The 63,431-nt window shown below is 35.7% G+C and overlaps 6 protein-coding genes across 10 annotated transcripts in view; 4 read left to right on the forward strand and 2 right to left on the reverse strand.

The window, feature by feature from the left end:
- Window positions 1-3,752, reverse strand: part of LOC105252932 (DNA-directed RNA polymerases I, II, and III subunit RPABC3) — a 79,800-nt gene extending 76,048 nt beyond the window's left edge. Inside the window, exon 1 of the mRNA XM_011260604.3 lies at window positions 3,621-3,752. Coding sequence (XP_011258906.1) covers window positions 3,621-3,693 — 73 coding nt within the window. The 5' untranslated portion in view covers window positions 3,694-3,752. The remainder of the gene's footprint in view (window positions 1-3,620) is intronic.
- A 2,711-nt stretch (window positions 3,753-6,463) lies between these two features.
- Window positions 6,464-7,655, forward strand: LOC105252931 (ribosomal RNA processing protein 36 homolog). Its single transcript, XM_011260603.2, has 4 exons — window positions 6,464-6,569; window positions 6,639-6,690; window positions 6,831-7,341; window positions 7,417-7,655. Exons 2-4 carry the CDS (start codon window positions 6,646-6,648, stop codon window positions 7,554-7,556), a joined length of 696 nt encoding a protein of 231 aa, XP_011258905.1. The 5' UTR covers window positions 6,464-6,569; window positions 6,639-6,645; the 3' UTR covers window positions 7,557-7,655.
- Window positions 7,656-8,065: 410 nt separating this feature from the next.
- Window positions 8,066-13,216, forward strand: LOC105252930 (helicase SKI2W). Its single transcript, XM_011260602.3, has 11 exons — window positions 8,066-8,338; window positions 8,413-8,722; window positions 8,846-9,488; window positions 9,615-9,846; window positions 9,930-10,183; window positions 10,278-10,410; window positions 10,523-10,801; window positions 11,019-11,911; window positions 11,984-12,342; window positions 12,431-12,609; window positions 12,718-13,216. Exons 1-11 carry the CDS (start codon window positions 8,321-8,323, stop codon window positions 13,045-13,047), a joined length of 3,630 nt encoding a protein of 1,209 aa, XP_011258904.1. The 5' UTR covers window positions 8,066-8,320; the 3' UTR covers window positions 13,048-13,216.
- A 49-nt stretch (window positions 13,217-13,265) lies between these two features.
- Window positions 13,266-14,757, reverse strand: LOC105252929 (protein SEC13 homolog). Its single transcript, XM_011260601.3, has 4 exons — window positions 14,678-14,757; window positions 14,351-14,605; window positions 13,786-14,176; window positions 13,266-13,715 (listed from the first exon to the last, which is right to left on the reverse strand). The coding sequence occupies exons 2-4, from the start codon at window positions 14,590-14,592 to the stop codon at window positions 13,407-13,409; spliced, it is 942 nt and encodes a 313-aa protein (XP_011258903.1). The 5' UTR covers window positions 14,593-14,605; window positions 14,678-14,757; the 3' UTR covers window positions 13,266-13,406.
- Window positions 14,758-18,313: 3,556 nt separating this feature from the next.
- Window positions 18,314-46,444, forward strand: LOC105252928 (balbiani ring protein 3). 3 transcript variants are annotated; one of them, XM_020028063.2, is made up of 10 exons: window positions 18,314-18,728; window positions 19,148-19,424; window positions 32,438-32,579; window positions 38,558-38,991; window positions 40,392-40,944; window positions 41,280-41,523; window positions 41,884-42,152; window positions 42,385-44,169; window positions 44,514-44,971; window positions 45,127-46,444. In XM_020028063.2, exons 3-10 carry the CDS (start codon window positions 32,477-32,479, stop codon window positions 45,298-45,300), a joined length of 4,020 nt encoding a protein of 1,339 aa, XP_019883622.2. In that variant the 5' UTR covers window positions 18,314-18,728; window positions 19,148-19,424; window positions 32,438-32,476; the 3' UTR covers window positions 45,301-46,444. The 3 variants fall into 3 exon arrangements, with proteins under 3 accessions (XP_019883622.2, XP_011258901.2, XP_025262087.1); XM_011260599.3 differs by lacking the exons at window positions 18,314-18,728; window positions 19,148-19,424 and adding an exon at window positions 20,928-21,213; XM_025406302.1 differs by lacking the exons at window positions 18,314-18,728; window positions 19,148-19,424; window positions 45,127-46,444 and adding an exon at window positions 20,928-21,213 and having other exon boundaries at window positions 44,514-44,986.
- Window positions 46,445-47,646: 1,202 nt separating this feature from the next.
- Window positions 47,647-54,273, forward strand: LOC105252927 (calcium-independent protein kinase C). 3 transcript variants are annotated; one of them, XM_011260596.3, is made up of 10 exons: window positions 48,583-48,912; window positions 49,424-49,484; window positions 49,556-49,784; window positions 50,596-50,627; window positions 51,343-51,413; window positions 51,701-51,863; window positions 51,993-52,538; window positions 52,676-53,271; window positions 53,361-53,509; window positions 53,598-54,273. In XM_011260596.3, exons 1-10 carry the CDS (start codon window positions 48,583-48,585, stop codon window positions 53,611-53,613), a joined length of 2,193 nt encoding a protein of 730 aa, XP_011258898.1. In that variant the 3' UTR covers window positions 53,614-54,273. The 3 variants fall into 3 exon arrangements, with proteins under 3 accessions (XP_011258899.1, XP_011258898.1, XP_025262088.1); XM_011260597.3 differs by having other exon boundaries at window positions 47,647-48,912; window positions 51,722-51,863; window positions 53,361-54,273; XM_025406303.1 differs by lacking the exons at window positions 48,583-48,912; window positions 49,424-49,484; window positions 50,596-50,627 and having other exon boundaries at window positions 49,698-49,784; window positions 53,361-54,273.
- Window positions 54,274-63,431: the final 9,158 nt, after the last annotated feature.

Genomic DNA, 63,431 nt, shown 5'->3' on the forward strand with positions numbered 1-63,431 from the left:
AGAGAAAGTTCGCAAAGAGGCGTTTCCACCTTATTTATCTTTCAATTAATATTTAATTAAGATTTAATTGATAAAGACAGTTCTGCTCCTCGCCTTTACAATCGCAAAGTGGAATTTCGCGCGTGTCCTTGCGTCGACAAAATCAACGAGGAAAGCTCGCGAGAGATGAAGAAATAAAGATGCTTCTTTTCTCTCGACGTCAGCCGGCGGATGGACGAGTCCAAGCGAACGCACATACGCGAAAAAAATAAAAGAGAAAGGGAACAGGAGCGAGGGGGGGGGGAGAAGAGGAGAGGAAGGGAAAGAGACGGAAAGAGAAAAACGGAGAGCGCTCGTCCTCGCTTTACGACTCGCTCCGAAAGCGAGGCCGAGAACAAAACGAGGTAGACAGGCATAGATAGACCGGGGAGAGAGAGAGAGAGAGAGAGGAAGACAAAGACGAAGAGAGAGAGAGAGAGAGAGAGGAGGGGAAGCGGGAGCGAGCAAGGGAAAAAGAGATGGAGTGTATCAGAAGGCGCTCCCTTCTGAGATGACATCCCCCCGCGACCTTAGAACTGAGGCTGACCTTGACCGTGTCAATCCCCACCAGGTCCCCTCGCGCGTCCCGGCTGCTCCACGCTTCTCCGCGCGCGCACCTCCGTCTTCCTCTCTCTCTCTCTCTCTCCCTCGCACCCCCCCCCCTCCCCGGTCCTCCCTGCTTTCATACACACCCTACACACAGACGCGTCATATTACGCGAATGCCGTGTTGCTCGGCGCTGCTGCTGCTGCTGCGGCTGCGGGCATCCTTGCTGCATCGACCGGTGCTCGCAAGCGAGCACCCGGTTCCATCCCTCTCTTTCGAAAGGGAAAGATAGAGAGACGCGAGGAGAGACCCCCTTCTCGCTCCTCCCTCCCCCCGTTCTCGTTTTTGCGACGCTCGCTCGTCAGCCAACGATGGGCACTACCCAATTTATCGAGTCCGGAATTCACAATCGCACGCAGAGAAGAGCGCCCGCTGATCGATATACACGCCATGTATACGCGGTGATAACGTACTTTATCGAGCGCGAGATGAAGGATGAGGCGAGGGGAGAGAGGAAGGGAAGGACGACGCGAAGGGAACACCCTGGATCATACATGCAGACTTGTTGTGCCGATAATCTTGGTTATCTTAATTGGAAGTAACAATCCCCGATATTTATTGCGTGTTTCGAATTCTGTCTTCGGTATGTATAGGAATGAGAGAGAGAGATATTTGGGGCTGTGCGCGGGAATTATGTACGTCGTATTTTTCAATCAAGAAATAATTGCTAAGTTAGGTATAAAATTAAGGATTTCACCATTTCTGTCTCTCTCTTTCTCTCTTTCTAGATTATTTATATTGAGGTCTCTTTTTTCTCTCTCTCTCTCTTTCTCTTTCTGGATTATTTACATTGAAATGGCCATCCTCTTATTTGTTCAGATTAAAAATTCAATCATTTATGATATTCATACTTTTTATCATAATAATAATTTATGCAATATCAATGTAAATGGTCAAAAGAATCTAAATCTATAAAAGAGATACCAAAAATGCAATAGACATTATTAAAAATTAACACATGTTAATATTCATATTTTTTTATTATAATAATAATTTATGCAATATCAATGTAGATAATCAAGAAGATCTAAGTCTGTAGAGAGATAACAAAAATTCAAATTTTGTTTGTTCAGATTAAACACTTCATTTAGAATATTCATACTATTTTGTCATAATAATTTATGCAATATTAATGTAGATGATCAAGAAGATCTAAGTCTGTAGAAAGAAATAACAAAAATTCAAATTTTGTTTGTTCAGATTAAACACTTCATTTATAATATTCATATTTTTTATAATAATCATTTATGCAATATCAATGTAAATGATCAAGAAGGCCTAAATCTGTAGAAAGAGATAACAAAAATTCAAATTTTGTTTGTTCAAATTAAAAAATTTCATTTATAATATTCATATTTTTTTATCATGATAATAATTTATGCAATATCAATGTATAATAAATGATCAAGAAGGTCTAAAGCTACAAAAAGAGATAATAAAAATGCAATAGATGCATCGTTAAAAATTAACACAGGTTAATATTTATATTACACTTCTTTATCATAATAATAATTTATGCAATATCAAATGTAAATGATCAAGAAGACCTAAATCCTAAATAAAGTAGAAAGAGATAACAAAAATTCAACAGACATTGTTGAAAATTAATTATGTATAAAATGACATATGTCAATTTCTTTTGCGCGAGATATGTATCATTTTTCTAAACTAGTAGTCGAGATATCGAAATACAAACATTAAACGAATATTTATATTTTATACAATCTCCTATCGCGAATCAGATAATTTTCCTCGGATCAATGCATCCTCTACTAGGTCACTTTAAATACATATCCACTGGAGAAAAAGCGCCCGGTAGTACGTACGTCGATAATCTTTGTGCGGCAAGGTTGAAAGGGGCGCGGTACACACAGAGAAGATCCAATATATTCCGGCGGAGAGAATTCGGTCACGGTCGACTCCTTCGATCTACGTCGCTCTGCAAATTCCGCTCTCTTGTGGTCCACGAGCGAGCAAGAACGCAGAATGGAAAAGGTCGCGGGTATCAAGACCGCGAGATCGTACGAGCCGGGTACGAGATATCGACACCTGTCGCGTAAGCAGATTAAAATTTTTTTCCGGAGTGAGGAAAAGATAAAAAGAGAGAGAGAGAGAGAATTTCAGAAGCAACTGTACTTACAGGGTGTCCACGAAATTTGCGATCGAATACTTTTTATACTATATAATATTTTATACTAAATATTGTTATAATTGTTAATTATAAAATGTAACAATAAATAATAAATATATACAAAATAAATAATATATAAATAAAAATAAATAAAAATGTAATAATAAATAGTTTTATAATTGTTATTAAAATTCTATTATTTAAAAATCAGAGTGTAATTTAAAAAAATATGCATGCCTCTCTTCACGTGTCTGTAGAATCGAGATTAAAATTCAAAATTACAAGTTTCAATCTCTGTTTACAATCAGGAGCCTCAACAAGTTCCAGGAAAATAAATTCAGAGCCTCTAATTCACATTCATATCCTACAATCAGCATTGTTATGTACGACCATTTGAGATTAGGTTAGGTCGTATTAGGTTAGCTTAATGATAGTATGGTACATACACATTTTAATGTTTACATATCAAAGAAATAACACCGCGAATAGCGATCTCTCCTCAGGAATCGATTTAATTTCCATTGTCCGTTTATTTCGACGTTATTATCTTTGGGTTCGAGCTAATCTAGCTAATGACACCGGTTCGCCAAGTCGGTCGACAAACCGATCGACGTGGCTCGCGAATGTCTCGGTTCGATCGACCTACTGTCGCGTACGATCGGCCGTGATAGAAAAGCAGAGGTTGCCTCGTCGACCCGAGATCGAGAACGCTCAGCTGTCATGCCATGTGCTCGTCTAAGCCGGCGTTATCGGCAAGGTCAACCGACTCGCGAGACGCTGTCATTTTAGGGGAAAATGGCGCGCGTGCAGCCACCAGGAGGCGATCCTCGAGCGCATCGCGACTTGAACTTTAACGTGGACTCACCCCTGTCGAATTTCTTGCCCTCCGGATCGATGTCTTTCACGTTAAAAATATCCTCGAACAGCACACCCGCCATGTTGCTAACACTAGTCCAAACTTCCCTCTTGAAAGGTTGGTGGGGGGAAGGCTTGATTGGCTCAGCGACATCTGCCTCGAAGTCTGAGTGTCAGAGAACTAAAATCGAATCACGTGACTGAGATGACGGAGTCGCGCCAAATTCAAAATCTATGCAGAGAGAAAAAATATAAATATAATGATAAATATAATAGTAATATAAAAATATAAATAAAATGTAATAAATAAAATATAATAATATAAAAATGTAAATAATATAAAAAATATAATAATAAATATAATGTTATTATTTGTTACTGATATTTATATTTTCATACATATAAGTATTTCGTATATTATATAATAAAATTTATAATACATATATCATGATAAAATTCCTTTCCAATTGATTTATTACTGACAATTTGTATTGTAATTTTGTGAATTACTTCAGGATCTTCAATCTTTGTGCACCAAAATTTTAAAAAATTTAACATTTATCAGACATAATGTCAATTGCAACAATTATTTTCTCAGTCTTTAGAGAAAGAGAATGAGTTCTATTTATAAAATTCAATTTTATTCTGATCTTGTAGCAAAAGTAATCAATAAATTATGGAAAAAAACTGAGGTTTATTTTGTATTTTTAGAATAATGTTTATATATAAATTGCTCGTTTCATAATTTTTTTCTTTTAAAAACCTTATTCTTCAAGTTTATAGAATTTACAATTGTACTTCACATTTGCTTCATTATTATGATACATTTCCAGGAATCGCGTCTGTTTAATCCTGCATTACTCATCATCCTCGTCAAAAGCCGCGAGTAAATAGCGCTAATGACACATTGTAAAAATAGAAACGTCAATTAAAAGAAACTGATAGCAATTCTTTTATCAAGCATGCAATAATAACGATAAAAATGATAGAAAGACTTAATCTCTAATTTTCAAGATTTATTATAAATATAATTCCACACACACATTAGCAGATATTGATTTCTTTTTCAATTATACTTTGAGGAGAATTATTGAAAAAAACGCACACGTAATTCTAGTTCCAGAATTATTGCACAGATTAATTCATGAAATAAATGAGCATCAGTTGCTTTGAATCTTGTATCATGATAAATTGAAAAATGTCAAAAGAATAATCATCTATTTCGAAAATTAGATGCATTCAAATCCACAGAATAGCTTCTATTTCGTAGCATTTCTCTTCGTGGCATTCATCATTCTTTTGTGCATGATATAACTTCCGATATAGCTTCGATATAACGCCATTATGTAATTGCGACGTGCGATTTGTCATGTCGTCATATATCGACGTGCATGCGACGACGTAATTTGAAAAACGAGAAGGAGCTCGTCGAGAGGATACGGAGCAAAAATAATTCGGTCGCGCGAGAAAAAAATAATTCCAAAGCCGAAGATCGATGCAATAAGGAATTAACGAATGCTTATTGGATTACTCGCACGGCCTTGATGGTCGCCAATAGAGCGAGCTACCGAGCGGTCATCGCTTTTTTACGCAGTATCGCATAATCCGCATTCGCGGATGATTACACCTTGACGAGTGTTCGGTCGTAAAAGGGCGTATTGTATCCCGATATAACGACATTCGCGCTTTGTACATCGGGTAAAATTAGATATTTCATAATCTTGCGCAATGCGGAATAAATACGCGAGCTACGAAAATGTCCGCATTGAAACGCTCGCATATGTTTATGCCCCTCATCGTCGATATATTTCCGGCATTCGATATATATTCTCTCTCACACAAGTGATCGCCTTTTATTGTTACCGACAAATTTCTTAGCAAGTTATATTTTAATATTTTGCGTTGAGATTTAAAAATATACTTACATGCACTATTAATGTTATTTATGAGTTAGACTACATGAATCATCATGTGCTATATAAAACTATAAATCTAAAAACCAATATCTCGTCCGTGCCGATTTATATTTAATTTATCGTACGACGAGTTTGTCGATGAGAGGAAGAGAGAGAGAGAAAGAGATGGCTACTATATTGAAAAAATTCTTGAGATTCTAAAAATTCTCCATTCGACAATCAGTTGAGATATCGCTATAGCTCGATATATAAAATATTGAATTAGCATTCCTATGACAAATTTTTATCTCCTAAATATCAATCGTAGGATTTAAATAATTTTTACATAAGGTTTTTACTGATTCTCTTATGAGGCTGGAAAACAGAAAATATATATTTTTAAAAAAATGTTTATCTAGTACTCTTATCAGAGGTTCTCTTTCTTTCTCTTTCTCTTTCTCTCTTTCTCTTTCACAGACGAAAAGCTAAACAAAACTGTCAAACGTGCAACGCGCGCCAAACAAAACCTACTTGAAAAGAACTAAACAAAGTCGTATTTCGATATATCTCACTTATTTCGATAGATCCCTCCCTTCCTTTGTCCATCAATGAATGTTCCATCTATGCATTTTACATATCTATGGCTTAACGCTACAAAGGTTTCGAAGCTTTTGATTGGCCAATCGGAATAAAGATAATTAAATTTTCCAATATTTATGCGTTTATTTTTTATGCGTCTAGATGAACATTATAGAACTGACACGATGTTAGGTCCATCTGTATTTGCATTTTTAATCCTCAGGGCGCATTCACACCTTGGCAGAAAAACAGACAAGCAGAAGCCAATCACAATTCGCGCTAGTAGTCACAATTTTTACTGTTTGCCTATCTAATGTATTGCTTACACGCGGCTTATTACCAGCGCGAGTTCTGATTGGCTTTCTGCTTTTTTACTTTCTGGTTTATTGCTTTACAAGGTGTGAATGCGCCTTCAGGATCTTCATATTTTTCTCTTCAACGCTCAAGTACTCGTTTCATTTCCAGTGAAGAAATTTCTGGGAATTGTAAGTTAAAGTTCTATCGCATATAAATAAATTGTATATATATAATCCTCACTAAAAATTTTGCATAAGGTTCAACATGAGCAATGATGAGGAATCTCTACTTCCCGAGGACAACGAGCGTGTAAGATATTTTTCTAGATTTTTATTTTTTTCTTTATGACATATACATTTGATTTTATCACAGTTATTTTTATTAAACTTTCTTATTAAGAATGTTTATATGTTATCTGTATAGTAGTAAATTTTCTATTTATATTTTAGGAACAAATACGAGAGGAGTTGAAACATATGAGTTTTGAGGATTTGCAGAAATTAAAGGAGAAATTGGGAACAAAAATGTATAATCAGGCAATATTTGGAAATAAGAGCAAGAGGAAGACAGAATTTAAAAGGGAAAATAAAAACAGGCCACGGGAAATGTCTGCTAAGAAACCAGTTTCTAGATTTAAAGAGTCAGTTTCAGTCAAAAAAGTTGTAGCCCGAGACCCCAGATTTGATAGTTTATGTGGTACATTTAACGAAAAAGCCTTTAAAACTGCTTATGCATTTATTAATAACTTGCGAGAGAATGATCTTAAAACCTTGAAACATGAATTAAACGAAACTACCGATCCAAAAACTAAAGCAAAGATAAAATATCTCATACAAAGGCTTGAAAATCAGCTAAGAGAGGAAAAGAAGCGAAAGGAAAAGGAAAAGAAGGAGCGGGAAGAAAAGAAGGAAGTGCTAGATACCATTAAACAAGGAGAGAAACCTGCTTTTAAGAAAAAATGTGAGTTAACTAAATAATTGACATAAATTCTTATTTTTCTTACGATTGTTATTTTATTTTGTTTGTTTCTTACAGCTGAGAAGAAAGTCTTGAATTTAGTCTCTCAATATGAAGAATTGAAAAATAAGGGTAATCTGAAGAAGCATATTCAGAGATTGCGGAAGAAGAATAAACATAAAGACAGAGCAAAATTGAAAACTTATCAAATGGAATAAAACATGTATACATATATACATGTGTGATATGTATCTATACATATACACATGTACCAAAGTTATGTAAAATGATAGGAAAAATGTCTTGCTTAATATGATATTGCTATTTTATTGTTATATATAAATTTTCTAATAAAAATAAATTTATGGAATTTATACATGGCCGATGGTCGATAACATCACATAGCGTGAATGTAAGGCATAAAAGTCAGTTCTTTTTATGTTACATAATTTATATTATATTCATTGTTAAGCTTTATCCTTGTATAATTTAATAAGCTCGTAATAACTGGATGAGTATCCTTCAAATTTGCTTGTATTTTTCTCGATAAAAAGAAGCTAGTAATAATTTGCTAGTAAATTTAATGACGTTTTACGACTGTTTACAATTCATAATTCACAACTGCTTCGATAGAGGTCTCTATATGTATATAGATAGAATGTTTATATCTATTTATATATATATGTATGATATATGATATATTTGTGTACGTATATATGTACAATGATAGAATCTCTTCGGTTGACGTTGACCTTTAATTCACTGTTGATCGACTGAAATTGATTATATAAAGAAACGATTATTTTCGATTCGAGTATTTACGAAGTGTAAATAATTCGAAAAATAAATGCATGATTGAACTTATTAAATTATTTCTTTATCAGTTATGTTGTGACAAAGCTTACATGTTAATAACTTTAGAAAATATTACTTATTATAATTTATTAAATGTAAACAAGGAAGCTGCAAATTTGGCGTAACAATGAATGAATCAACGAAGGTAATGTCATTAAATATTAAACATATGACTTTGTAATAAAGTTTTGTGCATTTAAGTATATTAATTCTGTACAGTTATTCGTTGGGCCTCCACCAATTTGGCCTGACATTAAATTGGAGTTACGGGAATATATTGAATGCCCTGAACGATTACCTATACATCAGCTGGATGATGCGCAGTGTTATTGGCCACGTATACCAGATGTTTGTTCATTATTGGAGTATGATTTGGCTCCGATCAATACTACGCTAAAGTTTGATCGCGATCCAATAACAGGCAAGATTGGTGAAATGCAAGAAATCATCTTGCAAGGTGCAGGGGAAACAGCAAGAAATTCTATGTCTATGACTCGTGCACCTGGACCGCTTATGGATGGAGTTAGAGGTGCATTGTTATCTTGTTGTTATATGTATCTCTCTTGATTAGAATTTTAACAGACATCAATTAAAACACAATCAGATACTATATATAATACTAAATATATTATTATGAATATATTTTTTATAGGTAATCCTAGTAATATTCCGTTTTGGCCTGGTGGTTTTGAAGAACCTAAAGTGCCTGAGAATGAATTCCTAAATGATATTGATTTTGAAAAAGATTTGAGGACATTAGCCAAAGGCTTTTGCTCGGGTGTAGAATTTAAAAGCGACAATTGCACGCCGATTAAATACACAGAGAATAAAACAGAAGTTGAAGAAATTAAAAACTTTGAAGAATTAAAAATCAATGATAATATCAATTTAATGGCTGTTGTACATGAGGAGGGAAATTCACTTGGTTTATGGTCTTCAATTGAGGAGCCAAAGAAAGAGAATATTCAAGTTTCGGATAATAACATTCCATTTACAGACATTTCTATTTTACCTGAAGAGACAAATATTCCTGTCTTGAAAATATCAGAGAAACAACCAGAATTTGTAAAGACAGAATGGGCAGAGCAATTGGATGTGTCTGCACCAATAACTGATTTTGACAAGAGAATACCTGATCCAGCAATTAAATTTGAATATGAATTAGACACTTTTCAGAAACAAGCTATTCTTAAGCTGGAGCAGAATAGTAATGTCTTTGTTGCTGCACATACATCAGCAGGAAAGACCACTGTCGCTGAATATGCCATTGCATTGAGTCAAAAGCACATGACAAGGTAGAACTTCAAAATCCATACAAATTTAATATTATAATATTAATATATATAATATTAATTACTTATAATATTAATTATTAATAGTTATTAATAGCTATTACATTGCTATTTTTTTTTTCATTTCAGAGTAATTTATACATCCCCTATAAAAGCGCTGTCAAATCAGAAATATCGTGAATTTAAAAGAAAGTTTGAAAGTGTTGGATTATTAACAGGTGATTTACAAATAAATCAAACTGCTTCATGCCTAATCATGACAACAGAAATTCTACAATCAATGTTATATTGTGCATCTGATGTTTTACGGGATTTAGAATTTGTCATATTTGATGAAGTGCATTATATAAACAATGAAGATGTGAGAAATATTGATTATACTAATTATCCTAAAAATGATCTCTTCTGAGTCAATAATTTATATGGTCCTATATGTACTTTTAGAGAGGTCACGTATGGGAGGAAATTGTTATTCTTTTACCACAAACGATCAATATAGTAATGTTATCTGCGACTGTACCAAATCCTATAATATTCGCGGATTGGGTCGGTCGTATTAAGAAGCGAAAGATGTATGTGATTAGCACATTGAAAAGGCCAATACCTCTTTTACATTACTTATACACTGGTACTGATGGTAAGACTAAAGATGATAAGTTTTTGGTTCTTGATGGCAACAATCAATTCTTATTGGATGGGTAAACCATTTCCCTTTTTACCTTTACATATATATTTGTGAACAAATAGTATAATAGTATAGTGTTAATAATATTTTATTTATGTACTTTATAGGTGGTACAAAGCGACGAATGCATCTGACAAGAAAAAGAATAAAAATGCAAAGGATCCTAGGAGAAGAATTCAAATGACTTTTAAACAAGAAGAAGTATTATGGAGAGCATTTATAAGTCATCTCCAGAAAAATGTACGTTTCAATAGTTACACTCATTTTACAGAGAAACTTTGCAGTTACATTCATATTTACATATATATTTATATATTTATTATTCTTATATAGTATAGCATCCATTTTATAGGATATGTTACCTGTTGTTGTATTTACTTTATCGAGAAAACGCTGTGATATGAATGCTGCTACACTGAGAAATCTCGATTTAACAACCGCGAGAGAGAAGCATCAAGTGCATGCATTTTTTCAATCTAATATAAAACACCTGAAAGGTAGCGATAGAGAATTACCACAAGTACTTATGATGCAAGAACTCTTGGAGAAAGGCGTGGGTATACATCATAGCGGGATATTGCCAATTTTGAGAGAAATCGTAGAAATGTTATTCCAAAGTGGACTCGTAAAGGTAATTTCGCAAAAACATATCAAAAAATGAGGCAATAATTAAGGAATATTAGAAGAAGTCTTGATAAAATTCTCTATCTCTTCTTAAAATTATCTTTCTCTTTCTCTTCTTAAAATTATCTCTGATTGAAAATACGTTATTATAATGATAAAAGTGTGTTTTTAGAAAAATTAAAAAATATAAATATAATAGAATTATTTTTAACTGCATTTTTTAGTTACTGTTCGCGACAGAAACTTTCGCCATGGGAGTTAACATGCCAGCTCGCACGGTGGTGTTTGATTCCATACGAAAGTTCGACGGAAACACCTTTCGTATCCTATACCCGACTGAATACATACAAATGGCCGGTAGAGCCGGACGGCGAGGTCACGACACAACGGGAACAGTTATAGTAATGTGCAGATACGATATACCACACTTTAATGACTTGAAACCTATGATGTGCGGCGAGCCGCAGACATTGGAGTCGAAATTCAAAGTTACGTACTCCATGCTGTTAAACTTGAGAAGGGTGAATGAATCCGTCACCGTTGAAGCGATGATGCGCAAGTCTTTCAAAGAATCACCGCTAGCATCACAGGAAGCGACATATAACAGCGAGTTACGAAAAGTCGAGCGAGAATTATCAAATCTACCTACTTTGACTGAGATACAAAAGAAGCTCTCTATGTTTTATCAAGTTGCAGTTGATTATTTGGAAGACGTTAAATTTTTAAATCCCTATTTGTTCGAGTCTAAAAAATCAGCGAAAGCTATGACCGAAGGCAGAGTCTTGTTAATATCATACGCGAATCATTACAACAAATTAGGTTTATTACTGCAAGTCGTGCATCATAAAAGTTCTACTCAATACAGAGTGTTGATACTCAAGGATGCGGATGCATCCAATTCCGAGGCTGCTGAATTCAAGAGTCCTCAGATATACGAAAAATGGTGCGAAATTATTGGTCTAACGAAGAAAAGGCTATTCGTTCCGAGCACTAATGCATCGCACGGAGTCGTGACCTTGTACTCATGGCATATATTGAAGATAACCAAGTGCCAGATAAAAGTCGATTGCTCCTTAGTGCTGAATGATTGGGAAAAGCGGCAAATCTCACGATTTAAGTAAGAAGTAATGTAAGCAAAGCAGCAAAAGTTCTTAGAATATCTTATTCATTCGCTATTTCCTTTCTCTAGGAACGATCCACCGGGACAGACTTGTCAAATGGCGGTTCAAGAATTAACTTCTCTATCATTTAACGCTGCTGCCAATGTTCAAATTTTATACCCTTATATCGAACCTGTATCGAAAAGTGATTTTCAATTAAGAATAAAGCATAAAGACAAATTAAAAGCCAAGCTCAACGACATGAAATGTATAGAAATACCAAATTTCGAAGAACAGTTTAGACCTGTATTCGAGCGAAATCAGCTCGAAGATAAAAAACGGCAGCTCCAGCTTAAACTTAGCGATGAAGGAATGGCACTGTATCCAGATTATCTGAATATGGTGGCACTGCTGAAACAATTGAAATATATAGATAGCGATGAAAGAGGTTTATTATGATAAAAGTATTTCTATGTATGTAATAGCATTGCATGTGAATAATATTTCTTTCCAACACAATTAATATTGATTTGCAGTTGCTTTAAAAGGAAGAGTCGCGCTGCAAATGGGTAGTAACGAATTGCTGATAACGGAGCTGGTTCTCAAGAATGTGTTAACAGTTTTACAACCGGCAGAAATAGTAGCGCTGCTATCAGCACTGATCTTCCAACAACGCACAGATTCAGAACCTACACTCACACCGAGTCTTGCTAATGTACATGTCATGGATTGTCTTTTTTTTTAAATAATAAAATTTAGAGCAAATTACATATCGAATAATTAAGATTATCGGAAAGCTAAAACAATATTCTTTACTTTCCAGGGTTGTGAAATAATGAACAAGGTGCATGCGGAATTGGAACGTTTAGAGCAGCAATATCAATTGTCGACTATACCGCCATTGAATTTCGGTTTGGTGGAAGTCGTCTACGAATGGGCGCAAGCTAAATCGTTCGCGGAGATCATGAAAATGACGGACGTTCAAGAGGGAATTATCGTTCGATGTATACAGCAGCTCGGCGAAACCTTGAGAGATGTTAAAAATGCGGCTGTGACTATAGGCGATCCGATTTTGAAAGAAAAAATGGAAGAAGCCTCCACTGCAATCAAACGTGACATAGTTTTCGCCGCATCTCTATATACTCAAGATTAATATGATTGTGAAATATAAAATAATTTAACTTTTGGAAATAGAAAAATGTATTTCTTTTATAAAAATAATGAACTGAATACACGCACATTGTTGAAAACGTAATCTATTTGTAAAAAATATCTTGTCCACAAGCATATACAATACTTCAAAATAATAACTTTTTGATAATAATTGTATAATAAAATGTAACTTTATAATCATAACTAAACGACATTATATTATATTTTGTATATGTTTGTAAATGTTTAAATGCTAAGCAGTAAATAACTTGCATTTTAGTTTTTTAAGATATACTTAATTTTTTCAAAGAAATTTATGTTAATGTTTATACAAATATTATTTTATTTCTATCAACGTCATTACAATGCACGTTGATCTGGATTATTAGGATTCCCTTGATCTTTATTCAATTCGGAGATACAAGCCCATTGTCCTTCGGAATTTTCGCGCCAGAGAGAAACCTTGTTATCTCCGCCACTAACTGCTAAGATACCGCCTGTCAACGACCAACTAACATTCCAGATTACATCATCGAAAACATTAAGAACGTTTGGTGTCCAGCTAGTGTAATCATTAGAAGTCCACACGACTACGCGACGATCTTGCGAGCAAGAAGCCAAGGCAGCTCTGGATGGTCCAACCGCTGGTGCCCAGGCTACATCTCGAACCTTTAAATTTGGTAAAATGTACATAGATTCTTCTTCCAATACGTTTCCATCATAATATATTAAATCATACCCAATCACTGTGCGCTTCTAGTTTATTTTCTTCTATCCATCTGTCGCCTTCTTCTTTCCAGATTTTCACTAAGTTGTCACAACCACCAGTAGCTAATCTCTTAACAGGACCGCTTCTTTGCTGAGTCGTGTTGGCCGAATCAACAGCTGAATCGATTGCCGGACACCAACTAACTGCATTGCACCCAATTGTATGAGCATTTGTTATTTTCTGGGTCTGCCAAGTATCCCCGGTGTTTGTGAGGATAGAGATTGATCCATCCGAGCTTCCGCAAGCCAAAATCAAACCAAACTCGTGCGGTGCCCAGGCAACCGAATTGACGGACGAATCGTGACCCGTGTGCTCGTATATCTTTGTCCATTCTCCCAGTTCCTTCCAGATGATCACCTTTCTGCGCAAACATTCACAAGTATGTTAAATTGTTAGATATCTTACGTCCAGTCGTTTTATTAAGAATTATCGAGTGTATCCTTGAGAAAAAAGAGACTTTACAATATTTTTGAAAATCTATTCATAATAATTTAGGAAAAAAAAAAAGAAAGTATCAGTGCAACGCTGTGTATACCTGTCATAGCTGCAAGATGCTAAGAGATTGCCAAACTTGGGATGAGCCCACGCGACCTGCCACACGGGTCCGATGTGTCCCTTGAGGACGGCAACTAGGCTCTGGGTGCCGTTCTTTAAGTCGAATATCTTCACCGAATTGTCACTGGAGCAAGTGGCTAACCTTAAACCGTAGTAATCCATTTCGGCATCGTGTATCATGTCCTCGTGGCCGGTATCGACGGTATTTAAGACAGACACCATTTTGAGGAGGCAACTGTGTCACAGACAACCCTTATAAATCACGAGATGATTTATACGAAAGAGAAATTGGAAGAAATTAACTTACAGACGCGACGTAGGTTATGTTGACGTAGCACTTGTCATTTACGTGGAGCACATGCGCGAGAATCGATTGCGCATCCTTTGCGCGCGCATGCGCAGTCGCATACGCACGCAAGCACTTGGGTATCTCGCGTTTCGAGTCAAAATAAAGTCGCGTAATTTCCATTTATTTATAATTTTCGTTTATCCGTCCTAGATAAAGATTGTGCATGCAGGGAATATATTTTATACATAAATAATTTGACTTTATCTCACCTGAAGATCGCATGTCGCGAACTGTAAGTATTAATTTGTCGTATTTAAGGTTAAATATCGACGCGAACAAAAAGTTGTGTTCGGGAGTTTCCTTTTTATTTATCGATATTTAAAAAGTATGCAAGAATGATTATTGTCATTGTGATTAATTTCAAAATGCGACAACAGAATTGATAAAGTTTAGTGTCACAAGGACTGTACTATTTTTTTAACAGAAAATTCTGGAGAAATTTTTCTGAAAGAGGAAATAACGCAGAAGAACGCGAATATTATTAAACCGATCCTGTTTTCTTTGTTAGAACAAGAGCTATTTTAGATAACGAAAATTGTAATTTAGACATTATTTTGACGTAAAATTGTCTCCTCTCGCTTTTCTGTCGACAAAACAAGGTAAGTCGCATCACGAATAATATTAAATAAAAAAAAAGAAAAGACAAAAAATCTCCTCTTTCTTACACCTTGATTTTCACTTGTTAATTTTATCAGTTAATAATAAGCAATGATTTATTTAAAAGGACTGTACTATTTTTACAGAAAATTCTGGGGAATTTTTTCTGAAAGAGGAAATAACGCAGAAGAACGCGAATATTATTAAACCGATCCTGTTTTTTTTGTTAGAACAAGAGCTATTTTAGATAACGAAAATTGTAATTTAGACATTATTTTGACGTAAAATTGTCTTTTCTTGCTTTTCTGTCGACAAAACAAGGTAAGTCGCATCACGAATAACATTAAATAAAAAAAAAGAAAAGTCAAAAAATCTCCTCTTTCTTACGCCTTGATTTTCACTTGTTAATTTTATCAGTTAATAATAAGCAATGATTTATTTAAAAGAACTGTACTATTTTTACAGAAAATTCTGGGGAAATTTTTCTGAAAGAGGAAATAACGCAGAAGAACGCGAATATTATTAAACCGATCCTGTTTTTTTTGTTAGAACAAGAGCTATTTTAGATAACGAAAATTGTAATTTAGACATTATTTTGACGTAAAATTGTCTTCTCTCGCTTTTCTGTCGACAAAACAAGGTAAGTCGCATCACGAATAATATTAAATAAAAAAAAAAGACAAAAAATCTCCTCTTTCTTACGCCTTGATTTTCACTTGTTAATTTTATCAGTTAATAATAAGCAATGATTTATTTAAAAGAACTGTACTATTTTTACAGAAAATTCTGGGGAAATTTTTCTGAAAGAGGAAATAACGCAGAAGAACGCGGATATTATTAAACCGATCCTGCTTCCTTTGTTAGAACAAGAGCTATTTTAGATAACGAAAATAGTAATTTAGATATTATTTTGACGTAAAATTGTCTTCTCTCGCTTTTCTGTCGACAAAACAAGGTAAGTCGCATCACTAATAATATTAAATAAAAAAAAAAGAAAAGAAAAAATTTCTTTCTTGCGCCTTGATTTTCACTTGTTAAATTTATCAGTTAATAATAAGCAATGATTTATTTAAAAGAACTATACTATTTTTACAGAAAATTCTGGGGAAATATTTCTGAAAGAGGAAATAACGCAGAAGAACACGGATATTATTAAACCGATCTTGCTTCCTTTGTTAGAACAGGAGCTATTTTAGATACCAAAAATAATAATTTAGACATTATTTTGACATAAAATTGTCTTCTCTCGCTTTTCTGTCGACAAAACAAGGTAAGTCGCATTACGAATAATATTAAATAAAAAAAAAAAGAAAAGAACAAATCTCCTCTTTCTTGCGCCTTGATTTTCACTTGTCAATTTTATCATTATTTTTTAGTTAATAATAAGCAATGATTTATTTAATAATAAACAATGATTTTTTTTCGAATGACAATCCAGACGCGCGCAAATTCACGAGGCATTTTTGACTCCAGCAACTTCATGTCTACATGAAGTATCTACAAGCCATATACATATGTATGCATGTATGTATATACATATGCCGTGGACTTTTGCCGGGTCTAGAACGGGCGACTATAAAATTTTCAATATGCCGTACGGTCGAGTGGCAATCGCAATTAACGGTAATTACGTTTACCCGGCCAGCGGATGTGAAATCACGGAGCGGAATTGTTTATCGATCGCGAGGAGTCGATGAGCGACAGCCGACGACGACGACGACGAAGATCTCGACGCATCGAATCGCATCGCATTGCGAGGTATACATAAACGTAAGCAGCATAACAAAACGTTGATGGAAGCGGAAATGAGTATCGCGCGAAGCCTCGATGCGAGTCGTCAAGTCTGAATCGCGTGTCGCTTAAGCGAAATAGTAATTGTGTTTGCAATTGGATTTGCGCGGATCCGTATTGTAGTTAATGGATCTCCGTCGTCGCGTTAATGCATTTGCGGACTGTTACACTAATGCAACAATGTCGAGAATTACGATTAAATCATGATAGGGATAATAACATTAATTTTTACTTGATAAAGATAACAACTGTCAAGTAAGAATTACAGGATAAGAATTGCAGAAATTTAAGTTGGAGTTTTTACGCGATAAAGTTTCGTTACATTTTGAATAATTATTTGAATATTAATAATATAAGAATAACTTGTGTAATAATGGAAATTTATGTGACTAAGGAAAACTAATTATGAATTTTCATTTTGTATAAAAAAGGTCTTATTATTTTATTATCTTTATATAAACTATTATTGAATTATTATTTTATTATTACTTATTATTTTATTATCTTTATATACACTATTATTACATTATTATTTTTATACGCTTAAGGTAAAAAAAATTATGGTATAAATTACAAGGAAAATAGATTCATTTTTACGATACTTATTGTAAAGCTATAAAAAATATAACGACATTAAGATGTTTTTACTGCTATATAAATTATAAATTGTAAATTATTTATTTGTTCTATTGTTTGTTAGTGATTATGCGTTTGTTTATGTATTAAAAAGTATTTGAATATACATATATATATATATATATATATATATATATATAATTATAAAATATTCTTTTATAAAATATAATTCTTATTGATATAATTCCAATATAAATATAATTCTTATATAGTATATAATTCCAATATAATATAATTCCATTGAATATAATTCCAATATAAATATAATATAAATATAATTCTTATATAGTATTATTGAATATAAAAGTATAATGACAAGCAAAAAAAACAATAAAAACCAGCACAATAATTAGAGCGTAATAATATATTTATTATAAATAAGTTATAAAAATATAATAGGTTCTCTTATATATGTTCCTTGATTACAAAAATTATATTATAATTTTTACTATAATATTTTCTCCGTTACATTATTTTATTATTATGTATTATTTTATTGGAATATTGTTGTACATTATTTACATGCGGGAAATATATTTTATTCTTTTAGATATCGAATATGGAATTTCGATCATGACGCATTCTCAAGTGGCTCCTTCATTCAAGCGGAAATTCAGGGCGATGAGTCCGCGGGTTCCGGTTGCTCGCGATCTTCGGGTCGCCGGTGCGTGAACGATCGCGGTGTCGCCGTGAGATCCGGTCGGAGGAGGATCGGAGGAAGGATCAGGAGAGAGGGGAATGTCGGTCACTGGGCCTCTCCTCTCAACGACTACTCGGTGCCACGCTCGTGCCCCGAAGCCGTCTAGGGAGGGCATCGTTCGTATGGAGATTTCCCTACCTCTCTCCTCCATTGTTCGTCTTTCTCTCTATTCGTTCTCTAACATTCCTCATGTTTCCATTGCCTTTCTTCACGAATGCAACGTTCCGGGTCAATACACGCCGCTAACGAACAGGAATTGAAGAGTTCTTCTTCACACCATCGAGGGTACTATTCTTTTCTTTTTATACCTCCGACTAAATTCTCCCGCACAAAACGCGAAGATAATAAGACTTTTTTATTGAGATATCACAGTAACAATAGTTTCTGAGCCGCAAGCGATCAAAAATAATTTCTTCTAAGGAAAATCTATGCAGAGATTTATATAAATTTATTTTATATTATTTTATATAAATTACTTGTACTTATTTTATATTTTTTATATTTTATATTGATGTTTTATATAAATTAATTCAGAACGACTATTATTTATTTATCAGTCATATAAATTATCATTAATTTGTACACGTATAAATTAAAAAAGTATTTTTGAAAGCGCATTCCTGATATTGAAAATCTCGCGACATTAATATTTAGCGTTGTAAATAAATAATAGAAACAAATCATGTTTGTGTATGTAATTTCAGGATGTCCGAAAGAATGCGGGATAGAAGCGTCACAAAAGTGCGCGTTTGCGTATCACCGCGCGAGTTTCCACGCCGGCGCGGCGCGACTCGGCCGCGAATACCGCGAGTACCGTAAAGGTGAATAAGCGGGTCGCACGAGGATCGGATTCCTCGCCTAGCAGAGAACCCGGACTACATTATTAATTTCCAACACGTGCGCGCTGGAATTAAACGATTGACGATTTATTCGGCAAGAGAGGGACAGAGAGGACAAAAAGAGAAGCAACGGGGAAAAAAGGTATTTACATTTTCCTCACAAAATATACAATATTAATAAGTGACAGTTGATAGTCGTGCATGTATATATGCAATATTGGCACGCATTAAATTCGATTTGACAATATTATAGATTTATAAGAAATAATTTAATGTATAAGAATCATATATATATATATATATATATATATATATATATATATATATATATATAGAAAAATTATTAAATTATCTGTAATTCTATATATATATATATTTAATAATTTTTTTGACAACATAATTTTTTTAACAATGAAGTCAAAAATATTAAATAGAAATCTTTAAATTATTATTGAAACAAAAAAAAAATGTTTGTTGAAAGAAAATCTAAAATTTGTTATATAAAGCATGCACCAGCAATGAGTTAAGCTTCAATTGAAGTTCTCTTAAAACGAAATCTATTTCAAATGGAATTCTGAAATTTTTTTTATGAAACTCTATGCTCTCGAACCTTGTTGCAGTGATATTTTTATTGGAAGATTGAGTTTATAACCACAGTCAAATTCCATTCGATGGTTGACAATAAATTCCGAGATCGAATCTCGAATGTATTTCGTCGTCTGAGAACTTCCCCGCTTTTTTGCTGACGCGATGACAAATTTCTCGATGGAGAAGTCCAACCGGATGCTGGGCGAGCATCTTTCTCGTCGGAGCAATCGTGGGTGCTTTTGGGTCATTCGTTTCGATCGATTGGTCTGCCTCATATATTATTGATACGATCGCTCACGTCGCGGTCATGACACCGTGCATTCCGATGTTGTGCAAGCCGGCAATCTAGCTGGCTAATAAGCGCCTCGTTATGCAAATCCTGCGATATTACTATAGCGCAAATTTATCCCCGGTAATGGCTTTGAATCACATTTCCGTACAAGACAATAGGCGCATTTGTTGAATGGGAGAGTACACATTCAGGATGAGCATTCTTTACTTAAAAATGTTGGGAAGTATGTTAAATAGTTAATGTCTCTTCATTCTTTTATTTTCGATTCAGCGGATCATTATTTCGAGCGTGTCGGTTGAAGCAGAACCAAATTTATTACTTATTCCTACAAACTAGGACGAGGTCTTGATCCCCGCTCAGCTTAATCGTCAACATCCGTTCATCGATCAATATCGCGACGAGAAATATTAGATCGATGAGAAAATGAGGTAACATGATTACACGGTCAATCGATATAGTTGGTATTATTGTAATTATATCCTTAAAAGAGCCGGTCGCGCTTATTCCCCATCAGTATCGCGATGATAATCTACAAAGGGATAGAGATGTAATTGTTACAAAGCCAAAGAGGAGAGCCAAAGCTCACCGACTCGCGCGGATAATTGTTCCAGTCGTCGCGTCATCTTCTTCTCCCGCTCGACTCCAGGATTTCATTTCGGAGCGCGATCGATTTCGATCCCGATGTCGGTGACCGCACCGTACATCGTCAGTAGGGCCGTAGAATTCTAGAAGGGGGTCATCATACGAGGCCGCGCCGAACACGACGAGCCAGTGCACGAGCGTCGTCCGGCGCGAACTGAGCGAAAGGAACGGGAGTCTCCGCGCGAGTCTCGAAGGATCACACGAGGAAGCGGCCTCGTCGTCGTCGACGTCGTAAACATCGAAAAACGAAGGTCGCGACATCATCGGGGTGCTTACCGCGCGATTTTTCACGCCAAAGTAGAGGCGCTTTTTTTTTAAGGGGACTTTTTGTGCACCCTCGAGGCGACGGTTTGCCGGTGACATCGGTGAATTTAACCGTGTTACATCCTCGGGAATTGATACGATCGAGGTGAGTTCCGGCTTATGTGCTACTTTTCGGAAATACGAATAACTGCGATTTCCGAGATTCTTTTTAAATGCAATATTATTGTGTAGAATAACATAAATTTTATTGCGATATTTTTATGAATCTTTTAAAGACAATAATAAAATGCAATTTCGATCGTCTATTTGTATTTGTTTTTTTTTTTTACATAAGTTGACAACGAATTAAATAATAATTATATTTTCTGCTGAAATTTCTGTACAATTTATATATCGATAATAATAATAATATTATTGAGAGACGATTATTGTGGAATATAATTTTTATTGTTAGTCGGAACAATAGCTAAGCAATCTGCGAAAAATGAAAAAATTGGATTGCCTGAATTATCGATAGGTTGTAAAACTGCAGTTTTATTTCCTCCAAAACAAAAATTTCACACAGCTATTGTTGCATCGAGCGCTTGTTGAATATGTTTTACCGAGCCAAAGAACGAGTCGGTTTTTCACAAAAAATTATCAAGTAATACGCGCAACTTTCTAGCGGGGGTAGATTTATTTCCGACGCGCAAAAATTTTTCTCTCTCATCTCGAGATGCTTGCTGATTTATTTATGAGCGCGGAGAGAAATTCTCTCTTTTTTTTTTTCTTCTCGAGAGAGGATACTTTCCAGGCCACGATTAGAATGAGGCTTAAGCGGATCCATATTCCTCTGGGAAGATGGTGCTATGGAAATTTCTCTAAAGAAACTTTATCCTTCTTAAATGGCTTACATTAAATCATGCTCCTAGAGTAAAGCCTCGATATTCAACTTGACGCTTTCGCAAAAAGTTTGCGTTACGAATAATCATATTTCGCGGAATATTTCCGAGTTACACGATTCATTGCCTAAATCGACGTTAACTCTTCCGCGTCTTTTTATACTTGTTAAAATAGAGATTAAACCTGTATTAAAGCGATTTCCATCATTATATTCGCAGCAACGCTTAAATAGAAAGTGAGGGGAAAGAAACTTTTTATAGTTCTTACGCATTCGACTGATACATTGTGATCGAACATATTATTTCCTGTATTTCTACGATATAAATCTTGTAATACATGTATCGGAAAAGAAAGTTGCTCATTCCACACATTCACTTTGAGAAACTATCGAAAACTTTTAAATTTTTAAGCGATATTTTATTTACTTATTTTAAGTGATATATTTAATATATATTTAATATAATTTAATATAATTTAATATAATTTATTTTTTATTTATTATTATTTTATATATAATTTATTTATTTTATATAATTTATTTTATATATTTGATTTTATATAATAATATTTAATATAATTTATTTTGATATAAACTTGTATAAATATACTAAATGTAATACTAAATATTTCAAGTTTTTCAAAGGAAATATGCATCGTGCTCAATTTTTTCTTTTAACATATTACATAAATCATTAATTAATATTTTAATTTAATTCAATATTAATATTTTAATTCTGTGACTTCAATAAATAACAAAAATAATTTACAAATCGAGGAATATAAAAACACATTCGCGTGTTTTATTGAAAAAAAATTGGGGAAAAAATTGGTGAATTTTTCCTACATTTTATTTGGACTGTATATTGTTGGACGTTATACATTTTCCCCGTATTTATTTTACTGTGATAGATCTTTGCGCAAGTCAGGACTGTACACATCGGTCAGAAGCATTAACCAATTCCTCTCGCGGAACCTATCCTGGCGTGTACTTTCTAAATAGCCGCAAGAATGCACAATTCTCTCGTGTAAACGCGCGTTTTCCCGAACCGCGCCTCGCGTGCGCGTTTACGCAGGATGCGCCGCTAAGAATTTTCAAACGCGCGTAGCGGAATTCACGTCTCGAATCTTTACACGGGTTGCCGCTATTCGATGTACCGCATTGTATAACGTTTTCTATTTGCGCGATATCCTCGCGCACGTGAAAGCAATTTCTTTTTTTTTTCACGCGTGCCCGTTCCGCATCGTTCGATGGAACTTTCAACCGCGTAAAATTCACGCAGGCTTACTCATGCTTATGACTAACATCGCTCATTTGCGTGCGAACTTAATTAAACGAAATTTTACACGATAAAATATCTAAACATCGATTTATTCTTCGCGATCGCTAAAGCGCAGGGATGTTTCATTTTTAGCGACTTTACTTTGACAGTTATCTCACTTTTTCATTTTTTTATTTTCGTTTTAGATTCGCGTTTCACAATGTTTGCAGATACGTATGAATTGTTCGCGTTTCTGCAAAAACAAAAAAACTCGTCTGCCAGGCCGCTCAAAGAGAGTAACAGGATGCTCGGTTCGACGAGCGTCGAAATTTTGACGGCGCGGCGGTCTTTTGGTCGAGAGGGAATTTTTCGATGCGTCTCTCCGAGCTCCGCTCCAAGCAAATCTGTAATACTTTGTAGTCGTCTGACAACACCCGTCGCGTGCTGCTTTTCAGGAGCATACAAAGAATTTCCAATAGCGTTTCGCGAGGAAAACAGCGGCGTATTCCCGTAACTTCCGACAGAGGAGACGGCTCGCGCTCTTATCTCTCTTTCTCTCTCTCTTTTTTTATTCACAAGCTTTAATATCACAATTTAATACGATTTGTTCCGCTTCTAAATTTCTGGTCTGCTTTCATTACGAAATTAAAGTTGGAGAATTGTCCTCTCTCTTCTCTATTTAAAAATATAAAGTATCATATATATAATACACCATGGAAAATATTAATATTACGTCGCGAATTGCGATGGAGAGACGCGGTGCTATTTTCATCCTTCTCAACTATAAATTACGCCAAGCTGCGTCAATACGTTTATACCGCTTTGTTTCGAAATATGATGAGAGAAGGGAGAGAAGAAATTTTTTTAACGCTTTGATGGTTCGGATTAAAGAGTTTTCGCTTTTTTTATTTTCGCAAAGTGCCGTTGACCTCGGGCGTCGCATCTAGTGTACTAATGTAAAAATCTGGTTCCCTATGCATACACACGTACGGCGTACACGTGCGATTTAAAACACCAGAAAATGTCGATTTTTCGAGCTGTTCGTAGAGACGCGATGTTGCAGAACACCGCGTCGTGATACGTTTTTCCACGATGTTTTCGGAAAAAGGTGAAAAAAGATCGGAGCGCGAACGAGAGAGAATTTCCCTGGCGTTTCGTCCCGCGGGAGGAAGTCCGCCCGTAGGCGGAAATCCATGGGTCGTCGGTTTCGGAGCAAGCAACGCCGACACCGAACCACCGCCAGTCGGTGATTTTTACCTCGGAGCCAACAAGTTTTCACTTTGCCCTCGCGTTAACTCACGCGCTCATCTCGGTTTTGTATTCGTTTTACCTTCCGTCACGGGGATTATCTGACGGAAGCTAAGTAACTCTGAGTAAATTACAAGCTCTTTGTAATAAAGAATGTTACATTATTAATGAAATATTCCATTAATACGAACATTTCACCGAGGAATTTGCAGTAGTCATTTTGATTCTAACGTACACTGAGGAAAAAATTATCTTGAAATAAAAAAATTTTAGTTAACTCAAGAAGGCTATTTATTCGGTGGGTATCAATCACGTATTTACTTGTATTCGAAACGTCTGTTTGCTTAAGTTAAGTATTTATTTACATATGCTTAAAAAAATATAATTTTTAATTAAATATTTTTATTTTAAATAAATTGATAAAGAAAACGGCTCTATGTATTTAACAACATGATAATTATAAAACGAACGATAAGAGCCTAAAAACGCGAATGGTAATGCATAAATTTTTTTTTCTTTTTTTTTCAAACATTAATTGTTCGCGAAAAAATTTTTTTAAGACGTGCACAAGGCATTTGTACATATATTTTACTTGGTGTATATGCCAAGTTATAGATTCTCTTGGTTTGAGATTTCTATAACACCCTCTTTACCCCCCTGAAGAGATGTAGACAGGAAAAATATCGGGGCGAATTCGCTGAATCGGGAATCGAACCCAAGTCAAAAAAATTTTTTCGCGAACAATTAATGTTTGAAAAAAAAAAAAAAAATTACGCATTACCATTCGCGTTTTTAGGCTCTTATCGCTCGTTTCATAATTATCATATTTTTATTTTTATTTTACAAAATATTTATTAAAATGCATTTCTTATTCCCAAAAATTTTAAATTTTTTAATTTTAAAAAATAATATATTTAATTTAATAAATTATAGTATATATTTTACGAAAATAGTATTTAAATATGAAAAATATATAAATGAAAATAATGTACTTAATATAACATGCATATTTAATTAAAATTAAATGCTTTTGCTTAAATGAAATAAACAATTCTTTGCATTTAAAGCAAAAGTTTCAGGAAAACAAATTTATTTGATTTAAAAAAATTTTTCCCTCAGTGTAGCACCTAGAAATTACCGGATTTTTTAATTTCGAAAAGAATAATAATAAGACACGTGTAATAGGTATGTCGGATATAAATTTAATTAATTAAAATAAAACTAAGTTTAAAATTAGTTCTTTGCTCGCGAAACAAATTAATATAAGTCACTCTTTTGTCTCCTACGAAAAAAAAATGTTCCCTTCTCGCGGTTTTAAAGCTTTTTTTCTCGCATGAGGAAATAATGAAAAATCCATTGCCTCGGCAACCGGACATCCGGTTTTTACAAATATTGGTGTAGCTTTACATCGAGATGGCACACTTCCGCTTATGAGCGGGTTCCATTTAAATAACTCTGCGGTAGCGCACGTAAAAAATGGATCGTCCGTTCCATCGGACCGTTCAATCGCCCGTCTGCTCTTCCGGTCGCCTGCATTCGAGAGATGCGATCTGGAACACATAATATTATCCGAAGATATCCGTGTAATCCATCTATCTATCTATCCCAGCTATCAGCTGTAGGAAATTGAATGTTATATCAGCACGCTAATCAGATCGGAACGACGCGCGATATGCGGCCTACAATGACTTCTTACTCACGCCGATTTTCATCGATAGATCTGCCATTATAACATGTCCCAGAAACTGTGGATACTCCTTCCATCCATAATTTAGATATGATAATGGCTCTGATTTCTTCTTCAATTCTAATTAAGCTTTGCGAATTGCAATTTTATTTATTATTATTCTTACAAACCGAATTTCGACCTTCTAAAATTCTCTGTCAAATTATTATCCATTATTATCCTTGATTCTATAATCGATATATCCTCTCACAATTCGCCGCAAAATTCTATTCGGATGATTAATTATTTCAAAGCTCGACGTACATAGACGTTATACATAGTCTTGACATTTTCATTTCCAAGAAAAATCGATTCCAAGTCCGCCAAGGAATCAACTGAAAGAGACATTCGGTGTCGATCTTGCGACATCTTGATATTTGTAATATATAATTGTCCCAATCGAGAGAGAAATTTTCGCAGGAAGATTGATTATAAATTTATTTATTCGGGGAGAGGCAATTTCTCTGAAATCTGGATCGTCATTTTGCAAGATGTAGCGCGTGCAGCTCGACTACGAATACCGGTCATGCAATTAAAAAAGATGAATCGTTATTCGGCGGCTCCCTGCCTTATTAAGTATGCGACGTACGCTCTTTCATTTTTGTTTCGCGCAAAATTTAATAGCGTGTGCCCTTCCACCGCGTAGATTCTGACAATTATGAACGCAAGCCCCTCTGGTACTCGTTTTTCGTAGCAGCCATAAATATTGCAACTTATTTTGGAATTACTGGAAGGAGAAGAGTATCTCATACGAGCACAAGAACACGCGTTTGCTCTATCCTGGTATTTGTATGCGCTGCAATTAGATGTTATCTAAATCGTAATCGTAAATTATCCTGCGAAATACTTTTCAGAGACCATATGTGTATGTATTACACATATTCCCCGGAATAATTATATTCTCCGCGTAAACTAAGAATGCATTCGGGAGATATTTAGGATTTCGTGACCTGTGCAAGTTCGAGAAACACAGTTCTATCCTATTCCCATTTGTCAGACGTGAATATTGCAGACGCTTGCGGTCCACGTTTCAAGTATAACCAGCGAACGTGTGTAGATTTAACATTTTCAGAAATATATGCAGAGAATTTAACACAAAAAGAGAGATAAAGAAAGACGAGAGATAAATACGATAAATAAAATAACAATTTTCGTGTTTGATCTTTAAAAAAATACAATCTACAGTAATAATTTAGAAATATTAAATTTAAATAAAAATATTAAATATTAAATTTAAAATATTAAATTTAAATAAAAATATTAAATATTAAATTTAAAATATTAAATTTAAAATATTAAATTTAGATAAATTTAGATAAGTATTTAATATAAAGTAGCACTTTTTGCAAGAGATATTCAAATATCTAAGTATGTATATAATGCTTCGATAGAGTCTAGGAAAGTACCAATGTCATTAACAAGACAAAGGAAGTTCGGGATAACTTTCGCGCGCGATAACTGTTTCTCCGAGTTTCTCCTGTGCAGCCATCGGCCAGGTGCACTCTGTGCTCGAATGCGCAATTTCCGGCATAAAAAGTCAAAATTATCCAAGTAGAATCGCAGATATAATGGAGATACTAATTTCGAAAGGCTCAGCAAACTTTTTCAAAAAATTAAACGCTTTACAAACTCTAATATCTCCTTCTCAAGTTTTTATATATATCAACTTAAATAACTATGTGGAAGTAGACTTTAATTTTTCCGTATTTTTAAAATTTTACTTTTAAATTTTTTCCATAATTTTAAAATTTTACGATATTTTAAGATATCAAGATATCAGATTATCAAGATATCAATTGATATGAATACCAAAACGTCGATATATTAAAATATGTCAAAGTTGAACGCGTAATTAATCATATTTTGGACTTTAAATACAAAGGATCGATCTGTTAAAGCAGTTGACCAAATACATAAAAGCGAATGTCATTATATATTTATGACATATCATCCAGACACTATTGAATAATTTATTTATGTCAAAGATTGCTTTCAATATCTTTACTAAATGTGGTTAAAATGTTTGTAAAATTGAAATTATGATAAAAATCAAGTTTTATTTATTAATTTAATATTTTTAAACTATTGATTATGAATTATTTTTAAACTATTGAGTATGATATGTCTACAATATTTGTATTTAATATTGAAAGTATTACATTATAAATATATTAATAATATATTACAAAGTGAATAGGATAATCCATTTTAAAGCGCTTCCTCCTCCACATTTAAATTGTGACGTGTATTATAGATGCAAATGTATTATAATCATACAATGTAGTCGTATGATCAATATTTCAGAGATATTAAACTGCTGAGCAATCTGACCATTGTAATTAATATCAAAGAGAATGTCATTTGAATTACAACATTGCACAATTGTAATACTGTTTGCAGATTGGAAATGCATGTACAATTAAAGCATGGCATTAACTCCTGTATACTACAACAATATTAACATATGTGCACTTGTGTTTGTACTGCACTGCATTTGACCGTTTTGTTTATTCTAAGGATAAATAAATATATATATATATATATATATATATGTGTGTAGAGTTCATGTATCAATACTTTATATATTCATTACATATTAATAATTTAAATATATTGTTTAAGGGGGGAGAAAAAGCTTTTCTATGCACGTCAAATTTTTGTATATTTTACTTTGATCTTAATTTTGTTTTAATTCGACTTTCAATTTGCGAGGAATTTTCTCTCAATTTATACATTGTATAAATATATTACATCAACTACTCAATTGCATCGATCTCATATTTCTCTTTAAACTAATAATTTTATAATAGCGCGTTTAATAATTTCTTATTCTTTTCAACTTGCTTTTCTACCTGTTGCATATTTGTTTGAAACGCGAGTTTGACTATTTATGCACTTGGCAGGCATTTTTTATTCTTTTTCAGAAAGGATCTTTTATATATATATATTTGGGAAAATGCCAACGAGCGGGCTCGGAGTTCAAGCCTGGAAGTGCTGGAACATCCGGTGCGCTTCAATAATGAAATGCTCCGAGTGCATGTAATAATAATGTCGGAGAAGCGACGTCGTGTAGTTATTTGCTGCTCGTGCGGGCGCTAATATTGTCGCCATAAAAGCCGCACTATACGACCGTGCCACTTATATTACTCATGAAGAATGTAAGAGGATACAAAGTGTTTCTTTTTTATCCTTTCGTGTCGAGCGGCGCGGCCCACTCTTCTCGATGCTGGATACATCCGGCGCGATTTCAACTTTGTTTCTCGTTCACTCGCTGGCGAGATTCCTTCCTCGGAGAGAAGAGGAAGGTCGATCTTCCCCCATCCGTCTTCTCTCTTTCGTCTCCTCTTCTCCTCACGAAAGTGTACCGAGCCTGATGACGTATTCGGGAATTCATGACGACAATAGAAAGTTAAAGGCGCTAAGGCTAAGACCCGGAAGGAAGACTTCGATGACGACGAATGACCCACATCCGGTGAATCAACTGTGGGAGAGTAACCTTGTACGTGTGGACCGTGGTAGAATATTTCGAGAGAAACTTGGTACGCAGAGAACTATGGGATCGTGCATGTGTGACGTTGATATAAAAATACGCAATTTCCAACGTAATGAAATTTGGGACCGCTTGTTAGCGCTCGATCCGATTGCACGCTTGATTCGACATCAATTACCTCGCGCAGCGTATAATATTCGAAATTAATTATACAGATTATATTCGAGAGACCTATTATATCATTTCGATATTTCAATCTCTCAATCATGACGTTTTCATTCAAAATGCAGTTATATAGATGCGATAAAATAATTTTATTATATTTGACTAATCGATTACGATCGATTTGTTCCTCTTTCCGTTATAGCTAGATGACTAAAAATTCAACATGTTTGACTTAAATTTGTGAAAGTTTGATAAAATTAATCTTATGCAATTTTAATAATTTGAAATAAATTTATTTAATTTTTAAAAGTTTGATAAAATGAATCATAAAGTTGAGAAAATTTATTATTTATTTTATATAAAATTTATTATTTTATTAAATATTTATTTTAAATAAAGTCGACTATATTTAATTCTTTAATTCGTTTAATTCTTCAATTCGGTATATTCTACAAACTAAAGCACACATTTATCGTATTTTAATCGGATTTATCTTCCAACCTCATGTACTCACCGTCTACATATATTTTCTCATGGTCGATTAACAGGCTTAAGTAAAGCTGTGTGCCTTAAATAAAGCGCAGACGAATATTAGCGAAAAGTTCCCTGCGCGAAACGAATTTATATTATAAAATGTGTATAAAATTTATTCGTATTAAATACGAGCGAATATTTTTACAAAGGATTAAAATGTTATTTTTATATTTTTTATCATTATATATTTGTAATAATAAATATTCTTTAATTATATTATATTTTTTATCATTCTTTAAATCTTTAATTATACAAATATATAATTACATCTGAAAACATGATAATGATATAATATATTTTCTTAAATCGATAGAATTATATCATATGACATATTGTGTTTAGTGACATTAAATTTGACAATATATTATTCTTTAATTCTTTTATATTTTTTATCATTATATATTTGTAATAATAAATATTCTTTAATTGTAAATTTCGCTTAATTGCAAGATTGCTAAAGACGGATCTAAATATATATTTATATAGATTGAAATATATTAATATAGATATGAAATATATTATATAGATTGAATTATATTAATATAGAAATAGAATTCAACGCTCTTGGATGACAGCTCTTCTCCAGAGAAGGGAGCTGGGATTTCCGAGATGGAAATCTGTCAGCCGCATTGTGATATGTAGGAATCACGTCTCGGTCGACAGCTGACAACAGGCTAATGCCAATAAGCGTAATCTCGACTGCGATTGCAGTCTGTGTAATTACCATCATGCACCGACGTGGCATGGCCATCCTACTATCGTTGCATAATTCATGTCGTCGGGCTACATCCTAAATTTGAAGGTTTCCCAAAGGATCTAACCGCCGGTAATTTCACTGTCGAACAGCTTTGCCTGCCATCGTCGTATATGAATCAATATATGAAGCAGTAAGATGCATTATAAGGAGGATATATGAGGGAGGTGGGAGAGAAAGAGAAAGATTTATTGCATTTTTAAAGTTTCCTTTAGACGATCTATGATAGATGACAATATTTTTAGTTTTGTGTGTCACAAATATAAAAAATGTTTGAATAATTAAAATTCACACAGCAGATACACACACACATATACGTATGTATAAAACATAAATGAATATATGTGTTTTGAATGTTTTATTTGTGAATTATAGATTATTAAAAATGTGGACTTTAGATATACCGAAAGTGAATGTTTGAAATATTTATTCGTCAAAGATATTTCTTTCGTTATCATTAATTATATCAATAATATATTTATACATTTATTTTTTTCTCACGTTTTATAAATATTTAAATCTTATTTCTTAAAATATGTAATTATATGTGAAAACATGATAATGATATAATATATTTTCTCAAATTGATAGAATTATATCATATGACATATTGTGACATTAAATTTACAATATGTTATCATCAGTCTATACATTAGCATTGCAATTGCGATAATTACATTAATATGATCGATGAAATACGACTATTACGATCTTCTTTTTTTATCCTAATTATACGAACTCTTCCAAGAAACATCTCGGGATGATTACAATGGGCGCGGCCGGATAATCGCGACGATGAAAAGAAGCGGGTACATCGTAGCCGAGCTTGTAACGAGACGTAAAAAGAAGAGGAAGAAGAAGAGAAAAGACGAAGAAGGAACGAAAACGGTCTGACAATTCGTAGATCTAAAGTCGACTTCGGCTCATGAATAACGTAGGAGAGAGCGCATTAGAATATTCCCCGCGGCATAACGAATAAGGAGACATAACTCCCATTGTTATTCCTGTGGCTTAAAGGGGAGAGCTCCGACTCGCGATGAGACTGCAAAAGAAGTGACTTTACATCGATACTACCACGAAAATGGTGCACTCGAGGAAGAAAGAAGAAGTCAACGGACCTTATCTTCGTTGCTCGTCGGCTTATTAAGACCGCGTCGCGTCGAGTCGAATCGCGTCAAAGCAAGGTTCCGTTCTCGTCCTGAAGGATAATGCGACGAACGCGGCTCTCGTAGCCGTAATTAGCGTTTCCATCGATTATTCGCGACGGCCTGCGAAGCTCGTTTTAATCAAGACTCCAACTCTGTGTTGCAGATATAGCGGCCGGCTCAAAAATTACTTGATGCGCTGAGGATGCGCCGTGATTTCTGCAACGGTGGGCTTGCCTGCGCCGTTGTGTGGGTGTCGTCGACCTGCCTGCTGCTCGTTCTCTCGCTGTCGTCATCGATCACCGCAGGTATGTCCTCTCTGTCTTCTTTTTTTTTTCGACGTTTCATTATTTACTGCTCAGTGGTTTGACATCTCCTATCCGAGGAGCGAGCGCGCGAGCTAAGGATAAATCTAATATCGTACTCAAAAGAACTCGAGTAAAATGACAATCTTATCCGAAGCAGCGTTTTTCAAGGATGGATCGACGTTTCCATCCAAGTGAGTTTCTGCTTCGAGAAAGAAGGTTTATGAATAAAAAGTAACAACTTAATAACTGCGGAAATAAAGTTTCTTTGTTTTTTACTTGTTCCTCGACGTGATATTATTATTAGTAATATTTTGTTTTGTTTTTCTGATCGTAATAATTAAACTTAAATGTCAATGTCCTATACAGAAATTATTTTTACATTTCTCTCTATTATCTCGCTTTATATTAAAGGATTGCTACGAATGTTATCCATTTTATCATAACATTGGTATCGAAAATTAAATTCCTCTAAATTAAGTATTCATTCTCGACTAATTATTTATTGGGAATAAATTAAAAGAAAAATCGCATGTTAATTATTAGAATAGAGTGAAAAAGCAACGTTACATCTTTCGTATACACGTAGAAAATTTTACAGTACAAATTACATGAAAAATGTCATTTTCCTTTACAACATTTATTATAAATCTGGAAAGGATATTAAGATATTTATAAAAAATTTTAAGTGATAAGGCATTTGTTATATTGTTTATTAATAATTATGCATTTGTTTGTGCATCAGAATATTTGAATATAATTACGATACTCCTTTGTAAAAAATATAATATTATTGGACAAAAATATTATTACATTAATTATTATATCGCAATTCAATTTTGATTGTAAATTAGAATATTATTTTTGTCATAGATTTGGAAGCGTTATTTTTTAAACGTCGTAATCTAAAGTTAATATATTGAAGATAATAATGAAGATAATAAGACATCTATTCTGTTTCTAAAAAGAGCGAGTTTTAAAAAATTAATGTTTATCAAATCTAATTTTCTTGTCAATAAAGCTTTTTTCTCGGGTAATATATTTGAAATTTTGACAACACAAACATTCCTTCAACCGATCTTTTTTAATCCAGATATTCATGTCGCATCAGCTGTCTATTTTCTTTTTTTTTTTTAGATTTAGAGTGAATTCATTATTTTTTGCACAGCACACCATCCATATATCATTTCCGGCGTCTCGCTATCCCTGCAAAAATCGGAGTCAGCAGCGGATCGTCTTGCATATTCGACAATGACTGTGCTAGAAGGCGCAATCGAAAAGGTCCGCGCGCGTAAAAGAAAAGCGAACTCTCTCCATCTTCCCCTTTCTCTCTCTCGCATTTGCATGTAATGTGCCATGGTTAGACGTGAGCGGATTTTAGGAGCCGAACACGAGCGGTCGTGATTCGTACTTGATGTTGCGCGAACCAACCAAGCAACCGTGCTTGCCATCGCGCATATTCGCGACATATGTTTCTCCGGGGGAGAATTTGAGGATTCTGCTCGGGATCGCTCTCGGCGCCTGAATCTCCTCCCTCGAATCTCCTTTTTCGCGCGATTTTCTCCCGCAGACCGGACGCGAGCGAAAAACGACCCTTCATAAATGACAGTTTGCTCGACAAGCGTTGGATACAAAATTAGATATTGCGCGAGATGCATATAAAGCCCGACCTCTGCGGTCTGTACTCACGTTTCACGTTCAGCGAATATTATTCGTTTCGATTCCTGTGAGTTTAATCCCTTGGAATTAAACTCCGTATTGCGAAGGAAATATTGTTGCAAAAATTATTTATATTTTTTATATTTCCAATAAATTACAAATTATAAACTTTTGTAATCGTGCAAGATTACGTGATTGTGATATTTTTTTCTTCGACAATATTTTTATTCAATAGTACTGTATTATTTTTTACAAAGAAGTATTATAATTATTCAAATATCTTTGATGCAAATAAACGCATAATTGTTAACAAATAATTCAACAAATGCATCATTATTCGTAATTTTTATAGTAATAAATATTTCAAAGTATCCTGTTCTATTTCAGCTTACTAAATGTTGCAAGGCTAAAATCCTGTTCTATTTCAGCTTACTAAATATATAAAATTATAAATTAGAAATAATAAAATTTCAGCTAAAATCCTGTTCTATTTCAGTTTACTAAATGTTGCAAGGCTAAAATATATGACATTTTTCATGTAAGTTGTACTATAAAATTTTGTGTTTGAGAGAGATGTTGCTCTTTCAATTTTAATAATTAACATGTGACCTTTTTTCAAGTAGATTTCTTCGCAATGGATAATTAAGTATGAAAGATGAGATACAATTAACTTAATATCAATGATGAATTTAATCCTTTAAATTACTGTTGTAGAAAGATGGATAATATTTGTAATTCCTTCCTGTCGCGAATAGAGAGATGTAGAGATAATTTCTGCGTGTAGGACACCGAAATCTAAGTTTAATGAAATTATACGATCGATATCTACTCAATAATGCACAAAGTTGCCGTAATCAATAGTAAACGAATTACACGCGTCTCCGATATAGGAACACGCGATCGGCGAATTAAATAGCATACCTAACGAGACGGTAATCGCGGGGCGAAATTGCTAGTTAGAAGCCTCCTCTCTCGTGCGATTCTGCATTCCGGTAATCGATCCCATCGCGATGTGTTACAGCAGGATGCAAGCCTTTTCAATAAATATCGAGGGCAGCCCGATTTGCATGCCACAGGCAATAACAAATTGAATTTCTCCCGCACCGTTAAAAGGCATCCCCTTGCCTTTCTTTCTTGTTCCCTCTCGTATGTCTCATCGTTCTCTTTCTCTCTCTGTTTTTTTCTTTCTCTCTTTTCATATTTTCTTCTTTGTCGACAGAGAAAGAAAGAATTAAAGATACAAAGAAAACGCTGGCTCGACAGCTCGAGGCATATTAAATTCATTTGTGCATTCTTCGAAATTCGAAAAAAAATAAATGAAGCGACATCCGCGAGTGTATATATATTATATTTTGTGCATTTTGAATTCTGTCATAAATCACAGACATGTAGAATGTCTGAGTAAAGCTTTAGGAAAAATTAAAGAATTCTCGGACGTGACAGTTTCAGATAATCGGATGTACACGATGTTCTAAAACTCATAATCAATCTTCCAAAGAGAGATTCCTGGGATCATCCAAAGACGATTTTTCCTCAACAAAAATGTCGAGGCACTAATAATTTTCGAATTATAATTCGAATTTCGAATTATGATTGAAAATAAGAGGTTTTTCGTAAATTAAGCTTTGTAGAAATAAAATATTAACAAAACCGCATTCTTCGATTAATTTTAAATAGAGTTTACTTTAGTTGAGTTTTAATTCAATGCTTAATCGCAAAGATATATGATGACAAAAATCGGGAACATGCAAAAAATAATGGCCTTCATCGATATTTTCGCTGAGGAAAAATCGTCTGCAAACGATCCCAGGAATCTGTCTTTGATAGATTGATTATGAGTTTTGGGACACCCTGTATGTCGCTTATTTCTCGTGACATCTTCACCAAATTTTTTTTCTCTTTTTTTTTTCTTCTCTCTTTTGCGAAACATTGTTTCGCAAGTCCATGTGAGAAGACGCGGCAAACGACCGCTTGACACGCGACGCGCACATATGTGTACATCGGGAGAGGTGTATCGCGTACGTACCACCAGGTACTTTCGCCAGGTGCGCCTAAAAGGAATATCCGTTCGAGCGGATTTTCTTTTCGTACATGTGCCCGGACCCGAGGCACTTTCTTCATTTGTCACGCGAACGTGCATCGCACCGCTCGCTGCGTATTAATATATGCCACGTAACGGAACGCGGTTAACTCCCTATCGAGTCGCGCATAAATTAACACGAGAGCTTAATCCTCGCACAGTTGAAATTTTTATGTTACTACGATATATTCCGTGCATTTATATTTTTTAAATAATAGGAGAAGAGGAAGGATTTTAATAAATTAATTAACTTTGTAAAAATTTTCTCTCCGACAAATTCCCTATGAAAACTTGCATAAAAATTAACTCTATAAAAATTATGCGGAAATATTATAAAAATATTATAAAAATCGATCGATTATTCTTCTCATTTTTTTTTCGAAAATTTAATTGTTTGTTTTTGCGTACTGATTAACGTTTTAATAAATAATTAATAAAAATCAGTCAACCATTCTCTTGGCTCTCACGTTTCTTCATTTTTTCGAAGATTTAAGTGTTTCTTTTCGCGTACTGATTAATATTTCTCGTTTCTTCATCCGGTTTTTGGCACGCGCTTTTCTCCTCTCCTTCGAATGTAAATACTTTACCATCGCGGTACCGCCTGGAAATGCGCTCGTAGTACGATAGGTGATGAGTAAGTATAGTAAGTGTGGCAGTAGGATGCCGAGGAACCGTTATAGCCGTCTCGGCTCTAGCTATTTTTATTATTATTATCATCATCGTCGTCGTGCTACACTTTAAGCCCGAGCGTGCTCGAAAACGGCTTCTCGTCCGAGAAAGCACTTTATTTCGCGCGATGACCTATTAAGCGCTCCCGCTTGTGTAACTTATTAATCTGTAATATCGCCGCCTCATTAAACATTAAAATCCTTGCTTGCAATTCCCGCGTTGCAATTATGCATAAACCGAAGATTTTAACACGCAAACGAGATAAGAAGTCTATATAAATAAGAGGATTATATGGTACCGATATAATTTAAAGTCAATTAGAGTCTCCTTTTCTTTGCCTGCCAAATTAATACGGGGCTAAGCTACTATCTGTTTGGATGAAATTAAAATGACAATATCTTTTCAAAAATTGTTACAAATAACAAATAGCTATTATTATACAAATTCATGTACCTATAAAAGTTTAATTTCTTGTGTGTTTCACGAAAATGTTGATCGTCTTGAAATCTGCATAGAAACATTGATAGTTTAATAATTAAGTTTGGATTTATGTAAATTACGGATGTCTTGTACTTATTTTCAAAATATTGGGAACTTAATGAAAATTGTATAGAATGTTCTTACATATGTTTAGAATCTTCAGTACAATTTTTTAAATCGATTTACTAAAGCGGTTACAAGTTATAGGATTTTAATTTTCACCGAATTAACATGTGTTCTTATGGGAAACGTATAACCACGTCGATTCAAATGACAAAAATACATGGAAATAATATTCAGAATTTGTTTAAAATTTGGAAAAACGTAGTTTATATACAGAGGAAATATTTGATCAAATAATATTATACAAATACTAACTGGTTAAAAAGATATTAAATATAATTCAATGAAATTAGCCTGTATCTGACACAATACGAAATTCTCTGCCAAAAGTTAATCATTTCGATTAACAAAATTCGCAATATTTCAGTAAAAACGCAATAAATATTAAAAAATATATCTGCACTGTAGCTAAGGTCAAATTGTAATATTCCATGCAATTTCTCATACTCAAAATACATCAAAAGTGAATATATTCGTCAATATTGATTTTTAGCTACTTTTTGCTGGGATTATACATACAAAGCATCCTTAAAATAAGTTCATAAAGTATATTTTTCTTTCTAAATATTTATAAATTTTCTTAAATGTTTCTTATAATTCCTATTTCGCGAAATAAATAGTCACTTTAAGAACACGCTGTATTTAATATTGACTAAATGATGGTTAATATAAATAATTAATATTAAATAGCTTTTTCAACAAAATATCCAATCTGCGCTAAATCTTATATAATTTATGAATCTTTCGCTGTTAATAATTGAGTGTTATGTTGGATTTATGCAAATTACGAATGTACGTCCGCGCAAATACACGGTACACGGAACTATTGATCGTCTTGAGATCTGTAGAAACATTAATAATTGCCACGTTGAGACTACTTAATTTATCTAATAAATAAATGAAATATTTATTAGATAAATTATAATAAGTATATGTTTTACTTAAATATATATTTTATTATATTACACAGAACCATCGCTAAGGGCCGGTCGATGTCCGTCCTTGGACGAGCAGAACGTGTGTCCATCGCGGTCGCCAGCCTGCGACAATGATTCCCAATGCCAGAGGAACGCGCCGGAGGAACGTTGCTGCAGGACCGCGTGTGGCTTCCGGTGCGTCGCGGGCCAATTGACCGGATGCGAGCAACTGGCGTTGGCGGCCGTGAGGCGATCGCGGGCCCTCGGCGCCGAGGGCCTGTCGCAGTTCGTGCCGCGATGCGACAACGAGACCGGCGAATTCGAGAGGATACAGTGTAACCCGCAGGGACGCGGCTGCTGGTGCGTCGACGAGATTGGCGCCGAAATCCCCGGCACCAGGGCGCTCAACAAGAATGACATCGACTGTGACAAGCCCCGCGTCTGTCCGGCTCATAGTTGTCGTATGCTCTGCCCCCTGGGATTCGAGGTATTCACCTTGTCAAGTGTAAAGTCATACACTTTCGAGATACTTGACGTGAATCCGAAAAAAAATGTTATATTATTTTGTTAAAGTATTCTTCTTCTAGTATGCATACTATATATTGTTACTTGTCATGAGCAATTTTCTGTTAATAACTCTGAATAAGAGTGGTCTGTGTTTAGATAATATGATTTCTTCTCTTTTTATCTTTATATATATATATATAAAATCCAAAAATATTGAATTTATTATTTAGTATCCAAAAGTATTGAATTTATTATTCAGTACTATATATATATATATATATATATATATATATATATATATATATATATATACAGGTCCAAAACTCATAATCAATCTTTCAAAGACAGCTGGGATCATTTGGAGACGATTTTTCCTCAGTGAAAATGTCGATGAAGGCCATCATTTTTTGCATGTTCCCGATTTTTGTCATCATATATCTTTGTAATTAAGCTTTAAATTAAAATTCAACTAAAGTAAACTCTATTTAAAATTAATCGAAGAATGTGGTTAATATTTTATTTCTACAAAGCTTAGTTTACGAAAAACCCCTTATTTCCAATCACTTATAATTCGAAAATTATTAGTGTCTCGACATTTTCGTTGAGGAAAAATCGTCTTCAGATGATCCCAGGAATCTATCTTTAAAAAATTGATTATGAGTATTTCGGGACACCCTGTATATATATATATATCTTGCTTGTAATCCCGTAAATCTAATGCTGTTATAAATAATTTAAAGAAGATGACACTTCTTTTATTTACTAAAATAGAGAGGGAGATTATATGTTTAAATATATACATATAATTTAATAAATTTTCTATTTAAATAAAAGAAATGTCATCTTCTTTAAATTATTTAACATTAGATTTACGAGACCAGATTCACAAGCAAAATTACAGTAACTATTATTATTATTTCGTACCAATTTTTGCTAAGTTTTAGGATGGAGTGATACGAATATATATATTCAATATTAATAAAAGTCAGCAAAAAATTGCTAGGAAATAATAGTAATAATTTCTCTAATTTTGCTCATGAAATCCGAAACCCGTCAAATTAATGAATGTTATAAATGTAACGCTAAAATAATGTTCAGGGAATTTGCATCGATAAATTAATAGAATTTTAATATATCTACTTTACATCAATAACGATTTTCTCTTTTAGTTGCGAGCCGCGCAAATATGTGCCAGATAAAAATTATAAAGTAAAAATATATCGTTGCATTACAAATTGTTATTCAATGAAAGCGTTATTATAAAAAGATTAAATTTAGATACGTGAAACGCCTCATAAAAATCTTAAACTTTTATATAGAAATTTAAAATAAGACTATCTTTATCTTATTGAAGATGACTTAAGATAATGTTGTTCGTAGATCAACGAAAATACTGGCTGTCCCAAGTGCGAGTGTCGGGATCCTTGTCGCAGTGTCACTTGTCCGGGGAACGGACAGACATGCGAGTTGATCGAGATGAGTTGCGCTCGGCCGCCGTGTCCTCCATTACCCAGCTGTCGGAAGGCCAAGTCTCTGCTGACGATCTGTCCGGTGGGTGAACCTTTGCAAATCACCGATTCGCCGCGGCCGTTCCTCTGTGGCGACACACCGGGCAAGCCGACCTGTCCACCGATGTACAGCTGCCTGGTGGAACCTGGACAAGAGTACGGAGTCTGTTGTCCGTCCAACGTAAACCTGCAGCGAACTGGCTCGTGTCCCGTGGAGGAGCCGGCGAATTCAGCATGCGCACCCAGCTGTCGCTACGATCTCGAGTGTCCTGGACCCCAAAAGTGTTGCAGCAGCGAGCGTTGTGGCGGTAACGTGTGCGTGATACCCCGGGGACTCAGCGTGTGTCATCGTGATCGCATGCTCGCCGAGATACTCAGCGTCTCCGAGCGCCAAGGCCGCGGTTATGTTCCACAGTGTAGAGAAGGTAAGATGGACAAGTTATTTCGCAATGATTGAATATTCGTCTATCAAAACGAGTTCATTTCAAACTTTCACGTTAACCAGTTTTGTATGACCCTCCAACTTACGTTGAAGACGACTGCATAAGAAGGAAGTTGCATGTCCGTGAAAGAAAACTGGCTAAACGAGAGAGAAACTTTGTGTCGAAATTTGTATATTTGATTAGTAATGAGTTTGTGACCTCTTTTATAATCTTCACCTTCCACTGTGTAACATGTTTGTGCTTAGAATATAAAAGAGAAGTTTTTCATAATAAATGTTTTCGTACGAGAGTTTTTCAAGTATAAAATAATCATGCAGATGGAGGTTTCGAGACGAGGCAGTGCTCGAGGAACGGTCTTGTTTGCTGGTGCGTGGACGACGAGGGTAGAAAGATATCCGGTTCCATGGGTCCCTCCAAGAAGATTGACTGTAGATCGATAAGCAAGGCGCGCTCGCTTCCGGCGTCTTGCACCCCTCAGCAATGCGCTCAGGTTTGCCAGTACGGCTTCAAAACGGATGCCTTCGGTTGCCCGACTTGCGAATGCGACGATCCGTGCGAAGGGTGAGTATCGTTACGCTACAACAACGATTAATCCTTTACTTGCGAGAAATTAATATTTCCTTTCTCGAGAATATTTAAAAGAAAATTTTTTATACAAAAATCATGAAGAGAAAATTATTAAATTATAAATTATATCTTGTTAAATGTTTATAAATGTTAAATTTATCATTTTTTATTCGATTAAAATGCAAAGCGAATATATAATATAATCTCTTTCCATTCGTATTATACAAAATTTATTATTTGAAAAAATTAAAAAGATTTTTTAAAATTACAAAAAGAGAAAGAGAATATAATATAAGATAAGTGAAACAGATAAAAATGTGTATTTTATTTCATTAAATTATTATACTTTTACAGATTTCCCTGCCCCGAAGGACAAGAGTGTACTCTAAAACGAGAGAACGGCTGTCCAGATTTTCTTTGTCCAACAAAACCGGAATGTAAACCCAGGAAGACCTACAAAAGTCCTTGCCTCTTTGGCACGCCTCTGATCGATCAGAATGGAAATGCTATGACTTGCTCCGCTAACGAAACTTGTCCCAACAATTACAAGTGCACGGTGGTACCGGAAGCTGGTCAGTCGGTGTGCTGTGTCGAAACATTAAGTTCTGCAAAGGCACCCACAAGTAAATTTCATTAATAAATGATCAAGTATAAAATAACAGTAACGATAATAAAATTATTTTTCAATTGTAATATTAATTATATTATTATTCATAATCACATGCAAATAATATATATTTATTAATAATGATAGAATATTTAAATATTTCATTCTAATTTCTAAATCTTTTTTCAATTTCGCCTTAAGTCTTTTTTTTACAAAAAACATTTTTTTGTCTCTAATTGAAAATCCAGTGTGCGAGTATCTGCGAGATTTCAACGATCGCATGGAGGGAACGAGGGAAGGAATGTCTCTGGCAATCCCGGCGCCTCAGTGCGAACAGGATGGCAGCTTCAAATCTCTGCAGTGTCACAACAGCACAGATTGCAACTGCGTGAATCATCGCGGAGTGATCCTGAAGACCGGAGTAGGTCCCACTGCCTCGGCCGATTGTAATGCCATCAAAGAGCTCACGCGAATCTGCAAGCATCTCTACTGCAACTTGATCTGTCCATATGGTTACGAGGTAGACGCGGCCGGTTGCGAGCAATGCCGTTGTCACGAGCCCTGCCGCGATATCACTTGCGACCCGCAAAAGACCTGCACGATGATCGACGTGAATTGCGGTCCTGATCAGTACTGTCCAGCGGTACCGGCTTGCTTGACGACCAAGCCAGGCCAGTGCCCGTACCTCGTGCCAAGCTCGTCGAGCTGCGAACTACAGTGTAGCAATGATCAGGAATGCCCGTCCGGAGACAAATGTTGCTCGACTGGCTGCGGCACGCAGTGCGTGGCGCCCGTCATGGCCACGGCCTGCCAGCACGCCCGTGCAGTCGCTGAACACGCCGCCAGAGAATCGGGCGAGCCCGCTAGAAGAATCTATATACCTAGATGTGACACCAACGGCGTCTTCGAGCCGGTTCAATGTCACAACGGCGTGTGCTGGTGCGTGGACGAAGAGGGCAAGGAAGCAGCGGGCACCCGAGTTCTCGAAGGAATCGTACCGCGTTGCAATACTCCTTTAAGATGTCCAGAGATTGATTGCAAACTTGATTGTCCGGATGGCTTTGAGCTCGACGCGGACACCGGCTGTCCGACATGCTTGTGCCGTGATCCGTGTCGTAGCGTGACGTGCCGGGGCGAGAACGAGGCGTGCAGAATGGTGGAAGTGGCGTGCAGCGCACCTCCGTGTCCTCCTGTGCCCGTTTGTCTGCCGAAGAAAGACAATCCGTGCCCGAACGGTTCACCCTTGATCGAGCAGAACGGCTCGGTCGCCACCTGCGGTCCTCACGGTCACCATTGTCCCTCGACGCACAAGTGCGAGCTGTCACCGTTGGACGAGTACGCGGTATGTTGTCCGAAACCGCGTGATGTATGCTTCGAGCTACCGAGGCGAGTACCGTGCAATCCGAGTGCGGGCCTCAACGAGACCGAGAGATGGTTCTTTGATCCGGAACGTAACGAGTGCCGGCAAAAGCACGACTGCACCCTGGGCCACAACGATTTCTCCAGCCGGCTGGTATGCGACACCGTCTGCCCCGTATTATCGCAATGTGAGAGGCTGCGCGAGAAGAATCTCAAGAGATCGCAGAGGCTTAAGCAACCCACCTTCTTACCCAAATGCAATTCCGATAGCGGAACGTGGGAACCGGTGCAATGTTTGGAGCACGTCGGTGTCTGTTGGTGCGTCAATCGCAAAGGTCAGCCGATCAAAGGTTCGCTCATCAGAGGCACCGAGCCGAAATGTAATTTCCGCCAAGCCAGACGAGGCAGCAGAGGACCGCAAGAAATAGATCGTGAGATTCAAGCGATCATGGAAAACGCTTTGCTAGACTTGGAAATGGACGAGCGACGAGCGGGGAAGATTCTCGGGACCAGATGTCAAGCGATGAAAAACAAAGGCCACGTGCCGACGATATGCGATCCTCAGGGTAGATTCGAGCCTACGCAGTGCGCCGGCGATACTTGCTGGTGCGTCGATGAAGCCGGTAATCAGCTGATCGGCTCCGAGCCGTTTTTGAAGGGAACAAGCATTTGCCGTGAGTAGAAAGAAATCTCGATGCTTCTTTAATTTAAATCAAATTTTATTGAAATAACTTTGGTGATTTTTTTTGAATTTTATTCTTAATTTATATTTTATTGAGTTATAAATATTTTTATCGATATCGTTGGGTAGATTTATATTAAAAGATCTCCTTCTCTCTCTCTCTCTTTAAAAATATAAAATAAAAAATATGAAAAAAAATCAAATAAAAAATATGAATAGAATAGATTAAAAATATAGTTTATAAAATATAAATTCCAATAAAATCCAATTCTCAAACACCGATGTGTGCGACCTTTAATCATCATATTAATTATACTAATTATAAATTTATTTTAGTCCCTACACCGGTCGAAGCTGTCGAGGTGACATTACGTTTCCCTGGTCGGTTCCTCGCCGCGGATGAGGCGCGATTCGCCGAGAAGGCCGAGGATCTTCTACACGAGCTCGGCGCGATGCTCCGGAAGGCCGTACGAGTGGAGATCAATCAAGACTCGGCGATCCTAAGCTTCGAGATTGTCGGCGCGAATAAAGTAGACGTGGCGTTCCATCTGGAGGAACTCACGCGAATCCAGCAATTGTCCATGCTGGGCTCGTACGCGGATGCGACAACCTCGCGCTTCACGCATCGGTCCACTTCCGTGGCGACGCAGAGTCGGATGGTTGCACTGGAGCAGCGCGAGATCCTCACGCAAGTGGAAACGCCGGTCTATCAAACGGCCACGCTGGTGCTCGCGGCAGGAAGCGCCTTTATTATTAGCAGCCTCGTCATTCTGCTGATGCTATATCGTAAAAAGGTACTTCGCTCGTGAAATTTTATCGAGATTACACTGAATCTATATTCATATCTTGAATGTGGTAATTCTAGTCTAATTTCGTTTCGGAAGTGGACCGTATTTAACATTCGAAATGATGCAAAATATCAGCTGAATAAAGGGAATCTGTCTTGCAGATGAAAATGAAGGATCCTACCAAGATGCTGCCCGTGGATCAACACTTTCTCGCTTACAGCCAACAACCGGTTTATGTAATATCGGGAACAGAACAGGATGAAAAGGAGAAGGAAGCTGCGGCACAGCAGATGCTAAAGGATATTCATACATCAGACACCATTGTTGAAGGATAAAGCGATTTCATGCTCTTTTCATATGGATCGTTTCCACCTTGTGCGGTAGTGATTCTTAAATTTCTGTCTCCGAGAGGTCCTGAAAAAAAAGTCAATTTATAACAAGTGTATCATACACAGGTGCAGGGTTGTCACAATCTAAATCCTTTGAAACACGCGCGTTAACTTAGCTCTTCCAAGTAGTTGCGCGGTAATCGCGATTTATTTTTAATCAGTCAATTAATCAGCTTCGTTGAGCTGCTCTGTCTCTGTCAAATTTTTTATGTAATCGAATACAAAAATAAAATATGCAATCATATGCATATTAACTATCTCTCTGACATATATACACATGCAATATATTACAATATATTGCATGAGATATATATTGTAATATATTACATGAGAGAGATTGTTTCTTATCGATTATAATAATATATTTAGACAGAGAGAGAGAAAGAGAAAGATGTATGTGACAGACAGAAACTCAAGAATTAATAATAATAGCATGAGACCCGAATCACTGTCGTACACGGTATAATACATATATAGTCAAAGCCGCGTCATGTATATTCCACTGTCATTTCGTACTATAATTTATTGTCCATACGAAATTATAGTCTATGGACTCGACGATCTACCGAATGCACTGCATGGCATTTTTGCAGAGATTTAATATTAATCTATTTCTATTTAACATGCAAAAAATATGTGTATTATATACATACATGTACTCCTATCTCGATATTATTCGTTATAAATGTTTATATATTTATTCAACCATTTTGATATAAAGTGGCTCAGAATATCACATCTCTTCTAAAATGAAATGCATATAAAATAACAATTTTTGAAATCAATAATACTTTTATCCGCGAACGATGAGTTTGCCGATGGACGATAAATATTTGCGAGTCGATCGTCGAGAAACTAGACTGTTTTTAGGAACCATTTCATCATTCTCGCCAGTTTTCATCGTCTCGTCGATGTGGAAGTCACTAACGTAAGGATATCCCGGCCTTGCAAATCACGAATACTAGGATATCACTGCGTTAATACGTCGCGCGGATGTAAATATTAGATTTATATTGTGTTCGATTATTTATATAGACGAATAAAGATCGAATCTCTCTCCTGTTTTTTCAAGAACAAGCTCTCCACTGGATATTCTCATTTACTCGATTTTATTAAAGTAGATAAAATTGAAAAATACCTCCCCTCTCTCCAAACAGAAATATAATCTTGAAACTTTTCGCATTTTTCAATCTTTGAAATATATAGAAAATGTCATAAAATTATAAATAAAAGTAAATAAAAACTTCCTAAACAATTAATCCGAGGAAATTTCCTTTTTGAATCATGAATAACATTAAAGATAGATAAATCGCAAATTATATAATTTTCGCAAGTATAAATAGATGATAAAAATTTACATTCTTTATTTAATTTTCTAAAAATAAAGGAATCTATAATATAATATTATTTAATATATAAATTTATAAATTTTGCCGAATAATATGGTAACATCTTATTGGTCAAATAAATTCGCTATATAAGATGTATATTCTTTTATATCAATTTATATTATATTCAATAGCATTTATATATAATATTTATTATATTATCATGTTTCTAATATTTCGATTTTTTTATTACGACTCATAAATTTATCTTTTCATATAATAATATAATAACATTGAATTTTATCGCGTGAAAAGATAGGTATACAGGGTGTATCTTAAAAAGCTCCCTAAGCAAATAGCGTTATTCCTGATTACAAACCGAGAAGTCCTGAACCACTTTTTCCCATAATGCTTAATAAAGCAGTAATTAATGAATAAAATCGCGCCAATAAAAAGACAAACTTCCTCATTATCAACATATGAAGATTTGAATAAGAAAAAAATAAACTTTCGTGTTAATTTTTAAACAATTCATCTTTCCAGAAATCTTTTTAATACTTAAATCTGATTAATTATTTAATGAATCTTGGGGGAAAAATGGGAGCTTTTTAAGATACACTGTATAAATCCAGCTTAATGTCCAATTCATAAGACGCAACGTGCGAGTACGTAACATAATTAAATACATATATAATTATCATATCGTATCTAATTATCATATTTAATTTTTACACACTTATTACAAGTCCGCTTATATCAATTATACTTTCAAGATGAAACAGAGATATATAAATTTCCTGTTTCTTTCGGAAAAAACCTGCAGGAGGCCGCAGAGAGAGAGAGAGAGAGAAAGCGAGGAGCGCGCGGCCGAAAGACGAACAGACTCGTGCGCGACTCGGAAACGCCCGAAGACGGCCGAGGCGCGGTCGACGTTGATCGGGTCGAGTCGTGGTTTGCGCGGAGCGCGAACGACCAATCGAGCGGTTCTCGGACAGGTCCGTACGGGTCGGTCGGTGCGCGCGGAGGATCCAGTCGTTCCTGGCGTCGCTCTTGCCCCAAGAGAAGAGAGAGAACATACATGGATACGTCACGCTCGTCTCGCGATCGCTGATCCTGCGAAGAACGTGGTGCGCGTCGCCGAGAAGTCGCGGGGACGGTACAAGCGGGTCGTCGCCTTAAACTCGTAGCGAGAGTAAGAGAGAGAGAGGGAGAGGGAGATCGAAGAGCGCGCGCGAGGAGAGAGAGCCCGATGGGTGTCAGGAGGACAGCGAGGGGACGAGGGCAGGCCTCGTACTCGCGCCTCGCGGTCGTCGCCGCATCGTCGCGGACGCTGTCATCGCGCCGTCATCCCGTCATCGTGTCGCGATCCGCAACATCGGCGCGCGGGTTCCTGTGCGCGCACGTCAAGCGCCAGGCGAAGTGTTTATAACTGCACAGTGTTCTCGTCGGTGCTCGTGGCAGGAGGTACTGGAAAGGGCGGAGGAGAAGGAGGTAGAGGCTCGAAGAGAGAGAGAGAGAGAGAAGGGGAGAAGGAGAGTGGATAGAGGGAGTGGAAGAAGGAGAGAGGAGAAGGAACGATAAAGGGACAGGTGAAGCGTGAGGAGAGAAAAGGAGGCACGAGAGGAGCGAGAACGAGACGGATAGCGTATTTCTTCGGTCAAAGAGAGAGAGGGACGATCGTATCCCTGCACCCGCGACAACGGAATCCCAGACTCCCCCTGTTGTTGAACAGTTGGTCGGATTGGCAGTCTCGGATATCGTCCGCGAGATTGATTCCGGATAACCTGTTCGCGCCAAAGTGTCATCGGCTCGTCAGGCGTGACAGTCCGTCGATTGGACAGAGCGCCGCGTCTTCACTTCCCGTCCTGTCCTGTCACTCGTCGCGTCAAGACGGATCGCGATGTTTACGGGCACGATCAGGATCGAGATCTGCGAGGCGGTGGGGCTTCGCGCGACCGACAAGCAGCGCAAGTTCTGGCAGGATGAGCCTATACTCGATCCTTACGTGCAGCTGGACGTCGACGAGAACCACCTGGATCGCTCGTCCACGAAGCCAAAGACCTTCGACCCGGTGTGGAACGAGTCCTTCACCTACGAGGTGCAGGACGCGGTCATGCTGGGCCTCACCGTCTTCCACGACGCGGCACTGCCGCCAGATTACTTCGTTGCCAATTGCAGCATCCCGTTCGAGGAGCTCGTCAATCGGAACGGCAAGACCACCGACTTCTGGGTTAGTCGCGGATCTGTCCCTTTGATCTTTCGCTGAACTTAAGTCAGGTGGAATGTATAAATATACAATGGTGTCGGGATTGCGAGTTGGTTTTCTTCTTTATTCTCGAGTCTATCATCGTTGTGACTAATTGAGACGAATAATATCCAAGTCTGTATACTTTGAATGCTGTATATAAGTGGAGACAGATTAGATTACAATTAATATTTAAACTTTGTATTTGTATCTCTTGTGTTTTATAATTTATTCTTATTTATTCTTATTCCGTTTTGAAATTATGTCACATTTTCCTTGATATAAATAGTCTGTAAAAGAAGATATTTTTCTCATCTTAGAAAGTATTTTGCTTATCAAGTTTGTACATTGATATGTATGTGACAAGTTTTAAAAATTGAAACATCACATATTTAAATAAATAATATTTATTTAAATATTATATATAAATATTACATATACATGTATTGACACACATATATGTATATATTAATAACAATATAAATAAAAATTACAGGTTGACTTGGAACCTCAAGGAAAACTGAGAGTGAAAATAGATTTGCAATGGAATGATCAAGGTAAGGAAAAATATTTTACAATATTTGACAAGTGCACGTGAACCTCGATATACTTTGATTTAATATTTTAGATCGGCAGTCGAGTTGCAGCACAGGAGGCGATGGAGAAAGTATTAGTGGTAGAAGCATCAGCAGTATCAGCACCAGCAAGGAACCGCGCCGAGAATTTAAGGAAAGACAGGGCTTTTATCGTCGGAGGGGTGCGATGCGACGAAGGATTCATCAAGTGAACGGGCACAAATTCATGGCTACCTTTCTCAGGCAACCAACATTCTGTTCGCACTGCCGTGAATTCATATGGTATGTATGCTTATGTGCGTACCATTGCTTCTCGTTGCTTAAGGTTTTACGCGCAAGTACTTCTCGATACTATCTTCGAGAGCCGAGTGTGTACTATTACGAAATATTTGGTAAATGGGAGCATGCTTGAAGTGGTGTATATTCTATTCATGGTTATAAAGAATATTGTAGCCTTTTTCAAAATTGATAATGCATATAAATATATTGATTATGTAAACAAAGAGTTGCACGATTAGGGATTTTTTGGGTCCTTTCTTGTAATCTACTTTAATAATTACAAGAGGGAATATTATCTTTATTAATTTACAAGTATGGTTAACGATGGTTTAGCTCAAAGGATTAAATTATTATAAACAACTATTTTAAAATTCAAAATATGCACACAAATGTAGATAATAAAAGCAGAGCTTGTGGTATTGCTACATTCAGGGTGTATTTCAAACATTATACATGGGAACAAATTTTTCCTCTTTGGACAGATTGCATGCTTGGGTTTTATTACAAGAGCACATGCCTTATGATATAATCCGCTAAATCCATCTAAAGGTACCGAGGTGCTGGAGCATTTATGCAATATAAGCTGTTTCAATTGGCAATATTTTTTAATAACAACTAATTGGAATAAAATTAGGGAAGATACATACCAACTATGAGTTTATTTAATATTCTTTTTTAATCAATGGCACAAACCCTTTTTATCAGGAGTCTATTGTAAATGATGACTAAATATGGTTGAAGAAGGCAAACCTATGTGTCTTAAAAGGGGTATAATAAGGATACAATGTGACGTGTTTTGTCTGTTGTATTTCAGGGGCTTGGGCAAGCAGGGCTATCAGTGTCAAGGTGAGAAGACACATACACTGTTATTAACAGATTATAATTATGTATCTGCTTGTGCTGCACTATTATGTATGAATGTAGCGCAGTTAAGAATATGTGTTGATTAGTTTTACAATGAGAAAAATCACGACAATTAAAGTTCTTAATCGATTGACTTTAATGCAGCTTTTATTTTTTTTTTAATGTTTTATTTTTACAATCACTGCAGCTCTACAGTCGCCTTCTTCATACACTTTCAGTTTATTACGGATATGTACTTATGACCTCGGCTAGGGATTAATCTGTTTTGTGATAAAATTTTTTCAATTTATTTATCGACTATTATTACATAAAGATTTTGATACTGATTTTTAATGGAATGATTATATGAGGTTTCTTCTGTGAATTATTTTTTTCTATGAATTATCTACTCTATTGCTAGTATATAAATTTGTGGCAAAATGGGAATTTGTTTAGTTTCTTGCATGTTCTTTGATAAAAATTCCCTAATTATCTACGCCATTTTAGAGCTCAATAACCATTTTCGATACTGCAGCTTTTGCCCATTCTGAGGTAATATTAAATAAATTATGATTTTATTTCTATGCTTATTATGCGATATTAAATATAAATAATTTTTTAATCACGCATGTAACCAGCTTTAGACGTGCAATATTTAGAGTTACATTTCAGAGATGAATATTTCTACAAGGAGATATTTGTTGTAATACTGTTTCAGTATGCACTTGTGTAGTTCACAAAAGATGTCACAAATTGGTGATAACCAAATGTCCAGGAATGAGAGATGAGGTAGGTTCATTAGTATTCTTTAAAATGATGTGACATAAGATAAAACTATTATCAGCAATTTTTTGTGCATTGTTATTATTGAGATTATATATATTATGTTTACACTTTTCAATTAGTTACTTATTGATAATTTTAATAGCTAAATGTTATATATACATATGTAAGATTTTTTATATCAAATTTTTTTATATCAAATACGATTAATTTTATTAGATCTTATCGATTTCTTTCTTTTATTATATTAGTTTGTTTTTTCTGTTTTTTTTTTCTTCAAATTATTCACTTAGGATAAGGGAACTGGATTACAGTCGAATCAAGACACAGAAAGCCCGCGATTCAGCATAGACATGCCACATCGCTTTGTTGTTCATAATTACAAGAGATTTACATTTTGTGACCATTGTGGATCCCTATTGTATGGTTTATTCAAGCAAGGTTTACAATGCGAAGGTAATTTAAGCACAATAATTTATATTTCAAAAATTCTTTTTTTGAAGAAAGAAACTTGATTAAACTTATTAATTTAAAACTTAATTTAACTTAATTAACTTATTAAACCGTATCATATTTTTTATACAGCTTGTAACATGAACGTTCATAAACGGTGTCAGAAGAATGTACCAAACAGTTGCGGTATCAATACTAAAGCTATGGCTGATATTCTGAAAACGATGAACATTTCTGCAGACAAGCAAGTCAAAACTCCGAAAATCAATTACAGAGTATCTGCGTGTCCGCCAACACCTACAGTCACAGTTACGGATGCAACGGACATTTTACAAGCGAAAGGAGCGGAAACACCAATTAATGCCAATGAAAACGCAGTGCCTGTTAATGGCAGTGAACCAAGAAAATTCGGTATACACGATTTTAATTTTATCAAGGTCCTCGGTAAAGGCAGTTTCGGTAAAGTGATGCTAGTGGAACGAAAAACTAATCCCGACGAGATTTATGCCGTGAAAATTTTGAGGAAAGACGTCATTATTCAAGATGATGATGTGGACTGCACAATGACAGAGAAAAGAATCTTGGCATTAGCGGCTAAGCATCCTTTTCTAACAGCCATCCACAGTTGCTTCCAAACGACTGACCGACTCTTCTTTGTTATGGAATACGTAAATGGAGGTACAAGTCGTATATTTCGCTTTAATAAAATATATAAAAATATATATAAAAATATATAAAATAAAAATATATAAAAAACAACAGGTTTTTCTACTCGCATCTAATATTATATTATTGTGTTTTCTAATCTGTTTCAGGTGATCTCATGTTCCATATTCAGAAGGCTCGAAAGTTTGACGAAGCAAGGGCACGCTTCTACGCGGCGGAAGTGACACTCGCCCTTCAGTTTCTCCATAAAAATCACGTTATATATCGCGATCTAAAACTGGATAATATACTGCTTGATTCGGAAGGACATTGTAAACTGGCGGACTTTGGAATGTGTAAAGAAAATATAATCGAAGGACAAACGACCACATCGACATTTTGCGGCACGCCTGATTATATAGCTCCCGAGATACTGCAGGAATTGCAATATGGTGCCAGCGTCGATTGGTGGGCTCTCGGTGTTTTGATGTATGAGATGATGGCTGGACAGCCACCGTTCGAAGCCGATAATGAGGATGAACTCTTTGAATCGATTTTACGAGATGATGTATTATATCCGATATGGATTTCCAAGGAGGCCGTGTCTATTTTGAAAGGTTTCATGACTAAAAATCCTGCCAAGCGATTAGGTTGTGTCGTAGCCAATGGTGGCGAAAATGCCATAAAGGTCCATCCATTTTTCCAACACATGGATTGGGAAGCGCTTGAAGCGCGCAGAGTGAAACCACCAATTAGACCTAAAATTGTGAGTTTTATGCATTTCGCTTTTGTATTAATTTTTATATAAGTAAACAATAAAGTGATTATTCTATGTAATTCGATCGAAATTTTCAGAAAAATGAGAAAGACGCTATGAACTTTGATACGGAATTCACGAAGGAGGATCCTGTATTGACGCCGGAAGATGCGGAGGAAGTGAGCTACATCAATCAAGAGGAATTTCGCGGTTTTTCCATGGTCAACAAGGACTTTAATCCAGCCAGGTTTGCAGCGCAATAAGAGATGATAAATCACTGTGGAGGATGTGGAACCGAAAAATTAATATCGTCCTAATACTTCCCGCTTAACAAGGTGGCGGATGCGCTAAACAACGCAAAGTTGGAAATCGGCGTTTTGAAGCTGCTCGAGGTCTCCTTTGGCCAATTAGTCTGATGGAGATGATACGTCTGTTCACTACGGGGATGGAAGTCTTCGACTAATTGAAGCACATTGGTGGCGATCCGAAATACTGAGAATTCGGAAATGTTAGCCAAGCCATCAAGAGAATATCAGAGTTTCATTTTCTTGAGAATTTGCGTTTTTGCGGAGATATTTTTTCACCGTTGCAGGAGCGCGACGAATTGATTCGGTACGAATGCTAGAAGGGCGTATTTTATTAAGGCATATTGTGCGAGATTGGCAGAAATTGCAAATTTTTTACTATCATTTTTGCGATGAGCACTAGAGAGTCAGTGTTACCGGAAGTAGAAGCAGTAATCGAGAGGATTTTACGACTGTATGAAAACAAATTGCTGGGAAACGCAATTACTGTTCATTGTGGCGCGGTACAAATGAAAGAAAAAAGATAGGCTCTCGTACAAAATGGTACGGACGATCGCTGGGCGATCAACCAATTCACTTTTTAAAGTGATACATACTTAAATTATATTTAATGTTACTAGAAACGCGCAATGAGATTCCAATTTCGTATAGATTTATATAAAATAGGAGATTGAACAAATTTGAAAGAGGAGAAATACCGGTCTTTGCCGGCTTTTTAATACTTTGTTTTTTTTGTAATTATTTTAATTTCTATATATATATATATATATATATATATATATATTTTTTTTTTTTTTTTTTTTTTTTTTTTTTTTTTTTTTTTGTTGAAAGATTTCTTATTAATGAATTTATCGGATGATTTTGTCGGTGACAATTGCGCGTATAGAGTGAAATTGAAAATATTGAAAATATTTTTCAAATATTACAAACACAACTGAGTTTTGATCTGATAATGTTTAAGATTACGTTAAGTAGATGTACAAATCGAATTTATACTTACATAACGGCTTGGCACTTATAACGTATTTTATTGTTTGAAAATTTCTATTACGAGAAAATAACATTGTCGTAATACGAGCGAGAGAATAATGTCCATGGGAAAAATTTAAATTTAACTGAATATTACTTAAAAAATAAGTCGAGTTTAGTTCTTAAAAACGTAGGATTTTCGACGGATTAACGCTACGACGAAGACTGAACATAAGCTGGGCTTAAGTTTTAAGTAATTCCAACATTTATAAACGACGAGTTTATGTGTATAAGAATCTATGCATTAGGATAGATCCAGCGTAGAGAGAATCGAAAAATCGGCTTTTCGTTTCGTTTGGCTGTTGTCCAGCGCCAATCGAACGAGGTCGAAAGTTTTCGTCGAGCTTTACACATACACATACATACACACAGAGGAGCATCTCGCAGCGCTTCTCCGATAGGATCTAGGTAAAAAAGAAGAAAAAAAAAGAATAATCGCGCTCGCGTGATAGAGATCGAGCAGGATACGATCTAAATCGGGCGAGCGCGCGTCATTTCATACTTGAGTAGAACTTGAGCATTATAGATTGAAAGAGAGTCCACTGGTGGTCTCCAAAGTACATACAAATATAGATTATATCCATATGTATGTGTATGTGCATATATATATATATATATATATATATATATATATATAAATATGTATGTATGTATGTATGTATGTATGTATGCATATATATATGCACATATACGTATACATATAGAAATCTAATTTATTTTAGTAAGGCATGAAGGTAAGCGAGAGGAGGCGATTCATAACACTAAAAGACGGCAGAAAGGAACAAACTCTCGCGGCGAGCATATATATAAATTTGCACACTTGCGATTCTCGGCGCCTCTTACGATTTTGAAAAGGCGTGTGGGGTGCATATAGTATATATATATAGCCATGAATATAATACACCTTAGCAAAAGAAAAAGAGAGAGAGAGAGAATGTATTATACATAGAGAAAAATATCAAATTTACTAAAAATGCCGAGCAAAAGCAACAAGTCCATCTAGCGATTTTGATGCACCTTTCGCGATCCTTAAATGTGTTGTCTCTAGATAGGTATCTTTGAACAGGCTTGAACTCGTGTACTTAATCTACATAGTAAGCTGAAAACTCTTTAGATATAAGAGTGGGTAATAGTAATATTTTGTTAGTGACTTTTAAGCACGTGGCACGTTGACGTTGTAGTTATGTATCAGTAAATCGTCTTCGTCCTCTCGAGTCGGCATAATTTCGATCAAGGATGGCGAGGACAAAGAGGAATGAACATGCGACAGATACAACACGATACGTTCAGACTTCAGTGTGCGTCGAAGTGTGCATCGTCCAATTTGCGCCAAAGATTCAACAAACTCACGCGTTTTCAATACACGCGAGAGGACGAACCGCAAATTGTCAAGCCCCACTTTTCGAAAACTACGGTCTTGAATCTTTGGCGCGAATGCGAGAGAGTTGCCATTGATGATTCTAATAACGCATAGGTAGAATTATAGAGACATAACGATAAGTAAGCAAAAAAAAAAACAAACTTAGTGTTTAAACGTAGTAATTGTGAAGCGAGAGCGCAGAAATCGACAGCAGCGTCAAAATCGTGCGAGTTATTAGCGGGAATCTCTTTGGTGCGTGCCTTCGTCGACGAGCCGCATTATGGGCGCGACTCCCAGCTCCAAGTTTGTAGCCCATCTCCACCCACTCCCTGGTGGTAACGCGGCTCGTCGGCGACGACACGCACCGACTCGGTGTCGTGATATATCGTCGTTGTTGTGTAACCGTACATTTTTATGTCCTTCCTAGATCTTAGACCCGCGAGTAAGAAGGAACACGCATACACGTGGAGGAATGGGAGGGACGTCCTCATTTCCCGGATACCGCGCGAGCCTGTAAATGCCAGCGCGCGCTTCGAGCCTGTGCAGGACTCGAAGCGCGGGTTTCTTGTGCATCTCGTTCAAGGACAATCGGGGGTGTCCAGGAAAAGGGACTTTCGTGGCCATACGTCGAGCATTTGTTGCACAATTTTTAGATTCCTATAAGACGTAAGAAGCACGCGCGCGACGTTGACGGTACACATGAAGAGCTCTTACATATATATATATATGTATAATATATACTTGAAGTGCAAGACACACAATGCTCGTCGCTTTCGCGTGTCATCATCATCATCATCGTGATCATCATCATCATCATCATCATCATCATTATCAACAACAACAACAACAACAATGGTCACATCGGGGCGAACGTTGTGGCTGATCGTTCCAACAGCTTTCGCTTGTACAGCAATAATTATCGACCAGCAAATTATAGTGTTCTAAGCGTAACAGGTATTGACCGTCCGATCGAGACCGTGTCGATACTTTTTTTTTCCGTATACATCTTCGCGTGTAATGTTGATTCACAGGATCGCCCCCCCGTGATCCGGTTCGACGACGTAATCGGGAATTTATCAATTAGCGTTACTCGTTCGCTTATGTCTGTCGGCGTTTTTTTTTTTTCTTGTCCCGTGACTTATCTAATATTTATATCTATTTCATTCGGCCCGTCGACGCGATAGAAAACCGTCTCGATGTAAAGGTACCTGATGAAGACGCAAGACGATCCATGATTGTTGATCTCTAATCATGTTTGACGACGTCACGAATGTGGAGAGACACGCGAGCGTTATCGGGACAATTAATGTCGATTGAAAAACTCGCTTCGAAGAGTATATCTATGATAAAAGAGAACGCTTTTGGTGAATGAGGAATCGAGAGGTAGCGCTCGAAGCTTCGTTGACGTATGTGCATTTACTCTATAAATCTAGTCAAAACGGAGATTTACAGAATAAGTCGGCTTTTTTGAAGATTCAAATTGACGGGAGGATGAATCAAATTCCAGAGGAAGGAAGAGAGAGAGAAAGAGACGGGTTAGTCCGGCCTACGCTTTAAAAAGAGAAAAAAAAACATTAAAGACGGTCTCGTGCGTTATTTCGAAAAAAAAAAAAAATTACAGCTATACCGTGTACCTACGTATTGTTACTAGTGTCTAGGATTACGATGTGTATATGTATCAAAACTCATAAAAGCAGATATCTTGCGGGCGTGGAGATGAGACTCTCCTCTCCTTGAACTTAGATATAATCGGCTGCAAATGCATCGGATGTCCACTTTTTGGCGCGCCGCGTTCCCTCGTCTCGACTACTAATTTATTATCAAATTAATTAGCAATTTATGGACTCGCGATATCACACGCGAATCTCGATGATCGCTGAACGGATTTCTCGACGAAAGAACAATTGCCGTCCTCAGCACATCGATTCGACGAAATCGACGTAACGTCAAAAATTCCCCTCGGATCTCAGTGAATCTTGTGATAAGCTCCCTCGAGAACACCTCGATAAATGGAATTGTTGCCCGTACGAGCGATGCAGTGATTTCTAAAGTTCAAGTTAGACGGTATCCTAACTTGTCGTCCTCGACGATCATCGAGAGAAGCGCTAGAGCGAACGAGTTTATAACAATGTACTTCTTTCGTTAAGTTTTTTTTTTACTTAATTTTTACTTGATTTTTCTTTCTTCGCGGCGTCGCATTCTTCTATTAATTTTCGCGACAGTGTACAAGATGTATTAAGTGCTTTAATTTATACAGTATTTCCCCAAGTTGCGCGTGTGAATTTTTATTCAAAGATTTATCGAAACGTTTGCTTGTTACGGATTATAGATCGGTAATTTGTTAAACGCATCTAACTTTCCCGTTGGGATGAGTTGTATTTTTACTTATGTATGAATGTACTTTTTGCGAGCTTTGTTTATTAATGAATTCTACACGAATCGACAAACTCGCCATTAAGATTTGTACATTAATTGATGGAATTTATGTACATTCTTTTTTTATGTACTTTCTTTTTTAGTAGTTAATACTTGTACTTTCGAGGAAGAACTATCGTTGCTGAAATATACTATTTATTTTGCTTGATATTTCGACGATAGTTCACGATGTACTATTCGTCGTGAGATTCTTTTGTAATGACTAGTCAATCGTTTAATGCACACAAAGAACTGTTGTTATGCAGGTTATCGCTATTTTCTTGAATCATCTGCATTTACCTGCGTTATATTCTATTTAGAATACAGAGAACTTGTATTACATTTGTTGGAGAGACTGAGCGTGCTTGAAAAAAAATAGATATATCGTTCCGTTCTTCGGGACGAAGAATTGAAGCGGCAGTCGCAAATGCGTGCAAATTTGATGTTAATATCTAAGTTTATATATATATACATATATATATATATATATATATATAATGCGTTAACAAAAAATAATATAAATTATAATATAAGAAAAAATGAGATAAGAGAAAATTAACATTGTTGCAATATAGAGTAATTAAGTGAGTAGAGTCTTGAGACTATTGATGATGGTACCTTTTTCCTTTCTAAGAGATATATAATTTGTAAAGATATATACATATGTACATATGTATGTATGTATAGGCATATATATATATATATATATATATATATATATATATATATATATGTCACACGTATAAAGCGCATTGTCACGTAAAGTTCTTTTTGTTTCTCCAGACCTGTGTTAAAATCCCCATATTTGATTTCAGTTCAACGATCTTGGTATCATTGTTTTTGGAGAGGGTCAGGCAGGAAACTCGAAGATATTAAGAATTAAGATAAGATAAAAAAAAAGGGACCAATGTCGCTGAAACCGAAAGAGAATATCCTGGATTTTATCCTGGGTCTGAGAAATAAGAAGAACCGCGCGTATATACAGTGAAATTCCGTGTATCGTCTTATGCCTGTATGCACGATGTGTCGGATAAAACATTCTAAAAAAAAGGAGGAGAAAAAAAAACGGGAAAGAGTCTGCGTTTAATAATCAGCACCGGGGCTCCATTTTGGTAACGTTAAGCGCGATCATGCTTGATGACGCCGTACACTTTGTAATCATGTAAAAACCGAAATTGAGAGAGAACAAGTAATCGCCGGGCTTAGAGAGTATAGTAATCATATAATTACAAAATGTAATTCGCAAATCGCGTTTGTAAGTCTCGAGGCGCACGGATGATTACTCTTTTTTTTTATTTCTTTTCGTGAACGAATCGAGCGGTTTTCATGCCATTTATTTCGTTTATTTTGAATCTGTGTTGCTCGGTAAAGGAATTAAATTGCACGTGCATTATACTACGCATACACACAATATCGTAGAATGTATCAGTAAACCGGAAATGCAAAACTTAATGTACGAATATCTTATTTTTCATACTTTTACACTTTTCGTTTTTTTTTTTTTTTTTTTTTTTTTTTTGTAAATATTTAAAACGATCTACAAATATATTTTATTGTTTTTATTTCTACTTTTGTGTAACATTAATTAATAATAATTATTTATCATGTTTTTTCTTTACATAGATTTTTTTCTTTATTGTCTAAAAATTATTTCCTTAGCACTTGCATAATTTTGCGTTTTCGATCTACATTTCATTAGAACTAGATTTGTTATCGAAAATAAAGATCAGATTATACTTGTGTCTATGTATTACTTAATATATAGCTTAACTGAATGTACCTTGCGATAATCGATTTCTTAGAATATCTCGCAGATTATATCAATGCACAATTTAATCGTTGAACCAAACGTACAACTTCCCTCGACAAACGAAATGGACAAAAAAAAAAAAATACGAGAGAAATCGAGAAAACAGCCGTCCGCAATAATCGAAGATATAGGAACCTGACGGGTAAAATCGAGCGAAATACTCTGAAGAAATAATTGGAAATGATCGCTGCATCATATAAATTGCGCTAACTTATCGTTAACTTTGTATGTAGCAAAATATATAAGATATGTATTACGTTATTTGTCGTTAAACGGCTTTGCGTACGGAAACTCTCGCGTATGTTATCTAAAATAAAAAAAGAGAAAAACGGGAATTGCTTTAGGAATACGTCCCCCCTCCAAATTAGCTCCGGATATATATATAAATATATACATATATATAAATATATAAAATTATGTTGTGAGTGTTGTTATATTAAATATTATATATTTATTATATATCTGTTATAGAGAGACTTAATATCCGCACTCTATTTGCGCCACACTTATATATATTCGCCAGAAAACCGGCGGAAACGTGACACACATTGATGCGACCGCATACGGAAACACAAACATGTATTTTTTTTATACGCATATAACGCAATGCTTATATATATATATATCCGATAATAAAATATCGCCTCCTGTTATTATCTCGCGCGTAATCTATTTTGCGTAATTTGCGAATAGCGTTTGTTAGTTTTTTGTACAGCGTTGTTATATTTGGGAGTGCAACAATGCCAGGGCCTCTAATCCTGAACGCGAATCACGCATACAGGTAATAAAATACGCATAACTAATCGTCGGGAGGGGAAATAAAGTGAAAAAAGGGGGGGGAGGAGAAGCGAGGAAAAGCGAAACCGAAGCCTCTTTTGCGCGATATTGTGATCTCCGTCAAGATTTCTATTTTTCTTTTCCCGACGTTCACACTGCGTTTATCGATCATATGCTGATTCTACATGAATTCTATACTTGATATGAATTATACTCAAGCCTATCTCGTCGCAATAGATACCGGTATGTAAATCAACGTACGTATGAGTGTGCGCGAAGAGTGGCCGAGTCGAGAGAAGTCTGAAAAAAAAAAGAAGTATAAATTATAGGTATATTTATATAAGTGTAATTGTGATAGAGAAGCGCGCGTGTAAAATCGGTGTCCTCGGAAACTTTATTAACGCGCCTCTTAATCGATTGCCATATAATTTATATAAACAAGATTCCGTAACTTTTTCTCTCGTCGCGCGAAAAAAACTTTGTGATCCCTTTACAATTTTACGAAAAGTTACTCAATGCGAATCTCTACTTGCGTACAAGTTGGTTGCCAAAATCGAGAGGCCCCTTTTGCACCCGCGCTGTTAAATTAGCGAATGTTGCGATGAATGAGCATTATCGATTTCTTGTATTTATATTTCGTTAACCGTAGTAAACATCAGTATATTAGATTATCAAGTGTTATTATCTGGTGCTCTAAAGGTGTGTTCCCTCCAGGTGTTTTCTCCTGATCCGTGTTTTACACAAGGACGTTGTTTTATTATGATCTCACATCTCTTAACAGCATTTTAATTTTTATAAATACGTCGGAGGGAATACGCGGCTGTCATATCGTATAATTAAATGATATATATATATTTTGTTGCATATGTATGTGTGTGTATGTACGTATGTGTGCATGGATGCACGTATGTATTTGATTTATGTAGAGTGTCACGGACTGGCGATCTACGTTCTATGTATTTACTCGTGTGAATCGATCCACGCGAGTCGTCAAATTATATTTTCTGCAATATTACGTTGTATTATTTCACGAATGTATAATATACTCGGCGAAACCCTAATGTCATAACTTACGCGATGGATGATCGTCGGTCTTGTGACGCGGCAAACGGCCGTTTCTCGCTTCTCGAAAGGAAGAAAAAAAAAGAAGGAAGAAGAAACTTCAGATGTGCTTGAAGGCAGACTGAGTGTGTATTAACGCTTTCGGTGTTTTCTTATATAGAGATAATCACACACAGGCTAGTGTATTAGAAACCACCACCCGGTGCACGAGATACCTGTGTTTTTTCTGCGAGAGGCATTTTTCCTCCGGGAAATTATTTCCGGAGCGGCAAATTGCTTTGTTTTCCAGCGGACACGCCATCTTTCTCTCTACGTATCCCTAAAGAATCTCAGCGATTTAATTGCAAGTGCCAAAAAAAGGGGAAAAAAAATACGAGACGCCAGCGAATGTAAAAAAAAACGACGTCCTCGTCGACGCGCATATGGGATACAAACACATGCATACACTCTTCTGTACAAATTTCACGGCGATTTGACGGGTATTTAAATCCGGCAGGCGCGATAACAATCTTTGACTAATGTATCAAAAATATATAATTATAATATATTATATAAATTACATTAATATTATAATTATATATTATAATATATAGGCAGATCTATCGTTAAAAATCGATCAGCTTATATGCATATGCGAGATATATAAATTATAATATGATGTATTTATATAATATTTATGCTGCAAATCGACACTATCGCGTTCTACGTAGAAAAACCATTCTATTCCGGCGTGATCACCCTGTATACAAGATACGAGTAGAATGCATTCGGGAAACAGAGAGGTGTGGAAAGTGGAGAAATTGAAAACGATCGAGTCGCGAAGACCCGCGATGTTTATATTAAAATCAGGAGGATGGGAGCACGTCCAAAAAGAGGTTGAGATTGACAATCGAAGGAAACAAAGTGGAAACATGCGAATGAAATGTTATCCGCGTCCACCTTGACGATTGTCGACTTGTCAAATAGATGTGGTTATTTATCGCTATAATGAATTATTACCATTTTATTATTCGTCGACTATTGTAATTACTAGAGTTATTGTTATTATTTTTTTAATTATAGTAATTACTGTGTTATTATTATTGTGGCGATTATTTAATACGAGAAACTTACGCGTGCACAAATGATTGCCTCTGTCTTTGCTGTCTTGATTTGGCTTCCTCGGTGCTGTGGCCACAAAGCTGTGTAGGATTAAACGAATGCAAGAGATACATATATATATAATATATATATATATATATATATATATATATATATATATATGTTGTAATAAAGAGATATAAAATATACTGGCACTAGAGTTAAACTGGCTCGTGTCGCACAAGCAATTACACGGGCAATCGCCAAAGGGAGCGAACACTGTTATTTGTCTGATTATTGTCTAAAAAGTCACAAATAAAAAGAAGATATA

This window comes from Camponotus floridanus, unplaced genomic scaffold, assembly GCF_003227725.1.
Source record: "Camponotus floridanus strain SB8 unplaced genomic scaffold, Cflo_v7.5 scaffold14, whole genome shotgun sequence".
NCBI lineage: Eukaryota > Metazoa > Arthropoda > Insecta > Hymenoptera > Formicidae > Camponotus > Camponotus floridanus.

Bases quoted from the DNA above. Each gene is read 5' to 3' on its own strand.
- LOC105252931 (XM_011260603.2), top strand. From the start codon at position 6,646: ATGAGCAATGATGAGGAATCTCTACTTCCCGAGGACAACGAGCGT. The intron at 6,691-6,830 runs GTAAGATATTTT...TTTATATTTTAG, and splicing joins TTCCCGAGGACAACGAGCGT to GAACAAATACGAGAGGAGTT. The intron at 7,342-7,416 runs GTGAGTTAACTA...TGTTTCTTACAG, and splicing joins ACCTGCTTTTAAGAAAAAAT to CTGAGAAGAAAGTCTTGAAT.
- LOC105252930 (XM_011260602.3), top strand. The intron at 10,184-10,277 runs GTAAACCATTTC...TGTACTTTATAG, and splicing joins AATCAATTCTTATTGGATGG to GTGGTACAAAGCGACGAATG. The intron at 12,610-12,717 runs GTACATGTCATG...TTTACTTTCCAG, and splicing joins TCACACCGAGTCTTGCTAAT to GGTTGTGAAATAATGAACAA.
- LOC105252929 (XM_011260601.3), bottom strand. From the start codon at position 14,592: ATGGTGTCTGTCTTAAATACCGTCGATACCGGCCACGAGGACATGATA. The intron at 14,177-14,350 runs GTATACACAGCG...ATGTTTGCGCAG, and splicing joins GCATCTTGCAGCTATGACAG to AAAGGTGATCATCTGGAAGG. The intron at 13,716-13,785 runs GTATGATTTAAT...CCAAATTTAAAG, and splicing joins TAGAAGCGCACAGTGATTGG to GTTCGAGATGTAGCCTGGGC.
- LOC105252928 (XM_020028063.2), top strand. From the start codon at position 32,477: ATGCGCCGTGATTTCTGCAACGGTGGGCTTGCCTGCGCCGTTGTGTGG. The intron at 32,580-38,557 runs GTATGTCCTCTC...TATATTACACAG, and splicing joins GTCGTCATCGATCACCGCAG to AACCATCGCTAAGGGCCGGT. The intron at 38,992-40,391 runs GTATTCACCTTG...TGTTGTTCGTAG, and splicing joins TCTGCCCCCTGGGATTCGAG to ATCAACGAAAATACTGGCTG.
- LOC105252927 (XM_011260596.3), top strand. From the start codon at position 48,583: ATGTTTACGGGCACGATCAGGATCGAGATCTGCGAGGCGGTGGGGCTT. The intron at 50,628-51,342 runs GTGAGAAGACAC...ATACTGTTTCAG, and splicing joins GCAGGGCTATCAGTGTCAAG to TATGCACTTGTGTAGTTCAC. The intron at 51,414-51,700 runs GTAGGTTCATTA...TTATTCACTTAG, and splicing joins GTCCAGGAATGAGAGATGAG to GATAAGGGAACTGGATTACA.